At 39.6% G+C, this 63,169-nt stretch overlaps 2 protein-coding genes and 3 pseudogenes across 2 annotated transcripts; all 5 read right to left on the bottom strand.

Moving 5' to 3' along the window:
- Positions 1-285: 285 nt before the first annotated feature.
- On the bottom strand, positions 286-3,117 carry LOC143602405 (uncharacterized; annotated as a pseudogene).
- A 2,757-nt stretch (positions 3,118-5,874) lies between these two features.
- On the bottom strand, positions 5,875-10,745 carry LOC143602404 (two-component response regulator ARR14-like; annotated as a pseudogene).
- A 9,523-nt stretch (positions 10,746-20,268) lies between these two features.
- On the bottom strand, positions 20,269-23,334 carry LOC143602403 (uncharacterized). The gene is made up of 7 exons (XM_077079517.1): positions 22,771-23,334; positions 21,225-21,311; positions 21,090-21,134; positions 20,888-20,983; positions 20,717-20,818; positions 20,478-20,632; positions 20,269-20,379 (listed from the first exon to the last, which is right to left on the bottom strand). The coding sequence occupies exons 1-7, from the start codon at positions 23,332-23,334 to the stop codon at positions 20,298-20,300; spliced, it is 1,131 nt and encodes a 376-aa protein (XP_076935632.1). The 3' UTR covers positions 20,269-20,297.
- A 26,822-nt stretch (positions 23,335-50,156) lies between these two features.
- LOC143602401 (G-type lectin S-receptor-like serine/threonine-protein kinase At1g34300) lies at positions 50,157-52,583 on the bottom strand. Its single transcript, XM_077079516.1, has one exon. It carries the CDS (start codon positions 52,567-52,569, stop codon positions 50,182-50,184), a length of 2,388 nt encoding a protein of 795 aa, XP_076935631.1. The 5' UTR covers positions 52,570-52,583; the 3' UTR covers positions 50,157-50,181.
- A 7,340-nt stretch (positions 52,584-59,923) lies between these two features.
- Positions 59,924-61,274, bottom strand: LOC143602402 (U-box domain-containing protein 21 pseudogene; annotated as a pseudogene).
- Positions 61,275-63,169: the final 1,895 nt, after the last annotated feature.

Below are 63,169 nucleotides of genomic sequence, written 5' to 3'. Positions count from 1 at the left end.
ACAACTCTTTTTCATTCATAAAAGAGTACAATAGCAATCCACCTTTTCATCTTTATATTTCTTGATATTTATGTCTTATTGAGAACATTGTGATAACTATATAACCTAAGACAACCTAATTCACTACAACACAAAGAATGTGTAAATTAAACGTACCTTTGGCCGGGCAAATTTTGATCCATTATCAACATTTCTTGTCTAAAACAAACGTGCTCAAACGTTACTGATGTAATTTAAAATCATAATTCACAAAACCAAAAGGAAAAAAAACAAAAAAAAAGTTATACTTCATTATTCAAAGTCACGAACGCCCAACGATGTGTAACTCGTATCATCCGATCCAATTAACGGGATATATTCAGATCCCCTCACATGAACACCAAAGCAGGCTGCAAAACCAAACATAAGAAATACATGAACCCGATTGTACAATTCATGGAGGGCGTGTGTTGGGAAATAAGTATGGCACACAGAGAGAATAGGGTCACAATTCGATATAGTTTTCTTATTTCTCAACATACACACACAGCTCAATCAACCAACAAACAAGGTTAGTTAACAATACCAAATCTATTTTACAGTTAAGCCGCTAAACTTGTTACAGCCTTCGCTAGCACTTAAAACTTCTTTGGTGATACCATAGCTTTTTCTTTAATATAATTATTTTAATCTCTTATTTTTTTAATGCTTACAAATATTTTATTAATAGCAAACGCCTCGTATACGTGATGCGTGCGTATTGCACATTTTCTTACTCGATATTGTTTTCTTATTTCTCAACTAACATATTCTCCACTAGCATATACAACCAACTAACAAGGTTGGTTGACACTTACAAATCTAGCTTCAAACTATGCCTATTTTACAGTTGAGCCCAAAAACCTTTAACGATTACTAAATCCATAACACCGTGAGTTTTCCCTAACGGTTTTCATGGTTACAAAAAGAATAAAAAAAACATACCGTTTTCTATTTTCATCACGCTTTGAAGCATCACATCCATTTTAGTTTTCATATCCGAACTATCATCCATTTTTGGAGCCACAAGTGTAAGTTCTCGGTAAATTTCCCGCACAAATCTGCATATTTTTTGAGCATACTCAAGTTCACCATCTAATATTCGCCCAATCGCCAACCTCATCAACTCCCAGGTTAAGTCAGCAAGCTAAACCAAAAGCTCAACATATTGCATATATCACTTTACCACTTAAAATCTTGCATGCAAGTATATAACAATGTAACAAAACATACCCCTAATTTATAATCAAGAATATTAATTTGCAAAGGCTCGTTAGAAGGACCGCTCAACGGTAACAACATTTCATTTATCTAATCGAGATTCAACAGGGTGCCAGCAGTGCAGAATTTACATAATGTTGCAGCTTCAACATATTCTTGTATCTGCACAACATATAAAAGAGATGATGTTTAATTTAAACAATGTGATGCTTAAATTTGTGAAATTTAAAGATGGAAAAAAGGTTCAACCCCGGGAGAGTATGCACGTCTTAGCTTCCAGAAATCGGTTCCTTGTAGCTCGTTTACTAGCCGAGCTATATGCTGATCTTTAACATTTGAAAGATCCTTTTCTGCTATTTCCAACACCCCATCTTTATTATTTTTGCTAATTCTGGTACAGAATGGAAGTAAAATAAGATAAATTACACATGTATCAGTAGGGGTGTAAATGAGCCAAGCCGAGCCCATATCAATTAGGCTTGAGCTTGGCTCGCTTTGACTTACGAGAGCTCGAGCTAGACTCCTTTCGAGCTCTGTTTCTAAATCTCAAGTTCGACTTGTTTATTATTGATCAATTAATTTATACAAATTTTCGATTATTTTATATATTTATATTCTGACAAAACCTTAATGAGCCTAAGCACATATTAAGCTCGTACAAAGTACCTTAAACGACCAAAGCTTGGCTCGTTTTGACTTAGAGCTCAAACAAGACTCATTTCGAGCTCTGCTTCCAAAGCTCAAGCTCGACTAGTTTATCATTTATTAATTAAATTACATACATTTTTTCTCTATTTTAATACATTTGAGAAATGAGAAAACCTCAACAAGCCTAAAAGCTCAGATTAAGCTAAGCTCAGCTTGAGCTTGGCCGTGCAGTGTGAAACTAATACATAGAAGTCCAAAAAAGTTGACATCTAGAAAAATACTAGACTCATTAATAGAGATGCACAAACCGGTTTAAAACTCAAAACCGGTTAGGGTTGAAACCGGTTTGGTTTGGTCAACCAAAGTCAAAACCTGTTTATAATCGGTTTTGGTTCGGGTTGAAACTAGTTTCATACAATGTTACAATCGGTTTCGGTTCGGGTTGAAATCAGTTTCTTACAATGTTACGATCGGTTTCGGTTCGGGTTTTGCCTGGTTTTTGCCCGGTTTCGGTTCGGTTAACCGGTTTGCAACTGGTTTTGGTGGAGAAAATTACAAACCGGTTCCGAACCTATGGTTTTAATTGGTTCCAAACCAGTTTCTAAATAATCTGTTTCAAACCAGTTTTGTTTTCAGGTCGGTTTGGTTAACCGGTTTATTTGTCCACCTCTACTCATTGACTCTCAAGAAGCCTAAACGCTCATCCCATACAAGACTCAAGCTTCGGCTCAGTAACTAAACAAGCTTTATTTCAGGCTCGATAAAGCTCAATTCGGGCTCGATAACTAAACAAGCTTTATTTCGGGCTCGACAAAGCTCCGCTCATTCAGAGCTTTTAACCTATCCAATCTCGAGTTTCGGGCACGGCTCGTTTGCACGCCTACTGATATATACAAGAAACACAGAAACTAAGAATGCTGCTTCAAGTAATAAAGATAACAATTTACCTGTGCACCTGAAAGATTACTTTTTTACTGTTTATCGTTACATCACGGCTAGCTTTAACCACTCGTTCCCTCTTATCATTCTGCAATAACCATCAATTAACACGTAACAAGCCCTAATTATCAAATACGTTATAAAAAATTCAAAATTTTGAGTGATAAGAATGGTTACCAATTGATTAAGGTATTCAGCGTATTGGGCGAATGAGTCTTTCATCAATGAAGGTGTTGTAGATGCTGCTTGAGTTGAAATTGACCTGGGTTTTTTATTACTGGTGGCTTGCATTGTTGATTCTGCAACTGTAATCGTAAACGTTAATTTGAGATACGACGAAACGAGAGGTTAAATAAAATAGGGTTTAAGAAGATACGTTTGCGTTGAGATTTGGAAGCCATGAGAGAGAACAAGAAGGTGTTCCTGTGTACGGACGCACGAGTAATCAACATCTGGCAAAACACCACAAACTTTTCATCATCTAGGATGTATTATTCTCTTACTCGAGTTCGGTTGGTATCAATTAGATTCGTAACAAAAACGACATTAAACGTATGAAGAAGTAATTGCTCAGAATAGTAACTCTTTTCAAAAACGTCTGATTGGTTGGTATTTGAGATGGACAAATAAACCGGTTAGTTGAACCGATCTGAAAATCAAACCAAAACCGAACCGATTTGAAACCGATTGAAACAGTTGGTTTGGAACCGGTTTGTAATTTTCTACATCAAAACTCGTTAACCGAACCGAAACTGGGCAAAAACCGGTCAATACCCGAACCGAAAACCGATCATAACTTGGTCAAGACACCGGTTTCAACCCAAGCAGAAACCGATCATAAACTGGTTTGACTTTTGTTGACCAAACCGAACCGGTTTCAACCCAAACCGGTTTTGAGTTTTAAACCTGCTTATGCACCTTTGGTTGGTAACTTGGTATTTAATAACACTCGTATAGTTTATGATTAAAAACACATACGTGTTGACGATAGGTAAACTAGCATGGCGCTGCTTATGAGTCGAAATCGATTCAAAATTTTAATATTATAAATTTAATTTAAGTAACTCATTTACTTTCAAAATTATAATATCATAATCATAACTATGACGATATTGATATCACAAAGGTTTACTCTCATAAAACATAAGGTTTTTACCTGGAAAAGTTAACGATTAGTAATATTTTTTAAAAATTGGGAGGCATGCGCTCTAAAGAAGCTGTCTACCTCTTTAATCTTTTTAGATTTATGCTTTACTTCGCCAAGTATGATTAACTTCTGAATTTGATAAGTTTAGGCATTATTTTTGATTTTTTTTTACAAGAAATAAATCCAATTGATTTCAGACCGAGTTGGAAAATAAAATATTTGTACAAGTTATGTGGATCATTCAAGTCTAAGTTTTTTTTTGTTTTGTTTTGTTTGTTTTTTTATATATAAATAAAGATACAAAAATTACAATACAATATTTTTATGTTTGATCGTCGTTGTTTATTACCGTAACATGTTGCCGGTTCTTCTTTGTAAGTGCTTTTCATCAGTTATATATTGTTCTCATCATCACACCTTTTCCTCATCTCATTTGAGCCTTTGGAACCATCTTAGGTACACTATCATAAAATATTTTAGGATTTTGTTCATATCATCTCATCTTTACGTTTTTCCTCGTATCTTTTGCGTTACGAAACCAACAGTATTATATCCAAAGAGTATAAACATGTGTTGGTTGTCTTTATCGTGTTTTGTCACATTGCATGAAACAACCCTGACCCTCCGTAAATTGTTTAACTTTTTTAACAGATGCTTCGTAGATACTCGTATAGGGATGGCAAAAAAACCCATACTCGATGGGCATACCCGAAACCCGAAGCATCCGGGAGGGTAACGGGCAGGGTAAACGGGCATGGGACCGGGTATGGGATTAATAGGTTGACTCGGGTCTACCTGTTTAGTACACGAAACCTGTGAAAATCATACCTGATACCTATTAAAGTCATATATTCGTATATCGTGTCTAAATTACCGGCTCTATTTATTTTAAGGAATAAAGTCTCCCAATTATTAGCTTTTACCCAAACACACTTAAAACCATGTTGTATGTTGTGTCAACTTATTTAATGTGTGTGTTCTTGGATAAGATTTATGAGTAATAACAACTTCAACAACCAATGAGATAAGATCAATGGAAGCTATTATTTAATTGTTTTTGTTCACGTTCTCTCATTTGTAATTGACAAACTTGCTTGAGTTTAAAGTTGAAACAAAAGCATGACATCAAAAAGAAAAGATAAAAATAAGAGAAAATTCTGAAAATGTCCCTTTTTAGAAGAGAGGTTTCTAAAATACTCCATTTTTTTTCTTAAATTCAAAAGCCCTTTACAAACCCGTCCGCAACAGTTTATAGAATTTACTCTCATCTTCTTGATGAATATATTCTCATACGAAGCCAAACCTTTTCAAATCAAAATACTAATCACAATCTATATTCATCTTATTTATTTACAAGTCATGTTTACTTTGTTACAAACCAAGATAAAATTTAAACTTTTAACGTTATAGTTATTTTTATAAGCGCATTCTAATTGTTGAGATATATTGGATTTGGATCAAATACAAAATTAACATGTTAACTGTGTAAATCAATTAGTGTAATTATGTATACAACATAATGTAATTATAGTATAATATAATTATAGCAGTGTAATTACAATACGATGTATTACATAATTACACCGTTTGTCTACTTGTATATATAATTAGACTACTTGAATTGCACAGTTAACACGCTTTCTTAGTTTGTACGTCAACCTTCCCCAGGATATATTCATATGTTCTTGAAGAAGTTGATGGGTTATTTGGACTACCTTTTAAAACCAAGCTTGCCTCTGTATTAACATTTATGACCACAATGAAATGAAGCCAGAAATATATATTTGGGAAAATATCAACCATAAGAGATTATAATAATAAGTTAATAATAGCCATCACTAAATATTTCTGTTTTAACTACTAATGAATGAGGTAGAAATAGATCTTACTTCAGTGTTGATATAATAATTTATTCAATACTAATCCTACCTAACAACAGATTTCCTTCTTTTCTGCTTCATCTCCAGCATTGAATCAACCTGTTTCAGATAAACAAACACAGTCATTCTTCTTGACTTTTTAAAGTCAAACATGCTGCTTTCAAGATTCAAATTTTATATGGATGCTACAACTTATTGTAAATAAATATTTACCAGCTGATAGTTTTGAAGTACACTTTAAACTATAAGCAATTAAGCATCAATTTTGAAGTCAACAAAAGTCAAAACGTACCTATTCTGAGAAGACGCTCATGAGATCGTTTTGAGACACGCGATGGGGTCCACCTGTTTTAGAATTCTCTAAATATTCAATATTAGGCTCCTGTTTTATTCTTCTCCCATTAATATTGTTATTATTGTCCCCGAGATTGAAGCTGCTGGTCGGTGATTCCACTTCATACACAGCAAACCGCCTTGGGATTTGACTTTTTTGACCAGCAAACCCGAGACTCCTCAACGGTCCTTGATCGAGCAGTCGAGCACGTATGCTGATTCACCGAACGAAATTTGTTTCTCGCCCATTTAACGGTAAGATTAGCAACGGCGCTTTGACCGCTTTGACCACCAATAACAGAACTTCTATTAAAACTAGTTGCCTGATTTACCAAAACACCATTGTTGACCGCTTGAAAATTTGGGGACGACTGAGCCGGAACCACAAGACGAGAAGGCTGAACAGTAATCGATTGTTTCTGACTTTGACTTTGACTTTGTAACATGCCCAATAACATGCTATGACCATTTTGCCCCGCCAGTTGACCGTAACCACCGACCATGTTGTTGGGGTGCCATGATCCTAATCCTGAATGAACATCCTCAGCAACGGGTTGTTGACATTGTTTTGTAATGTTTGACTGGAGAGTTTGACCATAAGGCATTGGCGGTTGATGATCAACTACTGGCAACCCGACATTGGTGGTTGGCTGGCCTAAAAGCTCGGTGTGAAGTGCCGCTAGTGTTTGAGGTGGAAGTTGGCCCGAGGCTGCCAATGCTTGAATTTCAAATCGTCCGTATGAAGCTAGTTTTGGATTCGGATCTAGTGACCCGCAAAATGAATTAGGGCCCACTCCTTGTGCCACACCGCTTAATCTCTTTAAGTATAATCTGAATTTCTGCATAAAGTCAAACATATGTGATATGTTATATTCCAAATTCTAGCTTTTTTGAACAACCCGTTTTGACCCGAATCCATTATCATCAAAACCCGTTCGGACCCAAATTAGAACAGCCATCTTTTAAAACGACCCGTTCCCATTCTGACTCGAACCTAATTTTATCAAAACTCATTCTGTCCCACACCAAAATGACCGTTTTCAATAGACCTGTTAATCTGTTATGGCCTGAACCAAAATGATCATCTTTTGAAATGACCCGTTTGAACCCGAACCCATTTTTTTCAAAAAAAAAAAAAACTCGTTCTGAGTTCTGACCCAAACCACAATGACCATTTTGCAAAAACGACATGTTCTAACCCAAATCAAAATGATCATTTTTTTAAAAGCGACCATTTTGACCCAAACACATTTTTATCAAAATCCGTTCTGGCCCATACCAAAATGACCATTTTTTTAAACGCACAAACCAGACGATCGTTTTTTTTAAAACGACCCGTTTTGACCTGAACCCATCCTGACCTGATCCGACCTGCCTGTTTTGCATTGTATTTTGTATACAAAACGCTTTAAATGTTTTTTCCAATTATTCTTATCAGTTTTGACATCAAACACACCTGCAAATGACTTGCAACATTTTCACGGGTCAACCCAGGAACATTCATCAATTCAAGAATCCTCTTCGGTACCGCCTCTGAAAACACACAACAACGTTAACTTCTTTAACTTACAAGTTAAAACTAAAAAAACGACCGCAATTTGTAAACAAAACACAAAAAAACAAATACATACTATCAATTCCAAGTTGGTTAACAGCACTAACAAACTGCTGATGCAACTCCACCAACCACACGACACGCGCCTTTTTCGATCCACCAGGTTCATCGGTTTCAACTTCACCATCATCTTCATCTTTAACGTTTCTCTTTTTCTTATGAGACGTTACATTCCTTTCACTGCCTTCGTTAACTGGAGAAGCATAATCATTATCATCACCGCCTCGTTTTTGGCGGTCCTTATCGTCCACGCTTCCAGAATGTTCATGTTCTTTACTTTCGTTCCATTTTTTCCTTATAACATGTTGCCATATGTTCTTTAACTGTTCTTCGCGTATCGGCTTGATTAAGTAATCACACGCCCCATGCCGGATTCCTCTCAAAACAAGATTTGTTCTTCCGTCTGCTGACATCACTGCAAATCATAAAATCATGTTTAGTTAACATTTAACAAAACGGCATTTAAATCAACAATTAAAAGGAGTAAATATATACTTATGACGGGAAGATCCATTTCCAAACCAACGAGTTCAAGGAGTCTAAAACCGTCCATATCGGGCATATGCACGTCACTTAATACCACATCATAACCGCATTTTCGCTCCCTTAGTAAGTTCAAAGCCGTGGTTGCTTGAGAGCAAGTCGTAACTGCAAAACTCAAGCAAATTAGAGGTTTAAAGGTTAAGTTATATGAATATGTATATATAACATGTATAAATCTGTATACATGAATGCATGCCTACTATATACGGATGGAGGTTCACAAAGAAATTGAGGTTTGCCTAAGAAGTATAGGAAGCAATGAGAATGCGCCGCGTGTACATTGTTGTCTCTAATGGGCAAGGGGTACTTGCGTCCATTTTGTAACTGTGTTAACATATAACTGTGTTGATTTCACGCGTGTCTTATATATATATATATATATATTTTTTAAATCCATTTTTAACAAAAGTTTATGCGATATTATTCTCAAATTTAAATATTTTTTTAAAAAATAATGAAGTATATAAAAGTTATTTGGAGTTAAAAATTTTGGTGGAGCTAGTATTTAAAGCAAAAAGAAAGTCAACACAAGCATAAATTTCCTATTTTGCCCTTCCATAGCATTAATTATTAATTAATTCAAAACCAATCTTAACTATTAGGCTAAGGGGTGTGGGGGGCTCTAATGGGGGCTCCAGTGGGGGCTCCAGCCAATAATATTATGACATGTGGCAGAGAGAGAAACTGGACAAGGGGTGTGTTGGAGCCCCCGTTGGAGCCCCTGGCCCTAGTGTGGAGGGGCTCCAGCAGGGGCTCCAGCGAATTTTTTTTTTTTTTTTTTTTTATAAATATATTCAAACAACGTACTATTAAAAAAACCTATAAATTATTAAAAAAACACACATTTTTTTTAAAATTCAAATTACAAAAAAAAACATACTAAAGATCGACCACGGTTGCGGTCAAAACTCCCCCTACATGAAGAAGCAAATCATCCTCTTCGGAGGAGTCGGAATCAGACGAGTACGACGACATTATTTTAAAAAAAAAAAGTTGGGAAGATGGGTTGATTTTGGGTTTTATTTTGAAGTTGTGGTGATTGATATGGGTGAAATGGGGTATTTTATAGATGAAATGGGGTATTATTTAGGTAAAAAATATATATATTTTTTAATTTAACCGGGTCCCAACGGCTATTTCTCCATTCCCAGCGTCCATTTTCTCTCTCTTCTCCCGCGACCAGGCTCACGCCTGCCTGGATTTCCGCGCTCGCGCCCCGGCTCGCGCCCCGGTGGTGTGGGGTTAGCGCCCCGAGGCGCGAGCGGAGGGGCTCTAGCGCCCCGGTTAGCGCCCCACACCCCTCAGCCTTACATTAGTTTGATCAAAGACTTTCAATTCTTCTGACAATTTAGGCAAAAGTCATTTTGTATTTCAGCCTCTCTCTATAAATGTGTGTGGCTAAAGCGGCTGGTCTGCCGGTACGAGTCAAAAAAGGTAAATTTTAACACAAGTAGAAACGCATTGTGTTGACACGCAAACACTTTTTTTTCCCCATTTTTATGTATAATTGATACGTTAAAGATGACTACAAAAACTATATTATTACATAACAATCTAGCGCTTTTTATAAATCGGTTCAAGAGGTTGTATGCATTACTAAAATATTTGATTTGACCCATCTGACCTAAAACATAACCTAATCAACACAATTGCAAGTAAATACGTCAATATTGCCACCTAATAATATCTTTTTCGGAAACTCTCATTTTCCTCGCCTAAATATAGCGTTTACCAATCACGCTAATATCCATTGTTCAAAAAATATTGAACGTCACCCCGAACATGAACGAGTTACTTACTTATCAGTATCATAAATAGTATTTTTAAATAAAATAAAGGAATTAGTAACCGAATACAAAATCGGCCTGCTTTAAAGATACTTCCATATATTCATAAAGAAACAAGTCTACCATATATTCATAACTAATCTCCTATAATATATTCATAAACCAAAAATCAACATTCTCCAATTTAAAAATTAATAATTTAAGTTACCAAAAATACTCCTTTCTAACCATAATCAAAAAATGTCATCTTTATAATAATCAGTAATTAAAAATAATTTCTGATAAAAATAAACAGAGATAAATAAAGTACTGTACTACTTACTAACCATGATATGAGCATCTTCTAAGCATCTGCTCCAAAATCTTCAAACAAATAACATCATCATCCACAACAAGAACTCTTAGCCCAACCGGAAACTGATCCGGTACACCCGTTTCACCTTTACAACCCAACGACCCGGACCTGGATCCGAAACTACCCCCTGTAGTCATACTTGAACCCACACGCAACAAAATTCAAAATTGAGCAAGGCCCATTTCATTAAACAGCAATTGGAGTAAAACCCAGAAAGCTTTTAGCAGATCTTGGAGTAATTTGTGGAGTTGAAGATGTAATGATTGGGAAATTGGGGTGTTTATTTGTTATGGGTAAATGGGTGTGATCAATTGGGAGTATTGAATGTGAATAGATACAGTAGGGTGTAGAAGAAAGAAGATTGGTGATGAATTTAAAGTAAAGAAATGAAAGGATAATCATAAAGATTGGTAATATTTTTTGGGGAAAAAATCCATGAAACATTTGTCCTTATTGGCAAATACATATAAAAATGTCATGAAAGTGACTTGAGGAGTCGTACATATAACTTCTTAAAAATCATAATTTTATGTGACATTTTAAACAAAACTTTGTTTTTTTTTTTTGTTTTTTTTTGTCTATGTGGTTTCTTTAGAATTGTGGTTTTATTTTAATAGTTTTAAATCTGTGATTTTTATTTATGTGGTTTCATTTCATTTACAACTTACAATTAAATCCGAACCCACTAACCCCGTTAAGTCTGATCGTTAAACCCATCAGGCTGCCCCTCACATGAGGGGCAATTTTGTCATTTTTCCCCCAAATACATCTTAGCCCCTCAGGCGAAAGAGGCTTGCGAATTAGGGTTGGAGTTTATTTTGGGAGAAAAAGGACAAAACTGCCCTTCACGTGAGGGACACGTTGATGAGTTTAACGACCAGACTTAACGAGGTTAGTGGGGTCAGGTTTAATTACAAGTGAAATGAAATCATAGGGACGAAAATCGCAGATTTAAAACTGTTTGACTAAAACCGCATATTTGGACAAACCACATGAACGAAAACCGCTGTTTTCTATTAATTTTAATATATAGGTGTTTCATAACCCATTTAGGTTGAGAAATGTGAGAATCACATAACGCATTTGTACATGGTGCGGTGGTGAGTTTATTAAAAAGAGAAAGATAGTGGGGTAGATGGTTACATAACCGTCTTATATATTGCATTTAAAACAAAAGATACTAGTATTATGTGGTTCTTGTAATTCTCAACATTGGTTATAAGATGAACGCCATACAAAGTGGGTGGTTTTAAAAACGTAACTAACTCATCCTTGTTTTTATAACGTAATTATCTGTGTATATTACGCTACACATATGTTTACTCCATAACTACTAACCAATTACGATGGTTGTACTAACAACTACACTACTTATAGGTTATAACCAAACATAATTACACTACAATAATGTTAGTTTAGTTACACAGACAGAGACTACATATAATATAGTAATTACCTTTATTAATGATTTTTAATCTAATATTATTATATTTTGTAAATATAATGTTATATTTTGGTGAATATGAATTTTGAATCATTAGAGAGAGGCATGTCAACGTGATAGTAACCTTCAGTGTTTCTTGATAAAAAATATTTTAATTTGGTTGTTTATGTTTGGTTTTTATACCTTCGTCGTATATAAAAGTGTAGCACGTGTGTTGATTTTGGTGTTATATCGTTTAGCTTTTACTTGTTTTCAAATGTCTTGTAACTTTTTATTATGTCATGGGTGGAAGTAAATTTGTTTAGACAATATGACAGCTACGCTTGTTGACTTGACGAATAATGGTTGGATCTTGGATGAGTAACAATATTATTAGGATGAGCTTTATACTTAACCGGTACCAATTTTGAATATTTTAAAACTTGATACCGGTAATTCGGTACATACAGTGGCGAAGCTTGGACAAGTTCGTTAGGGGAGGGGGCCTCAAACTACTTATTAAAATTTTCGGACAAAAACAGGTAAATTTACACAACTACGCAAAAAAAAAATAGGGGGCCCGGGGTGGTTAACTAAACTTCGCCCCTAGGTACCTGGTACTAGAAGTGCACAAACCGGTTCGGTTTGGTCAACAAAAGTCAAAACCGGTTTATGATCGGCTTCGGTTCGAGTTGAGACCGGTGCTACGATCGGTTTCATTTCGGGTTTTGTGTGACATTCGTCAATTTCGGGTCTTGTTTGTATTCGTTTTTGTATTTGTTTATTATGTAAACCGACCCGATTTGTAAACCGAAGCTTATGTTATAATCAAAATGATGGATTTATGTTACAATATTGTTTCACACTTGTTGGGTCTTGAAAACATCCTATTTTTATTTATTTATTTATTTATTATTTATTTATTTGTTGTTTTGTGTTTTTGTCTTGATCCATTTTGCATGAAAACTCTTGTGTCTCACACCCATATTTGACCACCAACATTACCCTATATATACACCACCGTTCCTCTTCATTTTCCCTTGCTACAACTCCAAAAAAAAAAAAAAACTCTCTCAAACATCAAAGATTCAAGGTTATCTTCTTAAGTGTTCTTTAAGGATTTTGGTCTTTCATCTTAATTAGTTTATGTAGCCTTATTAATACTTGTTTATGGTTGTGCAACATATATATAATATACACCCCTTGTTTACCTTTGGTAGTTACTTCTCCGATTCCGGTCGGTGAGGTTTCGGACCCCATAAGGCAAGGCTTCATGGATGACTTCGTGTCCTTGATATATATACATCTATATAACTTGTTCATACATATTAATCTTGCTTATTTTAGTTTGTTGGTCATGTTTACAAGTTCCATGGTTATGGGTTTTTAAAAGTCTATGCTTCGGTTTAACCGTAAATAGCTCTAAACCGTAAACCGAACTTTGTTACTAGTTTTGTTTGTTTAAACATACTTAGTGTTAGATCTAAGTTTCTAAAATCATTTTTACAAATTCTATGGTTATGGGTTTGTAGAATCTTACCTCGGTTTTAACCCGAAACACGATCCGAACCGAAAACCGAACTTTTGTTTAAAGACTTTATTGTTAACTTTTGGTATTTTTTTATTTGTACATTATTATACAAGTTATTTAGTGTTTGGACATGTGGAAACCATCTATGAACTTGTTGTAAGATGGAAACCGAACCAAACCGATTCTTGCTCGCTTAAGACACACAAGTGTGTTTTTTTTAGCCATCAAGACTTGTGTATTTCTTTAAAAATAGTTACAAATTGATTTTTAAATATTTTCTTAAGTACTTGGAAATGTTGGATCCAACTTGATCTCATAACAAAGTTTGGACCGACAAAACCGAACACTCGCTTAACGTGCGTTGTTAGTTCTAAAACAATGGAACTACATACTTGGTTAAGTCTTATTAAATTTTATTGAGTTATCTCATAACATTCAATATTTTGGAAAGTTGACTTTGGGTTTGACCAATTATCAAGACCCGAACAGACAACCCGAACACTCGATAAAAAAAACCCGTTTTAGTATCTTTATTCCAAAGGGATTTGCATTCTTGCATTTTACCCACCTTATTACTTAACATAGGTTGAGTAAATATTAAGGTTAGATACTTTAACCGGTTTCGAGCAAACTTACATTTTTAAAGGGTTATTATTATAAATTCTTAAATAGTCACATTTTAAACCTTGAACTTTAATTATTTACATTTCTCAACACTTATTTTGTTTAAAGACCTTCAAGACAACCTTTCTAAATTCAAGACTTTTTTCTTTTTAGGCATTGTGCGTTAAACTCGTCGTTCCGACAAATCTCCAAATTATCATCTTTCAAGTTTACCACTTGAAGGTGAGTACTTCATACCCCATTTTCCATCTTTTATTTTGGGGATGACATTTCATACTTATTCAACGAAATGCTTTATATTTGAATCTTAAACCACAAACGTAGTTGTATCCTTTACCTAAATAATTGCTCGATTTGGTGTTCTATGCTTATATGCCTATGTGTTTATCGCTTTTGGTTGGTGGAACTATAAAATCCTAGACTATTTGGCATCCCCTTATAGCAAGGTGTCGTTAACGTAATGCAATTAACGATAACTATAAAATCCAAGACTATTTGGCATCCCCTTATAGCTAGGTGTCGCTAATGTGTTTAGCGATATCTATTTATCCAAATTACCACTTTTATTTATCGTTTCGTATGCAAGTTTTGTGGCTATCTTTATTATATACTAATATGATTAAACTTATGAATTGCTCACCGACCTTTGTGTTGACAAACTTTATTTTATGAAATGTTGCAGGTTTGCATCTTGGTTGATTTATGATTGTGAAGAAAACGACATCAAAGACCTTAGAATATTAGTAAAAATGAACAATATCAATTTGCCATATTTTGTGATATCTTGTTTATGGTTATTTTATGGATAATTGTTATGTGACATTTTCGATGTTGTGAAATGAAATGAGTTTATTAAATACTGTCACTTTAATTAGTGTCATGTGCTTATGGACAATCGTTACACCTCGGCATGTTCCGCCGCCTTTGGTCGGGGTGTGACATTTTGATAGATTTTGGTTCGGGGTTTGACCGGTTTTGCACGGTTAACTGGTTTTGGTGGAGAAAATTACAAACGGTTCCGAACCTACGGTTTCAATCGGCTCCAAACTGGTTTCTACATAATTGGTTTAAAAACAGTTTGGTTTCGATTTGATTTTCGGATTGGTTCGATTAACCGGTTTATTTGCTCACTTCTATCCGGTACCATTTACTCATCCATAAATGCTATTAATCTATCAACATTCATATACTCTAGCTAGATTATTTACAAAGTGCATGAATCTTTTTGAATTTTAATCCAACAAAAAATAGGAATTGATTGGCTGAAATTATACATGTCAATTGATTTAGTCATAATTTGATAATTTTAAATTGATTTATGTCCTTAATTTGACATAATTGCATGAAACTGAGTGACGCAAGTTAGATTTGTCAAGTAGATATTCATGGATAACCAAATTACATAGTTTTAAGTAAAATATGAAGCATTCACATTTGAGACTACGGGTTTGCTATATGGTAATGAAACGAATAATGAAATAGAATAGATACGAAAATAAAATGCCTCATTATCATTTCATTGTCTGCATCAAAATAAATAAATCTTACTAAAAAAAGTAACGGATGTGGTGGCGGCGGTGGTGATGGTGATAGTCAAGTGGTGGTGGTGGCAGCAACATCGGTGAAGGTGGTGGTGGTTAGGAAGCGACTACGACGTGGTGTCCAGGTGATGATGGTGTCGAGAAAAAGAGGATGAAAGAAGGGAATTCAATGAGAAAAAAAAGGGCGGGGAAAAAATGGTTTTGACGGATTCAAAGAGAATGATTTGAACACTCTATAATACTGAAATATTTATTAAAAAAAAAAACTAAAATACACCTATATATCTAAAGGCTAATATTCAACCGTTGTATAGGTTTATCAATTGTTATTATCAAGTTTTGAATCAGTTTTCTTGGTTAACAATATATGTTTTGGGCGTTAGCCAACATTTGATGTATTAAAAGTGTATATGTTGTCAATAACACATATTTTCAAACTTTTTCGCAATGATATTCATTTTATTTTGAATATTCACCGATTTATCCATAATTTTTACTTAAAATAATATATGGAACGTCACATAAGACCTTTGAAAGCTTTACAATACATTCATATAATAATCAGTTGGCATTTACTTTATTATTTACAATTCAAAAGCAGGGTACAAATTAGTGACGACAATCTAATAAAAAAACACAGCCTATAAATAATCAATCATAAGGGTGCGTTTGGTTTGTGGACTTTATTGAAATTGGAATTGGTATGGGAAATGGAATTTGAATTGGAATGTATGAATTCCATTACAAATCCATATCTTGTTTGGTTATACTTTTGTTAAAAGGAATTGAAATTGAAAAACACCTAAAAAGACAAAATTACCTTTTCAAATTATCAAATATAACTAACCCTATCTATTTGTAAAATTATCAGACTTCTTCCTTTTTCTTTGAAGCTGCCAGCCACCACCGCCGGTCATAATCGTCACCACCACCACTGCTCCTCTGTTACTCACCACCGTCGGTCGGCACTGTCAACCACCATCTCCGACCACCGCTAGCAATCAAACTGTTGAAAAAAAGGGATGCGTTGATTTAAACATGGCCGGAAATGCGGGTTTAGATCTGACCGGAAAACGCACGTTTATATATGGCCGGAAAACGCACTGATTAACCGTTGTTTCCGGGTCGGAAAAACATGATTCAGATCTCGCCGGAATTTCGTTGGTGTTGGCCGGAAAAAATGGTGGTGCCGGAATAAAATGTTAGTGGCCGGAAAAAATGGTGGTGGTAGTTGGTGACTATGCAGGTGACTTTGGTTATTACTTGCTAGGGTTATTTGAGTAAATTGTGAACATTCCTTTGAAATCCCTTAAAATCCTTTGATATATGGAAGGAATCTAAATTCCATTAAATGATAAATTTGGATGAAAACTAATTTCAATTCCAATTCCAATTCCTTCTCATACCCAACCAAACAATGAAATTCTAATTCCAATTTCCTTGAAATCCTCCAACAAAATAGGCCATAACAATTTAAGACGCCGCAACATCTTATTCAATGTCGTCCAATGCTTATTATTCTTTTTTGCCGTCTTGGTTTAATAAACACTTACACTTGAGTATTCCTACCAAATACATTTGAATATTTCTGATTAATATTCACCTAATTAATTGTGACCTAAGAGCGTTAGGACCTCTACAGACCGTTAGCTTACTATCGTATCAGATTTCAAACATCCTTCAAAAACACTAATTTCTCCACAAATAGTATAAAAATATCAAACCGTACTATATGTATGCCATCTAAGCATTTATTTTTTGGACCTCCTCCATGCAAGAGCGTTGGAGGCAATGTTTTAAAAGCCGGTTTGTATCGGTCGGTTGAACCGGTAATGCTGGATTTCACATATTAGGCTTGTAATTTGAACCCGGTTTTTTTTGGAGGTTTGCTAGAGCATCATACCGCCGTTTTTTTATTTTATTTTAAATACCGGTTTAATCCGGTAAACCGGTTTTACGACTAAAAGATTTTTGATATTTTGCGGTTCATATTTTTTAAAAGTTATTTTTAACTCAGCGATTAACATTGAAACGAATTTACATATCGATTGTTTAATTGAAAATCGAGTGTTTTTTTATTATGGATCAACTTTTGGATTATATTTTATTATGAAATCATATACTTTTGGGTTATTTTTTTTAATTGAATTTGCATTTATATAAAATTACAAGGTAAAATATTTAACAATTGAACTCCTTGTATAACCCGGTTCAACTGGCAATATAATTTTTTTTAGCCCAATCTAATACGAGTTAAAAATCGGTTTTTAAGTTTGTGAGTCCTCACAAATGAAAATCAAATATTTCAAATTCAGCCCCTTCTTACAAGTTACTACTTTTCTAGCATACAATTTGTATAGAACTATGAGTATATTTATCAAACTAAGCATGTAAGCTTTGATTAAACTAAGAATTTAAGCTAATTTAATACTTTTGTTTTATCAACCAAGAATCTTAAATGCTACATGTCTTTACCAAACTATATGACAAAACAGCAAAAGACGTTCTTTATGTTTGGACGTTTTTTCAATAGATGTTCTTTCGCGAAACAAATGGAAGAAAGCATACTGTATGTTTCAAATTCCTTTCACGTTAGGTCATTTAGCCCTAACCCTATTAAATATTTTCGTTAAATCTAGTCATGTATAATGCACATTAGGGTACTTTTGTAACTTTACACATAATTTACTAATTAAAACTAAATAAACATTTAAATTTAAGAAAAATAAAATACCACCTCTCTCTCTCTCTCTCTCTTCTAAAGACCACCACCCCTACCATCACCAACCAAACAAGCACCACCACCCACCATCTGCCACCGCCTCCACCCATAACCGCCACGACCACTAACCGTCGGCCGCCTCCACTGTAACTCCCACTGTAAGAACCCTAAATCCCCAATACTCATCATTTATAAAATAAAAAACTCTAACTTTGGCCCTAATCCATCTCCACCCATCTCTGTCTTGCCGTTAAATATATGGTCGGCCACCATCTAGCCATGACCACCACCACATCGCCGATAACCATTACAACCATCGCCGGTGACCACCACCACATTGGCGACAACCATTACAATTCGCCCATTGATGCTACCACCGGCCTACTCAATCTCAGATCTGTAAACATCCTTCTAATTCAATCCCAGATCTAGAACTAGTAAACATGATAATAATTGTGTGTTTCCGGCGGCCAGCTTCATCAACTTGACCATAGTTATGGAGGTTGCAGAGAAAGTAGAGAGAGAATACAGATGGAGATTGAATGTATCTCTTACCTGGAAGTTTACCCACTTGATTTGGATCTGTAAACCTAAAACCCTAAATTTGTTCTTGAACCAGATCTTTAAACCAAAACTGATGAAGATGGTCGCCGAACGGTGTGGTGGGTGGTGGCCGGACGGTGTGGTGGGTGGTCGCCGAACGGTGAGAGAGAGAGAGAGAGAGAGAGAGAGAGTTAAAGATATATATATATATATATAATATTTATTTTTTAATTATTAAATAAATATGTAAATGTACAAAACTATCCTCATGTGCTTTGCACATGACTGGATTTAACGAGAAAAGTTAACTGGGTTAGGCCAAAAGGACATAAGGTGATGTAGTTTTTAAACAAAAAGAATGCTTTCTGTCATTAAGTTTGCGAAAAGACGACCATTGAAAGAACGTGCAAACATAAAGGACTAGTTTTACTGTTTTGTCTGTATATTATCAGCATTACTAACTAGAACCAAAATGCTATTCAAATTTCAAACCAATAAATGTACCTTAAACTTTGGCACAAAGCCAAACCCATAAAATGGCTAATTGCATTAATGTAACGAACATGAGCAAATTCACCCTCAAAATTAGAGGTGAGCATGGATCGATCTAATTCGGTAAACAACCTATAACCAAACACTTTTGTTATTAGGAAAAAAACCAACTGGTTTTGGTTAATCAATTAGGGCATCCATAGTGGAAGTGAAAAATGTTCCACCACATAGACATGTATGTTTCACTTAAAACTAAAATAAAAAAAAGTAATAAAAAAATTGACTTAGGCGAGGTGGCATGATCTTAGTGGCTCAAATTATCAAACAAATAATCTACAACCCAAACAGTTATCTCAAGCACGCGGCACGCCATCGCCCAAAATTTGCTTAAAACGACTCATATGCAGCGGTGTAGCACAAATTGGAAATCAAATAACCTAATCAACTCTGGAAAGCTATCTTTTTTAAGATTAATGACGCCCAATGCTTTGCCAGTTTATCTAACCAGTTACCACTTCAAGAAAACTAGACATGATCAAGAACTACTCGTTTAACCTATTCAGATAAGTTTTTTAACGGGTTGTAATCAAGCTGTAAACATTAAACGAGTTGGTATCTATCCAAGTCTTGCAACCACTTCATGTCATGCACATCGGTGACATCTATCCGTTCATAAGCTACTACACGAAAACTAATTATCCAAACAAACATTTTACAAGCTTATTTTAAAATCATGATCCTTTTAAACTCGAATCCACAGCATAACTACCACCAAAATCCGTTACCGAGCCAATTTAACCATCAAAAATGCAACAAACTCGATTCCAACACGCATGTTTACATGTAATCAAAACATAGACCATCCATAAACATCCAAACAATGCTGTTGTCTTCAACATCTAGATCCAAAATCGTAACTTACCTGAATATCTTGGTTACAGCAACATCTCTGCAATCTGGACAGCATTAAGCGCAGCCCCCTTGCGTATTTGATCCCCGCAAACAAAGATATCCAATCTGTACCAAAAAAAACACAAAAACAAAATAATAATAAGTCAAACATAAACTAATAAACATTTAAACAAAAACTAAATACTTATTCAAGATTTACAGACCCATGGTTTCCGTCTTGAGACTCGTCTTGACGAATCCGACCAACTGCCACGTCATCCTTGTTAGAAACCTCCAAAGGAGTAGGAAAACGGTTGCTAGCCCGATCATCAATAACCACCACACCCGGAGCTTTCTTCAAAATATCCCTCGCTTCGTTCTACATTATTCAAAAAATCAACCAATATTATTAATTATAATTTATAACCATAAATACAAAATGAACTTATTGACATGAGGGTACCTCATCAAGCGGGCTAGCGAATTGTAGGTTCACGCTCTCGGCATGGGCCCGCATAACTGGAACGCGTATACATGTGGCAGTCACTTTCACGTCCTTGTCATTCTAAGTGCACACGCAGAAATTAAATTAGATCACGTTTATCTTTTTCGGTATATAAATAAACGCACTTACCCATATTTTTCTAGTCTCCTTCACTAATTTCATTTCTTCCTCATTATAGCCATTTGGTAGAACAGGTGCATTGTGTGAGAATAAATTAAAAGCATACTGCATTTAAAAGTACAAAATAAATTCAGTCACCAGTTTGAATCCATTGGCCATTCAAATAATATATGTTAAATAATAATAATAATAATAATAATAATAATCAAACCTGTTGTTTGAAGATATTACAAGTAGGTCTTTTCCCTTCAAGCACCTAAAAGTATATAAAATGAATCTAAAATTATAAACTTCTGGTTATAAACATATATATGTACATTATATTAATTCAAATAATAATCTAAACCTCACGAGTCTGAAGCTCAAGCTCTTCCATCGCTGCAGCACCGGCGCCACTAGCCGCCTGATATGTGCTAACCACCATACGCGATACCTGCAATTAACGAAACCAAAACATCAATTAGATAAAAAAAATTGTCGGTTTAGTTTTATGTTTTTGTATAAACAGAACTGATGGTTCGGTTTGGTGTTGCATTTAATAAAAAAACAAACTGAATCTATAGATTTTTATTTTTATTTATAATTTATAAGAATTTAATAAAAATGTAACTCCAATATTTTAGCCCAAAACGTATAATAATAAATTAGTTATTAATTAACAAAATGATTTAGACCAAAATCCATTATTTTGAGCCAAATTGTTTTTTTCGTCCCAAACTTTTAAAGTCACATGCTAAAACCCAAAAAACCAAAACCGAAACCGAACCCAATCAAAAACACCGACACCTAACAATTTTCGAAAAATCCAAAAGCCAAAATTACGGTTTTAGCCCAAAACCAACCCAAACCAAACCAAGCTAACAGATTTCAAATATTCAAAAGCCAAATTTAGTGTTTTAGCCCAAAACCAGCCCAGACCAAACCGAAACTAACAAATGTCAAAAATTCAAAAGCCAAAGTTTCAGTTTTTGGTTCACTTTTAGCCCCAAAACCGACCCAAACCAAACCAAATCAAGACCTAACAGTTTTTGAAAATTCAAAAGGCCAAAACAGTTTTCAAACATTCAAAAGCCAAAGTTTTGGTTTTTAATTCAGTTTTAGCCCAAAACCGACCCAAAGCAAACCGTACACACCCAAATTCTAACAACTGATGCAACAACAAACAAAACTATTAACTTTAGAATTTTAAGATCAAAATGGTAAAGGCGGACCCAAACCCAAAATTTTAAAGTCAAATCACAAAATCAAAACCTAACCAAAAACCGAAAAAACAAATAAATAAATAAATAAAACTAAACGGTATTCAAAAACTCAAAAACCGAAACTTTGAACTTTTTATTCAGTCTTAGCCCCAAACTGAACCGAACCACAAACACCTTCTAATATTAGCATTTCAATAAACAAAACAATCAACCTTAGCTCGTTTCCAAACTAAACCGAACCGCAAACAACCCAAGACCTAACAATTTTCAACACCCAAAAACCAAAGTTTCGGTTTTTTGGTTTTAACCCAAAACCGACCCAAACCAAACCGTGCATCCCTCTAATTCTTACAAATGATGTAACAACAAACAAAACAATTAACACCAAAAAAACCAAAACCAAACAGTTTTTGAAAAACACAAAATCCAAAGTTTCAGTTTTTTGTTTAACTTCCAACCCAAACCAAACCGAAAAACCAAAACCTAACAATTCTTAAAACTCAAAACCGAAACTTTCAACATTTTATTCAGTTTTATCCCAAAACCGGCCCAAACTGAACCACGCCCACCCATATCATAACAATTAACATGCTAACAAAAGTTCCAATTTTTATTTCGTTTTAGCCCAAAACCGAATCACACCCACCCGTAACTCCAACAATCAATACACCAACAAACAAACTAATCAACCTTAGCCCGGCGATGAAGCGGCGTAGCCGCCATCAAACATATAATCGTCGAACAATTCGGGTTCGCAATCAACGCCCCTTTCCCACTCCCTAATCTAATCCCCTCCATCGCCTCCGGATTAACTTCCGGTATCACCAGCGGCACATTATCCACCATCCTAAAGGCAGAACTATTATCCACCACAACCGTCCCACAGTCCACAGCAATTGGCCCATACTCCTTACTAATTGACCCACCAGCACTGAACAGAGCAATGTCCACACCGTGGAAGCTATCGGCTGTCAATTCTTCCACCACGTACTCGTTGTCTTCGAAGGTGTATTTCTTCCCGGCTGAGCGTTTGCTGGCCAGGAGCTTGATTGACCGGTATGGGAAGTTGCGGTCGGAGAGTACGGACAAGAATTCTTGGCCGACGGCGCCGGTGACGCCCACGACGGCGATGGATGGGGCGTCGGGTTGGAGAGCCATCCGGACGGTGAACGGACGGGTTGAAGAAGAAATGGGTTTGTGGCGGATGGTGGTTCCGGTGAAGAAGTGGCGGTTGGTGATGGCCGGAGATTGCATTTTGATCGGAGAAATGAAATGGGTAACGGAATAGTAATAATAATAAATTAATAATAATGTGATAAAAAGAGGCGGCTTAAAAGGCTGATAGGGTTTAAAAGGCTGCGTACACAACATATGGGAGAATGACACTTTTAGCCCTGACACTGTAACGTATATCATAGCATTCAACTTTACATCACCTTTTTTTTTAAGGCGACTTTGTTGCGTTTTGAAATACCGTACTTTTGAAATTACAGAGTTATATTGTTCCACTATAATTAAAGTATGTTATTTTAACTGGGTTTATATTGTTTTCAGAGTTTGGGTTGGTTGTTTTCCCGAAAATCCAAACCGCCAGCTGTCACTTAACAGTCGTTGTGTCACCATAAGAGCATAATTCTCTGGCAAAACATACTAGGGCTATTCACGAGCCGAACCGAGTGAAGGCTTGCTTGTTGCTTGGCTCGTTCGTTAAACAACTGAAATTCCAAACGAGCCAAAATCAAATTAAGTATTTTTCGATCGAACATCGAGCGATTTTCGAGCTTTATTTTATTTTTTTTCAATTTAAAATCTTCAATAAGAAACAAGTTTGAAAGACGTAAATAATATAAGGGCTAGTTAAAATAATTCATTATCTTAATCTATCAAAAATAAAACAAGTGAGGATTCAACTTAGATCTTCACTAGAGGACCCAAGCCTCGTACGATTTAGTCCTCTATTTTTTGAGTGTACCATAGCATTCACATAGGAACCGTTTAATTTAAGAGAAGTTTTTAAGATCTATAACTTTTTGCTTTTTCTAGAATAATGTATGGAAATAGATATGTTTTTTCTTTTTTTGAACGGTAAATTTCATAAAAAAGACTAGCGAGAGACTAGCAAAAACGCAAGACAAACAACCAACAAAGCCCAAAGATGAAAAAAAAAACGCCAAACACTATTAAAAACCAAAATTTTCACAAGATCAACAATCATCATAGGGCTTTAAACTCTTCTTCTTTTATAGTCTTGCAAACAACCCAAGTCACGAGCCCAATAATGATTCTATATATGAAGATGAATTATGATCCACTTTATATATATATACTAGTTTTAGACCCCGTGTTACACATGAGATAATTCAAATTATAAAATTATAAGTAAAACAAATAATTACATGGCGTATATGAAAAAAAAATGTACTACATCTATGCTTGTATCTATACAATGTGTACATAAATTGATTTTATTTATATCAAAAAATGGTTTTTTTAAATGAACTTAATAAAAAAATGTCCGTGCAAAATCGTACCCGATAATGCTTATTTCTATTGAAAAATTCATTCTCGGTGTCATATATGTATAATTGAAAGAATTTTGGTTATGAACAAATTTCGAAAATAAGACTTCTCATACGATAGTAGTTCTAACCACTCAGCCTAAACACAAAAGAGGCGTTACCTTTATTGATATATTTATCAATTTACCACCCATCAAAAGAAAGTATGATATTAAATTGTAACAATGGATGTTCTTCAAAGAAACTATGCTTTTTTGAGCTACACCATAAAAAATATTTTGATAAGTTTCAAAGGGCTTCTCGACTTTGTCATAATGACAACATAAAAAATAACATGTTAACCCATTCAATTTTGTGAATATTTTGTTTCAATTGAGCATAGTTTTGCATGACATGCTTCCCATATAATGTTCTGATCACCATTGAAGGAAAAAATAATGTTGACATAAATATTTGAAATTTGATAAAAGTTATAAGTATTAATAGGCATGGGGGTGGCATGTTGAAAGTGTTCGCAATCTTTTCTTAAGTTTTAATAGTTGAAGGAAAAATAGTCAATTTGCCAAATCCCGAACCTTTTAATTATTTCAAAAAATGCCCTTAAAAATAAACTTGAAACCCGAATCATGTTTAAAATTCTAACTTTCATACTTTTGACATTTTAAAGTCAACACTTTGAACCCATAACAAATTTGACGATAAATCTATTTTGCATTCTCAAACTTTTAAAAATACTAAAAATTTTCATTTTTGACCCGTAACAAAATTTGACCTAAATGTAGTTAACTTGTATCAAACCATCTATTTACAAACTTTTGACCCATAAAATCAAATTTAGCATCCACAAAAAACTCAAAACAATTTTCATTTAAGAAACATGATTTGTTGTTGATTTTTGGAATTCACTAAGTATTTTGAAATATATAGTAAAATAATATGTTAATATTTATATTTATAAAAATATATAGATATTATATAAATATAGTTTAAAAGAAAAATGAATAATTATTGATTTATTATATATATATTAGGGTATATTAGTTTTGGAGAGAAAAAATTATAAAAATTAATCAAAACTGTCATGTGTCTCTATTTATTTTACTTTATTAGAATATAGGTAGATAGATTTTAGTAAGCGAAAGAAAAATATAATAGAAAAGGATTAAATTAGTATTATTTAGTTGAATATAGATGAATACAAGTAATCGATTGTAAAGGAATATTAAACAATGAGAAAAATTCATGGATAAACATGTTTTGAAGTTAAATCATTATTACATATATTATTTTACAAATTTCTTATAAGACTCATAGTCACTGTTCATTAGATTTGCTGCTTCACTTGATAATACCTTATGCTTCGTTGTTTGTACCATACTAATATTATAATCCCTTTTCATGGCTTCTTTATAATAATATAATGGTGGCAGTGGCAGTGGCACCGCCCCTTCACTTGATGGCCAGCTTCTCTCTCTCTCTCTCTCTCTCTCTCTCTCTCTCTCTCTACCGGTAACACTACCCTGGCTTCTCTCTTCCTTTATACCGCCGGCCACCTCGCCTCACCTCACCTGCGTAGCCTAATCGTCACTGTCTCTTTTGATCCACCGTATGCGGCACCAACCAGATCGTAACAATTGTCTTTAATTGTGGTCATCCGCATGTGGTTGGGGACGTCGGGGTTCGGTGGCTGCATGGTGGTGTAGTCGCATCTTCAATATTTGAAACCCCTTGATCTTTTAATGTTGCAGTGGGTTCGGGGGAGACGGCTGACCTACTGTTGTTGGCTTCCAAAGGAGTTCATTCAACTATTGTTTGAACTAAGAAGCCCTCAATTTGATCATTGACTTTTTGAAAGCATGTTTGTCAGTTTTGAATATCAAGAGGTGCTATGTTTTGGTGTTTCTTAAGTGAACATGTTTGTTATAAATTGATTATGGGTTTGGGGTTTAGGATTTTCCCTTTGTTTTTACTTGTATGAATAAAAAAAAATAAAGATTTCAATACGAAGATGAGTTGGTAATTATTGATACAGTTAACGCATAGTACACATTCCACAAGTTTGAAATTTCTTTGTAAAATTCTGCTAAGAAGCAATTTGAGAGTAGTTAAGTATAATAAAAAGTAAAAGTAGAGTTCTTAGATATTAAAATAAAGCAGAGGAACATCACATTTTCAAGTCAAACAAAAGCAGAGGATTGAATCATTGGGGCGGTCCTTATTTTATTTTCTCAACATAATAAAACAACAAACAATACATAAGGTGTTCTCCCTTGGCTTTTCAATTCGCAAAATGCATAATATAATATAAACTTTTTTCCATCCGTGAAGAGGTAGGTCCCAGCAGAGCCCAGTTGGTCCCGCAAGACTCACCTTGAACAGGGACGTCTGCGCAAAGGCCATCTGCTTCCGCAGGACCCACCATGCTCAGAGAACCTTACGCGCAGTACGCAAGCTGTACACGCAGGGAAAGCCTCCCAATGGTGAAGTACCCCGCCTGTTCCCGCAGTTGCGGATACAAGCCATCAGGGAAGGTTACCCGCAGACAGCAGGGCTACACGCACAAGACAATAGATACTTCAGTAGTCACATGAAGGAATGAGCAAGACGGGAACAATCGCGCCAAAATGAGCCAGTCCGTATGATTCTGAAAGATCTTCTGTACTATACCTACCAAGGTATGGATAGGACAGACAATCTGACCAGAACAGCCCATGAGCCAATCACAGGGTGACAGCTCACCGACAACAGTACGAGGAGGAACACCCTCTAGTACTGTTTGTCACTATTAGCCGCTGCCTACTCACCAACCCTTACTGCAGGGCATGCGCAGCCTACAGTTGGTGAAATAGTGTTACTGTTGGCCGTAACCTATTCACCAACCAGCATGGCCTGCGTATAATCCACAGTAGGTAGGACGTGCATAATCTACAGTTGGAGGAATAGTGCAGCCGACATAGTTACTGTTGGCCGTAACCTATCCACCAACCAGTATGGCCTGTGCATAGTCCACTGTTGGTAGAACAGGAATACTATTCAGCCGGCTATACCTTCTAACCTACCTTCGGCTATAAATACTCCAACATCTTGGAATGGTAAGATCATCTGCTATCCAGTTATCTAGCAATCTCTTAATATACACTTATATTCAGAGCAATCTAGTCTGATTCTCACGCCGGAGGGTGGTCACAAGGAGGAACCCCCCCCTTCTCAGTGACGAGCTTACGGTGTTTGTTTTGCAGGTCTCCTGAAGAACAGCCTTCTCAGTTAGATCTCATCCGTGGGAAACATTACTTAACCCCCAGATTATCTATAATCTGTCCAGATTATCTATAATCTGTCCAGGGTTCACTTAGTGTTTCTTCATTGGCGCCATCCGTGCATAAAAGCTAGAACTATTTTAGTTTTTTCACAATTTCTGAAGAAATGGTTAACGTTACTCCGGTCCAAAGGCCAGTAACCGACCAAGAAACCCCGGTAACAACCCCAGCAACTGGGGGGAACACCGGCGGTTATACAATCCTTACGAACACTACTCCGACTACCAAAGCCGGAGCAAGTGCAGTAAATATTCCACTGGGGTCCACCGACACCCAGTTGGAAAAACGAACAAGGGCCCCTCGCCAAACACTAGATCAAGTGAAGGCATGGGCCGAAGCACGGCAAAGAGAATTCCAAGCCGAATTGGATGAACGCTTGCGTTCAGCTCAACAGGCTGACGAATTCGGCAGTACTCGCCAACACCTCAATATGAGCAGTGACTGCGAGTACTCAGACGAGTTAGAGTCCGATACCGACGCGAACCCTCGCCATAAGGCGAAAGGGAAGCGTAAGGAAACGGACGTCCAACCAAAAATGAATTTTGGGGAAGCTTTTAAACCAATCGCGGAGAGAAACCCGCGTGACTTCTCCAAAACCTTTAGACCAACTGCTACAAATGCAGGAAAGTCTAAATTCGCAAGGGACATTGCGGAAGCAATCGCCCCGAGAAGTGCCAAACAGATGTCCAACATTGGCACTTATGATGGTCTATCCGACCCAGACGACCATTTGAACAGGTTCATTGCGGGGGCTACCGTCAGCAACTGGACGGAACCCACGTGGTGCTACATGTTCCAGATGTCTCTGGTCGGAGAGGCAAGGGCATGGTTCGATCGTTTACCGATCCACCACATATATGACTGGGCGGACTTTCAGAACAAGTTCAGCCAACACTTTAGCCAACAGAGGAAGTACACTGAAGAGCAGTGGACGATCCTCAACTGCGTGAGAGAGGAGGATGAATCTTTACTAGACTTCATCACCCGCTTCAACTCCAAAAAGCTAAGTCTCGGCAACATAAGTGAGGATCTGGTTCGCGCCGCCTTCATCCAAGGCGCCGAATACCCAGAACTTATCCGCACATTGACGGGTAAGGATGGCATGCCATCAACTTGGGATGCCATCATGACGGCGGCAAAGCGCTTTGCCGAGACGGAAAAGCAACTGGGAAGGGATCTTCCCCAGAGTACACACCTCTACACGCAGAGGACAAGGGAGAACAACGTTAGGACCGCCCGGCAGAACAAAAAGAGGCGGCTAGGTATTTGGCAGTCAAGGGTAAACTTTGACACCTCATCCAGCTCTCGCCCTCTTGTTGGCGGAAGGGACAACACACACCCTTCAAACCGAAAAAACCGGTGGACGCCACTCACCAAGAGCGTCACGAAGATATTTGCCACGGAAAAATTGCCATGGCCAAAAGCCCCATTGATCCGGCAGAAACCTAATGCGGATCAAAGCAAGTCCTGTGATTTCCACGGGACAAAGGGTCATGGTACTGAAGAGTGCACATCCTTGAAAGACATTGTTGAAGCATTTGTCAAGGATGGAAGACTTGCACATCTCGTGGCATCAATCAGGAAGGGAGGAAGGAGTGACAACCGGTACAGAGGTAACGGACGAAAGCCCGTCGATATCAGCATCAACATGGTTCATGGCAAGGTCGGAGGAAGAAAAAGACGAATGACAGAACCATGCGCGTGGAAGGAAGCTGAGGTGCGCTTCCCGCGAGTGCCAGGAGGCCCCAGCAAAGAAGGCCCCATCGTCATCAAAAGCCAGATGGGGCATTACATCACTTCCCGCACTCTTGTTGACAACGGCGCTTCGTCGACGGTGATGTACAGACAGTTCTTTGACAAGCTGGATGATGAAGACAAAGAACGCTTGGAAACGGTCTATGCTTCAATGGAAGGGTTTGATGGCAGCACAGAAACCCCCCTGGGTATCCTATCTTTCCCCGTTACTCTTACCGATGGGAATCATTCACGCACAGAGGACGTGGATTTTGTCGTGATGAGAAAGCCACACCACACGTACGACATCCTATTCGGAAGAGACGGGATGGCAAGATTCAACGCCGTGGTATCTTCAGTCCACGGCATGATGGGATGGCCAACAGCTGAGGGTGTAGCGATGATCACCGGCATTCCCCGGGTATGCATCGCATCTGTCTCATCTAAACCCAAACCAAAGATGGCTAAACCAACCATCACCGAACCGGAAAGATGGGCCTTTAACGGCAAATACCCTGACCAGGCCGTTACCATTGGCCCAACAGTTGTTGATCTCACACACACCTTACTCAAACGCTTACTACAGAAAAACGCTGACATCTTCGCGTGGACACCAGCTGACATGACTGGTGTACCCCGAAGCAAGGCAGAGCATAAGCTCAAGTGCGATCCGGCTGTTACGCCAGTCGTACAAAAGCGCAGAGTAATGGGGCCAGAACAAACTAACGCGTGTAGAACCCAAGTCAAGGAACTCCTTGACGCAGGCATCGTACGCGTTAGCAGATATCAAACATGGGTTGCAAATCCCGTAATGGTACCGAAGAATGACAAACAATGGCGCATGTGCATAGATTTCAAAGATTTGAACAAAGCATGCCCCAAAGATTGTTATCCGTTACCAGAAATTGATCTTAAGGTGGATTCGTTGGCACCATTTCGCCTTAAATGCTTCTTGGATGCGTATAAGGGGTACCATCACATCCACATGGCCGTAGATGACCAGGACAAAACCGCGTTTCGGACGCCCGATGGTACATTTTGTTATAAAATGATGCCCTTCGGACTTAAGAATGCAGGGTCCACGTACCAACGCCTGATGGACAAAGAGTTTCATGCCCAAATCGGGAGAAACTTGGAAGTCTATATGGATGATTTGGTCATCAAAAGCCCCGAGCCAGAAGCGATGTTGAAAGACATTGAAAAAACTTTCAACACGCTCAGAAAGATAAACATGAAGCTCAACCCGAGCAAGTGTTCATTTGGGATGGAAGAAGGGAAGTTCTTGGGAGTCATTGTTACTAAAGATGGCTTCAGAGCGAACCCTGAAAAGGTCGAAGCCATTGTTAAAATGGAATCACCTACCACCATCAAACAGGCTCAGACACTGAACGGACGACTAGTCGCACTTAATCGTTTTTTGGCAAACCATGCAGATAAGTCGTTTCCTTTCGTGTCAACATTAAGAAACTGCTTAAAGAAAACGCATTTCCGCTGGACACCAGAAGCGGAAGCAGCTTTTCAGGAGATTCGGTCACGCCTGATCGAACTCCCAACACTTACAGCACCACAAGCGGGAGAGGAGTTAATCCTATACCTTTCCGCAACAGATAGAGCAACCGGGGCAGTACTGCTAACAGAACGAAAAGGCATCCAGATGCCAATCTATTATGTTAGCCGTGTACTAACAGACGTAGAAACCTGGTACTCTACCCTCGAAAAATTAGTCTTAGCACTTATACACGCTTCACGCAGGTTAAGACGATATTTCCAGGGCCACCCAATCACCATTCTCACCAACTTCAAACTCTCAAACGTTCTAGGCAAACCCGAATTATCGGGACGTCTAGCCAAATGGGCAATTGAATTGGGAGAATATGCAATTAAGTACAAGCCAAGACCAGCCATAAAAGGCCAGGTCCTGGCCGATTTTATTGCAGAAGTCCCCGCTACGCGGGAGAAAGAGTGCCAGGAGGAGGCTCAACCCTCCCCAGCACAGGACATCAACGATATCTGGCGACTCTATACTGATGGAGCAGCCAACAACGAGGGTTCAGGCGCAGGGTTAAAATTAACCAACCCAGCGGGCCAAGAATATACTTACGCTATTCGGTTGGATTTCCCAAGTACGAATAACGAAGCCGAATACGAAGCATTCTTGGCCGGATTGAGAATTGCGCGTAAAATGGGAGTGAAAAACTTAGAAGCCCACGTGGATTCCATGCTGGTGGCCAACCAAATAAATGGGACGTACACGGCTGTGAACGACACAATGGCCCTGTACCTCGCCCAGGCAAAAACCCTTATGCGTGATTTTAATGATTGTAAAGTCATACACGTTAAGCGCAGCGAAAACAAATATGCGGATGCGTTAAGCAAGCTTGCATCACTAGCCTTCACCCACTTGGGAAAGGACATCCGCATTGAACTCCTCGAAGCACCATCAGTCCCGCACAAGGAAATTTGTGTCATCCAAACCGGTACAGAAACGTGGATGACACCAATAATAAATTACCTTGCAGCAGGAACACTACCAGAATCAAAAACACAGGCAAGAAAACTACGCTGTAAAGCACTAAATTATCAACTCATCAATGACAACCTTTACAGACGTAACTTTCTTGGCCCACTTTTAAGATGCGTGGACAACCAAGATGCTGACTACCTCTTAAGGGAAGTACACGAGGGCATCTGTGGAGTTCACGCAGGTCCCCGCGCTGTTGTGGCAAAGCTGAACAATGCGGGATACTTTTGGCCGGGGATGCATATGGATGCACTGGCATACACTAGAAAATGCAGGTCTTGCCAGCTTTACGCACCCAACAGGCATCGCCCGAAGAACGAACTTGTTCCAGTCACTTCTTCGTGGCCATTTCAGAAGTGGGCCATCGATGTGACAGGCCCATTTCTCACAGCAGCAGGAAATGTTCAGTTCCTAGTGGTAGCCATCGATTACTTCACCAAGTGGATAGAAGCAAAACCTTTAGCCCAAACAACCGCAAAACATATCAAAAAATTTATTTGGGAATTTATTATTTGTCGTTTTGGACTTCCACAGAATCTGGTGAGCGATAACGGCACCAACTTTGCTGACAAGAAGCTACAGCAGTGGCTGAAAGAACTTCAAATCACCCACACCTTTACCTCAGTGGCACACCCGCAAGGTAATGGTGAGGTGGAAAGAGCAAACAAGAGCATCGTCGATGGCATAAAGAAAAGACTCTTGAAACACAGATCCGGCTGGGTGGACGAGCTCCCGCACGTCCTTTGGGCAAACAGAACGCTGAAAAAGGCCAGTACGGGGGAAACCCCGTTCAGTCTCACTTATGGCACTGAAGCCATGGTCCCAATCGAAATTGGTTTACCCTCACCAAGGGTCTTGATCCAGCCAGAAGACAATGATGCGGAAAGACGGTTAGACCTTATGCTAACCGAGGAACGCAGAGACTTAGCCGCAGTGCATGAAGAAAATTACAAACGACAAATGCAAAAGTACTACAACACGCGGGTAAAACTCTGCAATTTCAATGAAGGAGACAACATACTGCGTAACAACGAGGCTTCAAACCAAGAGCGCCCAGGAAAGCTGGCCCCGGTCTGGGAGGGGCCATACATTATCAAAGAAGTCCTGGTAAAAGGCGCATACCGGCTTGAAAGGCTCGATGGCACTCCTATCCCAAGAACATGGAATGGAGCTCAATTACGCAAATGTTATATGTAGATCAATTCCAAACTTGTAAAGAAAAGGCCTAGAGCCACTTCTAATGGAAATGATTCTCCTTACACAATGTGTTGATAGCCTTACCTTTAACTTATGAACTTCCCATGTGCCGGTATTCACCGCACCAATGCGTGAAGAAGTAAGTAGTTGCGTGTGGAAGGCGGCAAAACCCGTATAAACACAACGCTAAAAATGTAAAAAAGTTCTAAGGAAAACCTACACGCAGGTCAGTGGTAAGTAAAGTTTAGCCATCCTTGTAAGTGCAAGTGACGGTCTTACCCGCACAATCACAAGCAAGGAAGCAAAACTTCAACCTATCATCTACCACGTTCAAAGGTTAACTTATTCTGAACACTTAGAAAATTTCAAGGAAAAGATGAGGAAAACTTCCACGCAGGATAAATGTAAGTTTAGCCATCCTACTAAGTGCAAGTGACGGTCCTACCCGCACAATCATGAAAGAGGAAGCAAAAATAAACTTATAATTTACCACGTCAAAAAGTTAACTTATCTAAGTACTAAAGAAATTGCTAAGTGTAAACATGCGTAAAATAACCAAAGGACAAACACATTCTTTATTTCATCAACTTGAATATTACAAACATTGCTGGGTATATACCCGCATACAAAAGAAGTACAAGAGCAAATATCTACGCTAGTGGTGGAAAGGGATCTTTTGGATCATGCTTCAGGACCACTCCCACTTGGACCCGCACCATCGGCAGAGTGTGACGGTTCAAGGAAAGCTCTAAGGACAGCAAGCCCATCATCAGCAGCAGCAATTTCATTCACCTTCTCCACCACCGGATGCGGGAAGGCAGCATACTGGTTCACTGCTTGGTCATAAATAGTTTCGGTATCCGCATTATACAAAGGGAAGTTGGAAGGCGGGACGCCTTTCTCAGCAAACCCTAGACCAAGCAGGAAGCCGGTCCGTTCCCCATCCTCATGAGAAGCGTTGAGGGCTGCGCTCATAGCATCGTCGTAAGATGTCTCTGAAAAGACCCGATGCACAACCTACAAAAAATGTACAAGTATAAGAACTTCTATCCTACAAAGGAAAGCGTGACGACATAAAGCTAAAATACCTGAGGCAACGCTTCTCGAAGAAGCCATTCCTTGACAACCAGAGCTTGGGTGCAGGCGCGTTCAGCTTCGTTCTTATTAAGATTGGCGAGAAGCACATCCTTTGCAGCGGCCTCTTCAACGCCCTTAAGCTTCCGCTCGGTGTGCGCAAGCACACCCCTCTGGTCCAGGATCTCTTGAAGCTTCTTCGCATCCTCCGTAGCCAGGGCATCATGAGCCTGTTGAAGAGCCTCTAACTTAGCTTTAAGTTCTTCATTCTCCAGGCGGAGAGGCTCAGCAACAGCTTCAGCCTTGGTGGCCCTCTCGGTCGCGTTCCTCGCAGTCTCCTTAGCTAGCCGAAGCTGTTCGTTAACAGCTTGGGCAGCCTTGGAGCGGTCCTCGAGTCGCGCTTGAACCTCAACCTCGAGGGCCTTGAAGGCCTTCTCCTTCTCCGCAGATGCTGCGGTTAGTTTTTGGTTCTCCTCCCGGAGAGCACGCGCCTGAGATACTTCTTTAACGCGAGCTGCTTTCAACTTGTCGTTTTCACGACAAAGCAGCTCGACGCGTGGCTGCATCCGGGCCAGGAGAACCCGAAGCTCGTTGGTTAGCCTACCCTCCTGGTAGCTAACCATGGCTTCCCCCAACGCACCATGGGGAGCAGCGTGGCGAGCCCAGTCCACGCACTCCACAGGTGTGCGAAGGGTTGTTCCTCGGCGAATGTTCCATCTTGGAACATACACTTCATTGGAATCCGACACTGCAAAAGAAACAAAGCAGTTAGGAAAAGATGATAAAAATTGCATAAAGGACAAAAGAACCCTACGCACCTGTAGGGTCGATCACAGGCCGATAGCCACCGAACCCATCACCTGAACCTAAGGGAAATCCATCCAAAAGGTTAGGCAGATGGGAAGGTAACAAAGATCGGCGAGAAGCCCCGCGCGTACCTGAAGGTCCAGCCGTCGAGGCCGATGGCGGAGGCGGCATGGTTTCCGCCGCAGTCGATGGCGGAGGCATGGTGTCCGCCGCGGACGCCGCCGAGGAATCAGCAGCAACAGTAACCGCCGGCTCGGTGAACGATGCTGTAAAAATTGCACTCACCGCCGGCGGTGACGTCATCTCGGCTGGAACAGTTGGCTCAAAGGATTGAGCAACTGGACCAGCGGAAGCAGGCGAAGGTGCCTGGGTCGACGCCTTAGGTAGGCTGACCGAGCCTACCGTCATTGGCGGAGAGGTACTCCCCTGCGCTCCACCCTGGAATGCGTCAACATCCACGCCTGCAGAAAGAAGACAAGTGTTAATAAATTTATGAAGTATGATAAATCTACAAAAAGAAGAATGTTTATACTTACGGGTTTTCTTGAGCCTGAACGTACGGACGGGCGGGGATGAACCCGATGGAGCCGGTCTCTTGATGCCGGTCACCGTCGTCGTCGGTTCTCCGGAGGTAACAGTCGTAGCCTCCGGAGCAGTGGTCTTCTCACCACCGGGGTTCCCCGCCACCTCTTCATTATCTGACTCGGTGTCAGATAGAAGCACCGGATCAGCTGTGGAGGCTACCTTCTCCTTCCCTTTCCCGCCGGCAGCCTTCTTCTTCCGCACTAGCGGAGGACCATCTGCGGATTCCTCAGAAGAAGACAGGATGTAAGGAATTCCAGCAGCGGGTACAGCATTGAGGGGTTGAGGATAGAATATCGCCTTACCTGGCCGCCGGTGGCTCAGGATCTCTTGGCCCGGCGGATAGACCTCCACAAACCGATCCGCCATTTGTTCCAGGATGGGCAACTCGTTCTCGTCTAGAGCACGAGTACCCATCCGCGCGGGACCGTCAGCTTCCCGCGGGTACAGGAGCGACTCCAAGTTGTTCCCCTCTGAAAGAAAATAAACAGTTAGAAGATAAACTCGTATAAGCAAAGAGAAACGGAGCATACCGTAAGGGATAGAGTTCGAACCGTATTCGAGGACGATTGGAACCTTTTGCACGTCAGCCTCTTTCCACACTCGGCTCATCCCCAACATCACCATCCCGGACTCCGGAAACCGGAAAACCGGAGATTGGACCCGGGATATCTTTGCAAACCATTCCGCCTCCTGGTAGTTTGTGGCGTGGTGGCTCGGAATGGCTTGGCCATTTTTAAACTTCATGGCAATGGGGACGGCGCGAGCAGAAATGTAGAAGAACTCCCGCTTCCACGATCGGAGACTACGCTCTGTCGCGCAAATCTTCAAACCCTTGATTCGGGTTGTCAGGGTGTACCACCCCTGGATGCACCTCCAAGTATAGAAGGTCATCAGGCGGTCCACGTAGGGCTCAACACCCAATATCCGGCACACCCACTCGAAGTGGCGAATCTTCGCGATCGCCATTGGGTGCAGCTCGGTCAGATGAACACCGTGCCTTTCGAGGACACGGTAAACAAACTTTGTCAATGGGAACCTAAGGTTCCCATAAACAAAGAATGCAACATATACCCCGATCTTGCCACTGGGGGCATCGTACACGGTCTGATGGGGTTCAGGAAACTCAGGCTCGAGAGGATCGAGCATGAACTTCCTAACAACATACCGGTACTGATCGCCGGGCAGAGCACACTGGCACTCACCAGCTGTACTCTTTGTGACATCTGCCCCGATCCGACCCGACCCAGGTACCCGTCTCTCTGATCCGATCTCTTTCTTTTATGATTTAATATTTATTTATACTTATACTTTATTTTTAATAATAATAATATATTTTCCTTCCCGCCTCTCTCTCTCTTTCTTTCCGCCGTCCCGTCCCTCTTCCTTCTCTCTTTCCGCCTTCTTTTCCCTCTTGTCGCCGTCCCGCCCTTACGCCTTGTTTCCCTCTTTTTTTTCTAACTCTTTGCTTGTCCTTTGTTCCTTCCCGCCTAAGGTTGTCTGCGCAGCTCCACGCGCCAGACTCCTTTCAAGGAAGCCTGCGTGAAGACCATCTGTTCCAGCGATACGCGAGACGAACTCTTCTCGCAGCGCGCTAAGAATTGTAATTCTTCTCGCAGCGCGCGAAGAACGGTAGTTCTTCCCGCGACGCGCTAAGGATTTGTAGTTCTTCTCGCAGCGCGCTAAGAATCGTAGTTCATCCCTCGACGCGCGAAGAATTATAGTTCCTCCCGCGGCGCGCTAAGAAATGTGATTCTTCCCGCGGCGCGCCTTAGCCTTCTCGCGCTAAACCCTTTGAGTTTTCTTCTGTTGAATCTAGCCGTTTGCTTTTGTGTTGTCTTATCTTTTGTGCTGTTGACCTGACCTATCTTATGTCTGAAAAGCCACTTTTGGCGCAGCATGCGCACCAACCCCGTTGGTTGGCAGAAAAGGTGACTGACATTATCTTTTGAGATCTGCTTTTCCATGCTTGACCAGTACCTTTATCTGAACTGCCCATGCCTTTTTTACTGTTCCCTGTCAGCCTTTTTCACTTTTTCCCTGCTGCCATATCTTTTGATATCTTTTGCTTTTGGAATCTTTTGCTTTTTGAGATCTTTTCCCCTTTCTCTAGGGATTGTGTTCCCTAGGGTTTCTCTATAAATAATAGTATTATTTTTCCTAACACTACACACACAAAACACTTAATCTCTCTTATTCTCTCTTGCTCCTTGCTCTCTCTGCCGTCCTCCTCTCTGCCTCCGTCTTCCTCTCCGTTCTGCCCTGCTTTTTCGGTAATATATATATATAATAATTTACTTATTAATTATGCTAACTTATAATCAAGACTTAAAACAAATCATTAAAACAATAATCTTTAATTATAGGTTAACTTGTGCTTGTTTGAAGTTGGTTCTTGCTTTATCTTTCACCGCATTGTTTATCAAGTGAGTAATCTCGTACCTAATCCCTTTTTATTTTTAATGTTTTGGGATGTTCATGTGTTCATACAAACTTAGAGTCTTAAACTTGTTTATGAACTTTAGTCGCGCAGTATCCCATGTGTTGAGGACGTTTACTTGGCTGTTTATTTGTATGTGTGTATCATTAACCGATTTGTTCGGCCTATTCCGAAGTTTTCATGGATCCATTAGATGAACACGGGAGACCTATCGTTTACGGTTTTCTTTGTTTACACTTGCACAGATGTTTTCTCGTTTTTGTGCTCAATTGGGAGCACGGATTGAACTATGAACTATGAGCTATGATCTATCTAGGCTTGATCACAATCTGGTTGCACCCTTGTTAAACACCAGACATACACGTGTTGCGCGCAGATTTATTGTTATATATGTATTGTATTAAACTTGATTTCTCACCAACACGCAAGTGTTTGACGTTTATTTTAACACATGTTCAGGTTTGCAGTAGCTGTTTTGGAGCTTGTGGACACATAGGACGTTTTTACTTTTGGACCTAGATTAAAATGTATCAAGACAAGTTATTGCTGTTCGAATATTTTGATTTATAATATATTGATTTATGTTGGTTTATTTATATCTTATGTATACGTTGCGCTTGCGTGAATGAATATATTTATTAAATATTGACACCCAATAGTGTCACGAGTAATGAAACAATATGTGGCGCCCCGATGTATAATCCGCCTTTGGTCGGGGTGTTACAGATTGGTATCAGAGCCCGTTGACTTTAGGATAGGTGGTTAGACGTAACGGCCTAGAATACCTAAGAGTCCCTTCTCGCGCATGAGAGAAATCTCATGTTTGCGCGCTTATTGTTAATTACTCGTTGTTTATAAAAATGCTCGCGCTTGCGCAGTATATGATTTTATGTTTTATTCCGCGATATTTCGATTTTTGTTGAATTTCGATTTTTATTGATTTTACTTACATATTCGTTTGTTGGATTTGAAAATTCGAAAAGTCATGGTGATACATGAATAGTTGATTTTCAATTTCCATTTACGATTATGTTCTGAGGTTGGAGACTTGAAAAGTCATGGTGATACATGAATTGTCAACCTCCAATACTCATTTTCTTGTGTATTTTATATTGAAGATTGAAAAGTCATGGTGATACATGAATCGTCAATCTCCAATACTCGTTTGCTCGTATATTTTAAATTGGGAATTCGGAAAGTCATGGTGATACATGAATTGTCGATTCTTGATTCGAGTTTGTTACCTTTATTAAGTCTGCATTTAGGGTCATTTATTTTACTTTAACTTTTAACAGTAACTGACTCCGCGAAACCAAGCTTTTCGAGGTTATACTTTGTACTAAAACCAAGATATTAACTAAAATTAAAACTTTTATAGAATGCCTCCGCTATCTCGCCGATTTCAGAGAAGAGAAGCCTCGCGCATGCGTAGACAGCAACGTTCCCAGGAAATGGCCGCCGCAATAGCCCAAGCTTTGAGCCAAAACAATACCAACACCTCTGGTTACAACATTAAGTCCTTTAACGCGGGTAACCCTCCAAAGTTCACAGGTCTTGAAGGAGCCACCGTGATGCTCCAGTGGCTTGAGAAGATAGAAAACACTTTCCTCCCACCCAATGCCCCTCAGACAGACGAACCCTGTATGCTTCCAATGTCCTGGAATCTAGAGCGCTTACATGGTGGAATGGAGTAGCTCATGCGCGTGGCGCAGAGGCTGCTTCTAGCATGACATGGGGAGAATTCAAGGAAATTCTTACGCGAGAATTCTGCCCTCCCAACGAAGTTAAGCGCCTGGAGGAGGAATTTTGGAATCTTAAGCAGTACAGTGGTGAAGCGCGCGAGTACGCGACGCGCTTCCACGAGCTAAGCTTACTGGTCCCTCACCTTGTTACCCCTTCCCGCCGAGCCATAGAGAAATTCCTTGGGGGTCTCCCCATGGAAATTCAAGATTCTGTATGGGCTAGAAACCCGGTTACCCTCTCTGACGCCATCGAGTTGGCCGCTGTGCTCAGCGACAACCATGTCAGAGCAGGAACCCTGTTCCTGCGGGGATCTGAGAAGACCAAACCCACCAAAACTGTCTCTGAACCCGCAGAAACCAAACCAGAACCCTCAAACCATAACCAGAAACGTAGGCGCAGACAAGCCTATGCGCTTACCAACCCGCCCATTGTCCAGCAACCCATTTATCAACCTCCAGTTTACGCGCCTAACCCTCTGTCAGCCTACCCAACACCTCCTGTAGTCCACAACTATGCCTTAACCAATCCCGCACTCCCTGCCCCGCCACCTAAGAAACCTTACACAGGAAATCAACCCTTTTGCCCAACCTGTAGACTTCACCACCCAACCCAAACCCCGTGTCGACAATGTAACCGATGTGGCCGCGTTGGTCACTCTGCTGAATACTGTAGAGTCCCTCCCGCCAACCCAATTGCGCCAACACCACCAGTCTACCCGCAGAACCCACAACCAACCTACCAAAACCCACGACCCAGGTCGTGCTATAACTGCGGTGATCCCAGTCATTTCCGGAACGCGTGCCCGAGACTACAAGTGCAAATCACACAAGCGAATCCGGTGAACCAGATTTCGAACCAAGTGACACGCGGACGAGCTTTTAACATAACCGCGCACCAAGCGCAAGCGAATAATGACGTAGTTAATGGTACATTTTTGCTTAACGGATTTTATGCTTCTATACTTTTTGATACTGGCGCCGATCGAAGTTTTATTTCTCGCGCCCTCGAGCAGAAGCTTGCGCGACCGCGCGATAACTTAAAAGAAGATTTTTCAGTTGAATTGGCTAACGGTGAAACTGTTTTAATTAACTCGGTGATTAAAGATTGCACGCTTAACCTTAACGAAAACGATTTTCTGATCGACCTCATCCCCATGCCTCTTGGGAGCTTTGATGTTATTATTGGTATGGACTGGCTCTCGAATAATCGCGCCGAAGTTATTTGCGCCAAGAAGTTGATTCGCATACCTCGAGAAAATGGTGATCTTCATATCTACGGCGAAAAACCCTCCCGCGGTCTTAAACTTATGTCTTGCGCCGAAGCCCAAAGACTCATGCGGAAGAAGTGTATTGCATTCTTAGCCCATGTGGTTAAACCTGCTGAAGAAAAGAAGCTTCGCGATATCCCTGTTGTGTGTGATTTCCCTGAAGTTTTTCCTGATGATCTTCCTGGTATCCCTCCCGCTCGTGAAGTCGAGTTCCGTATTGATCTTGTCCCTGGTGCTTCCCCCGTAGCTAAATCTCCTTACCGTCTTGCGCCCGCTGAGATGCAAGAATTGGCAAGCCAACTTCAAGAGTTGACTGCTAAAGGATTCATTCGCCCTAGCTCTTCGCCCTGGGGTGCTCCGGTGTTGTTCGTTAAAAAGAAAGATGGATCGTTTCGCATGTGTATTGATTACCGCGAGTTGAACAAACTCACCATTAAAAACCGGTATCCCTTACCGCGTATTGACGACCTCTTTGATCAACTCCAAGGTGCCTCTTGTTTCTCGAAGATCGATCTCCGCTCTGGCTATCACCAGTTGCGCATCCGCAATGAAGATGTTCCGAAGACTGCTTTTCGAACTCGTTATGGCCACTTTGAATTCTTGGTCATGTCCTTCGGTTTAACCAACGCACCCGCCGTTTTCATGGATCTAATGAATCGGGTGTGTAGGCCTTTCTTGGATAAATTCGTGATTGTGTTTATCGATGATGTTCTGGTGTATTCTAAGACCAAGGCCGAGCACGAGCAACATCTTCGGTTGGTGTTGCAAAAGCTTAGAGCTGAGCAACTCTATGCTAAGCTTTCCAAGTGTGAATTCTGGTCTGATGAAGTACAGTTTCTTGGCCATGTTGTGAACAAGATGGGTATTCATGTCGACCCATCCAAAATTGAAGCAATCAAGAACTGGATTACGCCATCCTCTCCTTCTGAGATCCGCTCCTTTCTGGGCTTAGCTGGTTACTACCGGCGATTTATTTCGAACTTCTCAAAGATCGCTTTGCTTTTAACAGCTCTAACGCACAAAGGTAAACCGTATATTTGGGGCTCGAAGCAAGAAGAAGCCTTTCTAACGCTCAAGCGTTTGTTGTGTGAAGCTCCTGTTCTTGCGCTACCTGAGGGTAATGAAGATTTTGTCGTGTATTGCGATGCATCCAACCAAGGTCTCGGTTGTGTTCTTATGCAACGAGGCAAGGTTATCGCTTACGCATCAAGGCAACTCAAGGTTCATGAAAAGAATTATACAACTCACGATCTCGAACTTGGTGCAGTTGTTTTTGCCTTGAAGATCTGGAGACACTACCTTTATGGCACTAAGTGTATCCTTTACACTGACCATAAAAGCCTTCAGCATATCTTTGATCAAAAGGAACTTAACATGAGACAACGCCGATGGAACGAACTCATCAGCGATTACGATTGTGAGATCCGGTATCATCCTGGTAAGGCTAATGTGGTAGCCGATGCGCTCAGCCGAAAACCCTGCCAGCTTAACTGTATTTTGCCGCGCACGCATCTTCACTTTGCGCCGATTCAAAGCAACCTTGAATCGCGTATTCGTGACGCGCAGCGCGCATCCATCAGTAATGGTAACCTTCGCGCCGAGTTAGCGTGTGGCGCGGAAGCGCACTTTGTCCCTAATCTGAGTGGAATTCTCTGCTATCTTAATCGCATCTGGATTCCCTTTGATGAGAATCTTCGCGCCGATATCCTGAGTGAAGCGCACAAATCTCGGTATTCTATTCATCCTGGCGCTGATAAGATGTACAAGGATTTGCGCATTACTTATTGGTGGCCCGGTATGAAAAAGGATATTGCTGTGTTCGTAGCTAAATGCCTGACTTGTTCTAAAGTAAAAGCTGAACACCAACGCCCATCTGGTTTGCTCGAACAACCTGAAATTCCTACGTGGAAATGAGAATGTGTAGCGATGGACTTTATTACCAAGTTACCTTTGACAGCAAGCAAACATGATAGCATTTGGGTAATAGTGGATCGATTGACTAAGTCTGCTCACTTTCTGCCCATTCGTGAAAACTACCGTGTTGAGCAACTCGCGCAGCTTTATGTCAAGGAAATTGTCTGCCGCCATGGTACTCCTTTGAGCATCATATCCGATCGCGATGGCCGTTTTATATCTCGCTTTTGGAAATCTCTCCAATCTGCGCTAGGAACTCGCTTGGACATGAGTACGGCATATCATCCTCAGACTGACGGTCAGTCTGAGCGAACTATTCAAACTCTTGAGGATATGCTCCGATCTTGTGTTCTTGATTTTGGAGGTAATTGGGATTCGCACCTGCCTCTGATCGAGTTCTCTTATAATAACAGCTATCATTCCAGTATTGGTATGGCCCCATTTGAAGCACTTTACGGTCGTAAGTGCCGCTCCCCGATTTGTTGGAGCGAAGTGGGAGAAGCTCAAATCACAGGACCCGAACTTGTTCAAGAGACAACCGATAAGATCGCCAAGATCCGTGATCATCTGCTGACTGCCAGAAGCCGACAGAAGAGTTACGCAGATCGTAGGCGGAAGCCTCTCGAATTTCAAGTTGGTGATCTTGTTCTCCTCAAAGTATCGCCCTGGAAGGGTGTTGTCCGCTTTGGGAAGAAAGGTAAGCTTGCTCCTCGATATGTTGGACCATTTAAGATTCTCGCGCGTGTAGGAAAAGTTGCCTACAGACTAGACCTGCCGCCCGCGCTCAGTAATGTGCATCCAACGTTCCATGTATCCAATCTCAAGAAGTGTTTAGCCGACGAGAACCTTCACATTCCACTTGATGAAGTTCAAGTTGATGAAACTATGCATTTCGTTGAGAAGCCTGTTGAGATTATGGATCGCGAGGTAAAGCAAACCAAGCGCACTCGTATCCCTATCGTGAAAGTTCGCTGGGAGTCCAAGCGCGGAGCCGAGTTTACATGGGAAAGGGAAGATCAAATGAAGATCAAGTACCCGCACATGTTCTCTGCGCAACCTACTTCGAGATAAATTTCGGGACGAAATTTCTTAAAGTAGGGGAGACTGTGACATCTGCCCCGATCCGACCCGACCCAGGTACCCGTCTCTCTGATCCGATCTCTTTCTTTTATGATTTAATATTTATTTATACTTATACTTTATTTTTAATAATAATAATATATTTTCCTTCCCGCCTCTCTCTCTCTTTCTTTCCGCCGTCCCGTCCCTCTTCCTTCTCTCTTTCCGCCTTCTTTTCCCTCTTGTCGCCGTCCCGCCCTTACGCCTTGTTTCCCTCTTTTTCTTCTAACTCTTTGCTTGTCCTTTGTTCCTTCCCGCCTAAGGTTGTCTGCGCAGCTCCACGCGCCAGACTCCTTTCAAGGAAGCCTGCGTGAAGACCATCTGTTCCAGCGATACGCGAGACGAACTCTTCTCACAGCGCGCTAAGAATTGTAATTCTTCTCGCAGCGCGCGAAGAACGGTAGTTCTTCCCGCGACGCGCTAAGGATTTGTAGTTCTTCTCGCAGCGCGCTAAGAATCGTAGTTCATCCCTCGACGCGCGAAGAATTATAGTTCCTCCCGCGGCGCGCTAAGAAATGTGATTCTTCCCGCGGCGCGCCTTAGCCTTCTCGCGCTAAACCCTTTGAGTTTTCTTCTGTTGAATCTAGCCGTTTACTTTTGTGTTGTCTTATCTTTTGTGCTGTTGACCTGACCTATCTTATGTCTGAAAAGCCACTTTTGGCGCAGCATGCGCACCAACCCCATTGGTTGGCAGAAAAGGTGACTGACATTATCTTTTGAGATCTGCTTTTCCATGCTTGACCAGTACCTTTATCTGAACTGCCCATGCCTTTTTTACTGTTCCCTGTCAGCCTTTTTCTCTTTTTCCCTGCTGCCATATCTTTTGATATCTTTTGATTTTGGAATCTTTTGCTTTTTGAGATCTTTTCCCCTTTCTCTAGGGATTGTGTTCCCTAGGGTTTCTCTATAAATAATAGTATTATTTTTCCTAACACTACACACACAAAACACTTAATCTCTCTTATTCTCTCTTGCTCCTTGCTCTCTCTGCCGTCCTCCTCTCTGCCTCCGTCTTCCTCTCCGTTCTGCCCTGCTTTTTCGGTAATATATATATATAATAATTTACTTATTAATTATGCTAACTTATATTCAAGACTTAAAACAAATCATTAAAACAATAATCTTTAATTATAGGTTAACTTGTGCTTGTTTAAAGTTGGTTCTTGCTTTATCTTTCACCGCATCGTTTATCAAGTGAGTAATCTCGTACCTAATCCCTTTTTATTTTTAATGTTTTGGGATGTTCATGTGTTCATACAAACTTAGAGTCTTAAACTTGTTTATGAACTTTAGTCGCGCAGTATCCCATGTGTTGAGGACGTTTACTTGGCTGTTTATTTGTATGTGTGTATCATTAACCGCTTTGTTCGGCCTATTCCGAAGTTTTCATGGATCCATTAGATGAACACGGGAGACCTATCGTTTACGGTTTTCTTTGTTTACACTTGCACAGATGTTTTCTCGTTTTTGTGCTCAATTGGGAGCACGGATTGAACTATGAACTATGAGCTATGATCTATCTAGGCTTGATCACAATCTGATTGCACCCTTGTTAAACACCAGACATACACGTGTTGCGCGCAGATTTATTGTTATATATGTATTGTATTAAACTTGATTTCTCACCAACACGCAAGTGTTTGACGTTTATTTTAACACATGTTCAGGTTTGCAGTAGCTGTTTTGGAGCTTGTGGACACATAGGACGTTTTTACTTTTGGACCTAGATTAAAATGTATCAAGACAAGTTATTGCTGTTCGAATATTTTGATTTATAATATATTGATTTATGTTGGTTTATTTATATCTTATGTATACGTTGCGCTTGCGTGAATGAATATATTTATTAAATATTGACACCCAATAGTGTCACGAGTAATGAAACAATATGTGGCGCCCCGATGTATAATCCGCCTTTGGTCGGGGTGTTACACTCTTGTCATCGGCCGAAGACTCAAGATCACGAGAAGACATTGTGCAGAAAAAAGAAAGCGATTTCGGGAAAATGCTAGCCTGAAAAGGGGAGTATTTGCCGGAAATCGCAAAAGAAGAAGAAGAGAAGGGTGAAAGTGTGGATTGCAAACAGCCCTCTCCCCCTTTATATACTAATCGCAATTAATGCGATGAATTTAATGCGGAGGAGAGAGAAATCGAAGGTGCAATGAAACTATGACACGTGGCATAAAGCAGGCTGGCAACAGCTGTTGACAGGACGTGTGCCAGCAATTTCGCGGCCACGCGCCCGAAAAATCGCGCCCACGCGCCTGAAAAAGAGACTGGAATGACCATATAATGTCACGTCACCATAACTTCCTGCACGTCCTGACACAGTCAGAAGAAACCGTCGCACGACGTTTCAGACGTTTGGACTGTTCCTATCTTTCTACCAACTCTTCGAATTTTGAAATTCAAAATTCAAAAAAAGATTCAAAAGTAAGCGGGAAAACACCCCTTACCTTGGCAAACAAGTAACCATAAGCCGGATGCGGGTACAGTGTTAAGGCAAAACCCTTCACATACCTAGCACCCGCAGGGAATTGAAGCCAAGAATACCTTGGCAACCAAGTAACTATAAGTCAGGTGCGGGTACAGTGTTAAGGCAAAACCCTTCACATACCTAGCACCCGCAGGGAATTGAAGCCAAGAATACCTTGGCAACCAAGTAACTAGAAGACAGGTGCGGGTACAGTGTTAAGGCAAAACCCTTCACATACCTAGCACCCGCAGAGAATTGAAACCAAGAAGGATCTTCTAGGCAATGCTTGCGGAAAGAGGAATAACATCCCCGCATAACGGGAACGTCGAGAATTATATTGTTTGAAACTCCGTAATGGAATTGGTGGTCTTAGCATAATTGATCACTATGTTGAAAACCACCAGAACCTCATGGAGACTATATACAAGTGAGACTCAACGCTCCTGCCTTGCGAGAAGGTTACATACCTACCCGCATCATACCCAAAGATCAAGCAAAAAAATCGGGAATTTTTGCAAGTGACACTAGGAAACCCGCGGGAAGAATCCCCACGGAGAACCTTAAAACTAAAAAGCCTTTTCAAAACCCCTTGCTCAAAGTCCAAAAGTTCACCTCACTTTATTAAACATTCATGAGAAGAACATTGGACTGGGGGGACTTGAAGAGGTAGGTCCCAGCAGAGCCCAGTTGGTCCCGCAAGACTCACCTTGAACAGGGACGTCTGCGCAAAGGCCATCTGCTTCCGCAGGACCCACCATGCTCAAAGAACCTTACGCGCAGTACGCAAGCTGTACACGCAGGGAAAGCCTCCCAATGGTGAAGTACCCCGCCTGTTCCCGCAGTTGCGGATACAAGCCATCAGGGAAGGCTACCCGCAGACAGCAGGGCTACACGCACAAGACAATAGATACTTCAGTAGTCACATGAAGGAATGAGCAAGACAGGAACAATCGCGCCAAAATGAGCCAGTCCGTATGATTCTGAAAGATCTTCTGTACTATACCTACCAAGGTATGGATAGGACAGACAATCTGACCAGAACAGCCCATGAGCCAATCACAGGGTGACAGCTCACCGACAACAGTACGAGGAGGAACACCCTCTAGTACTGTTTGTCACTATTAGCCGCTGCCTACTCACCAACCCTTACTGCAGGGCATGCGCAGCCTACAGTTGGTGAAATAGTGTTACTGTTGGCCGTAACCTATTCACCAACCAGCATGGCCTGCGTATAATCCACAGTAGGTAGGACGTGCATAATCTACAGTTGGAGGAATAGTGCAGCCGACATAGTTACTGTTGGCCGTAACCTATCCACCAACCAGTATGGCCTGTGCATAGTCCACTGTTGGTAGAACAGGAATACTATTCAGCCGGCTATACCTTCTAACCTACCTTCGGCTATAAATACTCCAACATCTTGGAATGGTAAGATCATCTGCTATCCAGTTATCTAGCAATCTCTTAATATACACTTATATTCAGAGCAATCTAGTCTGATTCTCACGCCGGAGGGTGGTCACAAGGAGGAACCCCCTCCCCTTCTCAGTGACGAGCTTACGGTGTTTGTTTTGCAGGTCTCCTGAAGAACAGCCTTCTCAGTTAGATCTCATCCGTGGGAAACATTACTTAACCCCCAGATTATCTATAATCTGTCCAGATTATCTATAATCTGTCCAGGGTTCACTTAGTGTTTCTTCAATCCGGCATGTTGCATCAGGACAGATTGCTAAAACCCAGGTGGTAGTAAAATTCAAGCGTTGTTGGTCCTGGGTACTGAGACTGAAAGTCGATGTGAATTCGGTTTTTTCGGTTACGAGTGTTATGGTATCGGGACTAAAACAAAAAATAAAACAAAAAAATAATATATAAAAACTGAGGTGGACCAATGGGGTGGGCGTCGGTCGATAAATCTCAGGCGTTGGTAAAACATGAGCGTTGTCGATTTCGGGCATTGAAGCGGTTAGTCTAGGCAAATTCGGTCGGTCTCCGTTACGTTTGTTACGGTACCAGAACTAAATTAAAGAAAAACAAAAGCAAAAAACAAAGTTGTCATTCGGTCGGTTTTCGTTGCATTCATTACGTTAAATGAGGTGAGTCTACAAGAATTCGGTCGGTTTCTTTCACGTTTGTTACAGTACCGGAACTAAAATAAAAACACAAAAAATAGCATTTTGTCGGTTTATGTTTTGTTCGTAACGGTAAAGAAAAAAAAGTCTTCAACTGCTTAGTGCCGTCAAGTGACCCAACGTAGAGTTCTAATTTGTATATATTAGTAATTAATCATGTGGAGTTGAACTTAAAATAATAGTTAATAGTTAAAGATACCAATAAACTAAAAAAGCTATATAGTTTGATCGGGTTTTTCAACCTATCTTCGAGTATTCAAGTATAAATCGTAAATCAAACCATTCCAAAATCGACTAGCCGAAAACGTTTTTTAAACCAAGTGCGAAACAAAGCAGTTATCGATTTAATTTTTCATGGCTTCAATCCAAATACATGATCACCCCTAACCAGAAAAGCAGTTGGATCATATATGAAGCTAAAAACAATCAAACGAATAATATAGACATCTGAAACTAAAACCATGAATCTAAACCTATAACGAAAAAACCGCCTCTCTACAAATCGGACAAAAACTCCCATGTCGCACCCATTTATCGATACAATCTTTATGATACCAATGCCCACATTGAAGCGCATGGCACGTCTCACCCGCTTCAAACTCCATCTGACAAATCACACAAATCTCTTCTTCTTCTTCTTCCACTTCCTCTTTGTCGTTTACATGAATCTCAACCGCATGATCCAGAACATTCTTTTCACCCGAGAACCCATCTGTACAACCCGATTCATACATCATTACATACCCCGCGGTCATCATAGCTACTTCAGAGCCCAACTCGTCACCAAACACTCGAGACCCATCCAAGAGTCTAGCCTTGGCTACTGACCCCTGATCCGTGATAAGTTCCATATGTATAGTTTCGTAAGCATGCCACTCATCGAGCAACATCAAGTGGATGCTTTCTTCGTATTCTTGGACCTTTACGTGTGGCTCAGTTGTCGAGGGGGTGATAACCAATACTTTATCGACATAATCATTGGATTGCGGGTTGACGATGAATAACAGCTGGGAATGTGGGACTATAACACCGTATGAAGTTGCATATGCGAGCATAGTTTTTTGATGTTGAATCGAAAGTATGATATGTGTTTGTATTTATACTTGTTTCGGTTACTTCAATGGCAAGCAATAAATCTTTAAATTTGGTAAATTTGAATATTTTGTTTCCTTAAATAACATGAACGAAATTACATGATTTATTTTCATACACCAAAATTAAAATATAAACTCTAGCTTCCATATTTAAATTCTCACAATCTTTTAATCATCACCCAAGAAAAATATTGTTGGTTTTTTGGGTTCTATGATTTCGACCGTTCCTTCGAGCATCTTCGCGACCTTCCCCATCGACGGTCTCATCTCGGGTCGATCTTGGAGACACCATATCGCGGTCTTCACCATCCGTGTGATCATGTCCTCATGGAGTCGACTATCGTACGATCTCTTTATCTGATTGTCCAAAATATCCTCAATATTCATTTCCTTGTACACCTTATCGAACGCCCATCGAGGGAAGTACCACTCTTCACTATCCATTTTCGAGCCCTGAATGTCAAAATTACGGACTCCTGTCACAATCTCTAACAACACCATCCCAAAACTGTAAACATCTGCTTTTGGTGTAATTTGATCACTTTTTACCCATTCGGGTGCCATGTACCCACGGGTCCCACGCATCCTCGAGTAGCTAACCATGTCCTCTTTCTTTCTTAGTTTTGATAACCCGAAGTCTGATATCTTCGGGCAAAAATCCGCCCCCAAAAGTATGTTCTCGGGCTTGATGTCACAATGAAGCACCCATTCTAAACACTCCTCATGCAAATACGCAACGGCTCGTGCTACTCCTAAAGCTATACGGTACCTAATACCCCACTCGAGAACGGGCTTTCGTTCCAACAACTTGCTACCTTCAACGTCTTCGTCTTCGGCTTCATTCGCGTAGTTGAATTTACCCGAATGGAACAAGAACTTATCTAACGACCCGTTTGGCACGTACTCATAAACGAGTATCCTCTGACCTTTCTCGGCACAAAATCCCCATAAACGCACTAAATTGAGATGATGCATTCGAGCAATAATAGTAACCTCGGCCCAAAACTCGTTATCACCACCCGTGACGTTTTTCAAGCACTTAACCGCCACAATCCGATGATCAGTCAACACCCCTTTATAAACATCACCAAACCCGCCCTTCCCAACAACATTCGCGGTTGAGAAATCATTCGTAGCCGTTTTAAGCTCCGCATAACTAAACCGCTTCGGCCCACCAGCCGGCAAAAACTCGAGCCCAAACGTTCGGGCCATGTCCCGATACTTCACATACTTCTTAAGAAAAACCCAAAAGAACGCGACCCCACTAATCAACTCGGCCGCAAACAAAGTCGATATAATCGCAATGTTCCTAGTCGTCGAGTTTGACTCGTCAGGCGGCAACGGAAGACTAACTTGCACCGGACACGTCGTCTCAAGCACACTCGTCAACCCCGTAAAATTCGTCTTATCACTTTCCGACTTATCAACCCGAAGGAAAAACGTCCCTTCCGTCGATGGCGACCAAAACCCGTAAAACAACCGTCTCACAAGCACGCAATACCGTTGACCGTCATACTTATACCCAAACCCGAGACACTCCAGGTCATTCAAACACCCGGCTTCACATGCGGTAAAGTTCAACACCTCGATCGCCCGTTGACTACCCGAATCCGACCCGCCACTATAATTCACATAATCCAACTGCAAAAACTTACTCTCTTTACCAATCTCAACTTTCCTCCGGCAATCATCACCGGAGACTCGCCGGAAACCCGGAGGACAATCGCAAGCCGTGGTGTCATAACTCTCACCATACATACATATCAAATTAGGCCCACAAGTACCCTTAATCCTACACAACTCCGGCATGGCCTGCCACACAACCTCCCATTGACCGGAGCTTTGATCAAAGCTGTAAATCCGGAGATTACCACTTTCGTCAAGCTTTAATCTTCTCAACTTCCGGTCACCGTAATCGGACGTAATAAACGATTGCCCGTTTTCCAATTGGACCATACCCACATCGTTTATACTTAAAAACGCGTTACCGATATAATAATAAGACGTTTCCGTATCGTAGCTTCCAATGAATATTAAGTCTTTTCCGGTGAACCGGAAAGTTTTGTTTTTCACGGCGAGTGTTGTTCCGATGATGTTTTGGTTCGGGACGATTGTGTCTGTTGGGTGATTGAAGCTGCTCCAGTTTCCATACGTCAGGCTTCCGTCATCGGATAGTTTGAGGGTTCGGGTTTGGTTACCGGGTGTTGCCGGAGACCCGGGAAGTGGGATTCCGGCGAGTTGGAGTTCGCCGGAGTTTGTGATTGTAAGGGAGGATGATGCGTTGACTGGTGAGTCAGCGTTGACTGACCAGATTGATATTATTGTGGTTGTGGGTTTGGTGAGGTTGAAGTAGTAGACGGAGAAGATGAAGTGGCTGCCGGAGTTTGGTGACGGTAAGAAGCCGGCGGCGAAGATGGAGTTGTTGGATAACAGTATTCGGTTATCTGACGGACGCCATGGGAAGTTGGAAGTGGTTTGGTTTTGGGTTTGGGCGTTTAAGGTTTGGGAAGTTAAGGATAGGATGAGTACGAGGATGATGGGATTAAGGATGGACATGTCGTCGTCGTCGGCGGCGGTGGTTTGGTTTTGTGATGGTTTGGTGGATGGTGTATTAAAGGACGGTGTGTGTTAAACGGAGAGTTGACGGAAGACCGTTGACTTGGCGGGTAAATAGTCAACACGTAAACAGTGGATTAGACTATGAGAGTATGAGACCCTCCAAAGCAGCCAGAGATATTTAGTTATTATGGGTTACCCCTCGAGGTTTGTGATAGTTTGCAGTTACTGCCCAAGCATAATATCATCGGTAGGTTAACTAAGAAATCCTGTTTAGGCCTATAAACGAATCGAATGTTGGTGAACTGTTTGTGAAATTATTCGACGGAAAGTTCGTTTATGTTCGTTTATTTAACTAACAGAACAACGAATATGAACACATGTTTTGTTCGTTCATTTATGCTTGTCAATGTTCGTTTATTTATGTTAATTTATGTCTGTTTACATATTAATAGAAAATGATAAAATATTATCTGAATGAATCGTGTACTTAATGGTTTTATATTTGTTAGTTTGTGTTTATTTAAGTGTGTTTATTTATGTTTGTCCGTGTTCATTTACGTTTGTTCATACATGTTCGTTTATCTTTGTTTATTTATGCGTATTTATGTTCGTGAACTGCTCCTTTTTATTTGAAACAAACGAACATGTTTAGTTTTTAAACGAACAAACATGAACATATATATTTGTTTGATTAAGTGTCTGTGTTCGCTCATTTTGTTTGTAGGCCATTCTTGTCTATGAAAGTTAATCAAGTATTTATACTCGCGCGTTGCGGCAAGGCATGTTAAATGCATTACGTGTTGGAAAGCAATTGCACGTTGCGGCAAGTACGCGACCTGAAGTTGGTCGTTATCGATGAAATTTGTTACGATAAAAGTTTTGTGATAGATATTTCATTACCAAAGTTAATGGGCTAAATAATATATATATGTAATACCGAAAAGTCTAATAAACTTAACTTTTGAAGGTGTTTATCAAATATATATATGTAATTTAAAAAGGTTCAAACAGAATAAACAGAAGGAATGAACATTAGTTTAAATTGTTTATTAACAATGATTAGAGTCAGCCTAGTAACTAGATGATCCCTTGTTAACTAATAAAATGAGAGAATACAAACAAATTATAGATGATTAATACGTGTGTCATGCCGACAATCATGTCCAAATGTGGTCTCTGATTGAATCCAAACAATGTTACGACGACAAGAACAAATTGTTACAGCGGTCGTAAGCGAATAGTATGAATAAGTTGTGCCAGATAATAGGGTTGTTTGGTAGCCTTTTAATGATCATTAAGAAGCTACATCTTAATAGTCTATAGCCTCTAACCTCTTAATGGTTAAGAGGTTATGAACCATTAAAAGATGGTCTTCTACTAAGTATTAAGAGGTTACCAAACAGCCCTTACAATAATCGAGGTGAAAACGAGTCAGCATGTTGGGTCGCATAGCAGCACTTTAAGAAAATCTCATACTATTCCATTCATATTATTCACATTAAGAAAATGCAACAGAAATAATCATCACAATAATATATTAGTTGGCTTATATATTATATAATATAGTTATATAAAAACAAACTAGGTTCAATAATTAGTATTGGTATTAATAATCTTATCTTATCTTATAATACTAATAAAAGAAAATGTTGAATCTTAGGTGTCAAGCCTACATTCTTCTAATTTCTAATCTCTCGTCTCATCTCATTCATTCTAGCTATCTATTGGTTATGGGTTAAAATCATTTTGTTAATTGGGTTATAACATAATATAGATTTATTCATTATTGAGTTAATTCTATTTTAATATATGAAGTTTGAACAACTAAGCAATTTTAATACATTTTTTAAATTTCTTATAAATCAATACCTAACGTGTCCAAAATCATGCTATTTTATTACAAAAGTGGTTCAGTATAAACGGACCGAACTAATTTGTAATAAAAAGTAGTTCAGTTCGTTTATTTTTGCTAAAACAAAGTAGTTCGGTTCTTTTATTTTCGTTAAAAAAATGGTTCGGTTTGTTTGTTTTTTTTAAAGTAGTTTGGTTCATTTACGTTTGTTAAAAAAATGTTGTTAGGTTCGATTATTTTTGTTAAAAAGTATTTCGGTTCGTTTATTTTTTATTAAACGAATGGTTGGTTCGCTTATTTTTTGCTACAAAAAGTGGCGACTCATTTATTTTTGTTAAAAAAAAGTGGTTCGGTTTATTTGTTTTGTAAAGCAGTACGATTCGTTTTTTTTTGTTAAAAAAATGTGGCCCAGTTCATTTATTTTTGTTAAAAAAGTAGTTTGGTTTGTGTATTTTTGTTAAAGCACTAGTTTAGGTCGTTTACTTTTGTTAAACAAAAGTAGTTCGGTTTATTTATATTTGTTAAAAAATGGTTAGATTCGTTTATTTTTTGCTAAAAAAAGTGGCCCGACTCATTTATTTTTGTTAAAAAAAAGTGGTTCGGTTTATTTGTTTTTTTAAAGCAGTACGATTCGTTTATTTTTGTTAAAAAAAATGTGGCCCGGTTCGTTTATTTTTGTTAAAAAAGTAGTTTGGTTTGTGTATTATTGTTAAAACACTGGTTTAGGTCGTTTACTTTTGTTAAAAAAAAAAAATAGTTCGGTTTATTTATATTTGTTAAAAAAGTAATTCGGTTCGTTTAGTTTTCTTAATAAAAAGTGGTTCGGCTCATTTATTTTTGACTACATGGTTAAGTAAATGAGAAATAAAAATATTACTCTTTGATACTTAACTTAATGGAAAAAATAACGGGGTTAACGACAAGTACTAAAATAGCATGATTTTAGAAACATGGGCGTTGATTTACAAGAAATTTAAAAAAGATATTAAAGTTGCGTGGTTGGTCAAACCTTAAGTATGAAAATGACACTTAACTCTTCATTACTTAAAGGTGTGTAAATGTCAAATTTATAATCACCTTTTCAAAAAAAGTTGATGCTAAATAGATTCAACTATTAGGTTGGTAGTTTTTATTTAGCATTATAGAAAATATATATTTGGTTCTGCATTTATATTTTTTAATGACTTTGTGCTCTAGATTATTGTCTATATATACACATTAATCATCATCTTTTAAATATTGTTATACGAGAAATTACATTAAGTTCATATTTTTCATCATGTGTAATACATGGGGTAAAACATGAAAAATATACATTTTATAAGTTGTGAACTAAAAAAATATATATAATTCATAAGTTTTACTTTGTACATTAAATCAATTCATAAGTATTTTGGGAATCACAATTGAAATAACGAATCTTATTTATTTTAATCATTTGATAAATCTCGTGTAATACATGGGTTTAAAAGCTAGTTAGTAATATACATAATTAATAAGTGTGGTGCCGCAAGGACCCTATTGGGCCACTTGACGGCTCCGTATTGATGGAAGGTATTTTTTTTATTATTTTGGTTTTGTTTTTGTTCTCTTTTAGTTTCGTATCATAACAAATGTGACGGAAATCAATTGAATTCGTGTAGGCTCACTGTGTTTTGTTTTGTTTCAATACCGTAACGAAAACCTACCAAATGTTGATTTTTTTTAAAAGAACGTGACGGAAATCGACTAAGTTTGCATAAAATGGCCACCTGCACGCCCGCGATCGACAATCGTTAATTTACCAATGCTCAAGTTTTACTGAGATGCTAACCCATTGGCCCATCTCAATTTTTATATAAATTTTTTTATTTTGGTTTTTGTTCCACCGAATTCGCGTAGACTCACCGTGTTTTGTTTTAGTTCCGGTATTGTATCGAACGTAACAAACCAACTGAATGATGATATTGTTTTTTTAGTTCCAGTATCGTAAAGAACATGAATGAAACCAACCGAATTTGCATAGACTAGCCACCTCAACGCCCGGGATTGACAACGGTGGGGTTTACTAGCACTCGAATTTTTCCAAAAACCGACCGAATTTGCGTAGACGGACCACCTCAATGCACGGGATGGATAAAGGTCTGGCTTTAGTAACGCTAGAGTTTCACCGAAAATTACCGAACCGACCGAATTTGCGTAGACGGACCACCTCAACGTCTGGGATTGACAACGATCGGATTTTATTAACGCTCGAATTTTACCGAAACCGACCGAATTCGTTTCGGCTTACCACCTCAATTCTCGGGATCAATGATGGTCGGGTTTTATCAACGCTTGAGTTTTACCAAAAATAGCTGAATTCGTTTCGACTTACCGCCTCAATACTTAAGTTGTACAACCACATGTGCTTTACCAACCTACCTGGCGCAACGCACTGGTAAAACACTAGCTGGGAACATTCATTAAAACGATTTAACAGTTAAAACCCGTCTCTCATTAAGTAATAAGAATAAAAGATGATTTATTTGAATAGCATATCTAAAAAGATGACGTATTACAATATGAATTTATAATTCTCCGATGTCTAAAGTGCAGTTGACTAGTGTATTCAATTGTGTAAAAACATTCACGGTTTCATTGAACAAGAATATTAAATCGAACCACTAACAGTTTTAGAGAAACAATAAACCAAATTGGTCGTGTAGACCAGGTCGACTAGGCTAGTAAAAATGATCTGATTTTATGTATTTAACGTTTCGAACAAGTTATTTATATTGTTGTTTTCATCTTGTAACACAATTTGAATAAAGACCAGAAACTCGAAAATAATTGTTATTTTCCAATTCTTAAGTTCCACAAATACGTGATAAAGTGAAACGACTTTATCAATGTACTCAGAACAAAATGACACGCCATATTATTTTTTAATATATATATTTTAAAAACTTTTGTCTCGGTATCTTCTTGTGAGCACGATAGATGTATGATAATATAACATCAGTCTTATATTATGAACATACTTAATATAAACTTATACAAAAATATATTAGTGGTAAGGGTTACATTTCAAATTAGGTTTTAACAATCAAAGTTTTATAGTAATCAAGTTGGCCGGTTCTTGCATTAGCGGGAGACGACTGAAAGCTTGAACTAAATAAAGCTATTAGCATGCGTATACCAAAAGACTGTTGTACAATGACCTAATGCATATTAGTAGCAACATCAATCGATAAAATGGCATGGTTTACTTATAACATATGAAACATGACAGGTGAAAAAGGTGTTATGTATTGCAAAGCCCCCACAATTTGTTGGTATTTGATGAAACCAGATAATAAGATATCATTCTCACGCCGGAGTTGCACCGCAGAGGATATATTGGGAGAGGCAATCGGCTTAGCACCAATTGAGTCTACTTGGAGCACAATGCCAAGAATGTATTGTTGATCATTCTTTTGTGAGATTAACACGAAGAACTCGAGTTATAACTTACATCCACCTTAGAATTTAGTATTTTGTGTATGAAATTTCATAAATGTTGTTGTGCCTAAAGTGTTAACGTCTTATAAAGAATCACATTGTCAGCCCCTCAAGGGCTAGTTAGTTAAATTCTTCACCTTCACCGATACCATAAAGGTTTCATATATGTAGTTTTGATATTCATACGTTTGATTGTTTGTTGTCCAATGCGGTCTAACCGGTAGCTGACAGGTTCAAGACATGTTATGTGTCCGGTTCCTGCTCCTACTGACATTGGATATGAATAGAATCCTCGCTTATTAATGACCTTTTACTTGAGCATTTTTACTCCTTAATTATAATGCTTACATAAATTTCGATAAAACATATTTTCCTTCAATAAAAATTTATCGACTAGAAAATGAAATAACTTTTTTCTTACGGTCCTATCGAAATGATTCTCGCCAAGCACCGGTCAAGCCGTATTGACGAATAATGTGACGTTGAAACTACGTACTCTTGTTTCACAATCCAGTCAGTGAATTTAGAAGAATTAATAATGTGAATATTGGACAAAAGGTAAGTGCACATGATTGAATGTGAACATGACAATTTGCGTGAATGCGTGTTATATTCTCTCAGTTTTAAAAATTTAATTTAATATTCTGAGGGGAAAAAATTTGATAGTTGAAGTTTGCACTAAACAAATAAATAAATAATTTTATCCTAGGAAGTTGGTCTAGTGATAACCGGTAGGAGGCATGATATTTTTTTAGTGAAGATGCAAGTTCGATTTCTACTTGGGTTAATCCAAATGATCGCGAACATCTGGGTGAAGGGACGAATCCGGGCTTTAATCCGTTCGAATCCGACTGGGTGGCGAGGGGTCATGGCCTGTGCATCAATTATATGGTATAGCTGGTTTTCATCAATTTTTTTCACCTTGAGTTTCAAAAATAGTTTTAAGTGCATGTCGCTATTAATCTAACAATCCGAGGATCAACTTGCTTACATGCTTTACGTAGATGATATTGTGTTTACCGTTTTCCGCTCCGATTTCCTCGGACATATTATTCACATGATATACTTCAGCATGCCCTTGCAACACACCGATCGACACAAACTCCAAAGTTAGTACGACTGACGGAGAACTTTTATTTGGCGGCACATTATACAGAATTCTTGTCGGGGCCCTCGAGTATCTCACGTTTACTCGACTGAACATCTCATATGCACTACAACAAATTTGTTTATTCATGCATGCTCCATGTGAATCCCACTTTGCTTTAGTGAAACGAGCGTTGTGTTACATCCATGGTACCATCGACCTTGGTCTCTGGATTTTGGCTTCAGATGCTCGGTCCCTCGTAACCTACTCTGATGCCGATGGTGGCTGCCCCAACACTCGCTTGTGCACCTCATGGTATTGCATTTTTCTTGCGGATAATTTGATCTCCTAGTTGTCAAAACGACAACCTACAATTTCACGATTTAGCACAAAAGCACTTGCTGATGCGACACTTTCTAGGATAAAATTTGTCTATGTGATGTTGAAATCTCGGGTAGCAACACCTTGATTTGAACGGGCTTTGATCAAACTCGTGGTCATCAAACAAATAATAGACTTTATGAAGTGTTTCTAAAGATAAAAAAAACATCGATAAGTTCAACAATGAAACATTAGTTTTTTATTCAGAACGACAACTCAAACACTCTCTAAGTTTACTTTCAAATTACACACTTCCTTTAGACAACCACATGACTTGAACCTGAAAAATCCATGTAACCGCAATTAGTACATTGATCTTAGCAACGTTAACGCCTCTTGCTAGTTGGTTTTATTATCATAAAGTTGCTTCAAAACTGACTTGGTTTCACGATATAGAATCTATAAAAGATCATCATTTAGCGGGGCTATCAGGCTCTTGAACGGGACATCAAGTACATGTTATCTTTATCTAAATCAATTTCTAATGTATGTATGGAAAAGAACTATTAATTCCCTAAGTATATATTCTAAACTTACAAATAAATATTGTTCCTAAAACTGTAATAATTTTGTTCAAAAAGATCTTTTTAGGTTCTTGAAATCCATAGATTCAATACACTCATCTCTCCCTCTAAGCAAATTCCACCCCTTCAACAATTCACCAGCCTTGTCTTTAGTTTTCAAAGAAGCACCAACTTGCAAGAGCAACACAAGCTTTTGAAAAGCTCCTGCTTGAAGTGCTTCCATTGCTACAACTTCCTCATCTCCGATACTCTTCTCATATTTACTCAGTTTCCACAGAATCAAAACCGAAAACTCAGTCGTGGTATCCGAAACACGCAGCAGTTTCTTCACAAGCACCGGGATAGTTAACGCGTTCGCATAAGCTTTCTCAAGCCCTTCATCGATGCTACAAAGACCGTCGAGTACACCTAACGACCTTTCACATACGCCTCTTGTGCAATCGGCTAGCATTTCTATTAACTTTTCGGTTAAACCCATTGCAAGGAATCTTGATATTAGGGTTTCCTTTTGGTTGAAAGAAGTTGATGGAGAGACAAAATGATAAATGGCTAACAATGAAGCATTAGTTGTAGTAGAGTCAATTGGCTCATTGATAAGCTTTGCTAATGCTTCTATACTTCCTTCAACCATCGTGAATTCTTGTAGCTTCGTTTGATCGGATGAGAGGAGTTCTTTAAGTACCAAGACCGCATTTCTTCGGCCAGTTAAAGTTCCCACCTTTAAAATCTTTACTATGGTACGTAAAGATTGGTTTGACCCGAGACCAAACTTGGTCTCCTGGTCAAACGGAAGAATCAGGGCTAACCCTGAGAGAATCTCTTCCAAAACTGAGGTGTTTTCTTGCTTCTCGTTACAAGAAAACACCTCAAACGTCTCGGACAGCACCCGAGCTGTCCCATTCGACACAATGTACTTCTTGTCCCTCTCACTTTCTTTAACCAAATCTTTAATCTTTCCCACCAACTCCATAACACCTTCCGCATTTCCCTTACCCCTCCTCCACGTGATCCTCGATAAAATCTCGGACACTTGAGCCGAGCTAGTGGGGACTCGAGGCGTTGGAATGCGGTTGAACCCATACGACTTGTTCTCAACGCACCAATCTTGAATCATCCTTCTTATCGTGTGGTTCGGCACCGGGTCAAGGCTGGTCAACGCCAAACCCGTCACAGGACACGTGTGCTTCCCGTCTTCAAATATCCATTTCTCCACACTCTCCCTATCGTAGGTCACTCCGGTCGATAATATCACCGGATCCTTCATTAATTCAAGTGATATCGGACACCGAAAATGCTCGGGTATAATCACCTGATCAACCTCCACATGTTCCATAACTTTCTTGATCTTTTTAGCATTAGTTCTTGCTGCTCTTCGGTTTCTATACGCCGAAAGCATTGTAACGTGTTATTAATAATATCTATAACTTGTTTCTAGCTCTTGAGAATGTTTTTGTGAATATGTTGAATAATATGATCGACATGTTAGTTTGGTGGTTATTTATACAAGCAGACATGCAACCGCGTGTTTCAAGGTTTGAAAAGTTGGTTTTTCAATCATAGAATTTGGTTTCAAAGTATAATAATAATAATATAAAAATATATATTATTAAAATAATGTTGAAGAGAGATTTGGGAAAGCGGAAAATTGAATGTTGACCATTTGGAATGCTTCAAATTATACGTTTGAAGTTTGAACTGGTAAAGTTAGAAATAATAGGGGTCAGTCAATAGAGAAGTGGCCGGTACGTGTGACATTACACGTTATATTTTTCTTTCATGTAATTCATTTACATTGTCTAGAAAGGTTGATTAGTTTAGAAGGAAAGTTACTTGAAATTAGTTTGTTTGTAAATAAGTTAAGCTTCAGTAAAGATAATCTTACTCGTTGGATCGTTTTAATTAAATCTAATTCCTAATGTTTAGAAATAATAACCTAAACAGCAATCGACAAAGTTTATGTCAGTCTAAGCTTGTTGGGTCGTAGTGATTGTTTATAAATTTTGCACTTAATTATGTGAAATTGGTAATGAAGGAGACGATTGTAAGGTAAGAAAGAAGACGACTAGAGTGATAACTTTGGTGATAAGGTGTAAGTTTGGTGTTTTGGTTGTTTGGTGTTTTGGGTGTCTTCTGGCTGTGGTGGCACATGAAGGACAAGGAGATGGAAAATGTGCCGCGTTGTTGCGGTGGAGGTTTATCACATTCAGGTGTGAAGTAAGTAGCCCTATTTGTAAAGTAGCTGAAGAAACACTAAGTGACCCCGGGCAGATTACGGATAATCTGGGGGTTAAATAGATGTTTCCCACGAGGGGTTAGGTCCGGCAAAGATGGTTGTTCTTCAGGTGACCTGCAAAACAGACACCGTAAGCTCGTCACTGAGAATGGGGGGTTTCTCCTTGTGACCACCCTCCGGCGTGAGAATCAGACTAGATTGCTCTGAATATAAGTGTATATTAAGAGATTGCTAGAGAAGATAAGATAATGAGATATCAGATGATGTCCTTACCATTCCAAGGTGTTGGAGTATTTATAGCCGAAGGTAGGTTTCCAAGAAGGTACAACCGGCTGAATAGTATTCCTGTTCTACCAACAGTGGGCTACGCACAAGCCATGCTGGTTGGTGGATAGGCTGCGGCCGATAGTGACAAGGCCGGCTGTATACTGTTCCTTTACTGCCGGCTATGCACTGTTCCACCAACTGTAGGCTACGCACGTCCCATAGTAAGGGTTGGTGAGTAGGCAGCGGCTAATAGTGACAAACAGTACTAGAGGGTGCTCCTCCTCGTACTGTTGTCGGTGAGCTGTCACCCTGTGATTGGTTCATGGGCTGTTTTGGTCAGATCGTCTGTTTTGCCCATACCTTGGCAGGTATAGTACAAAAGATCTTCCAGAAGCATATGGACTGGCTCATTTGGGCGGGAGTATTCCCGCCTTGCTCATTCCTTCAGGTGACATTACTGAAGTATCAAGAGTTAGTGCCTTGTGCGTGTAGCCTTGCTATCAGTGCGGGTAGCCTTCCCTGATGGCTTGTATCCGCAACTGCGGGAACAAGCGGGGTACTTTACCATTGGGAGGCTTTCCCTGCGGGAACAGCTGGCGTACTGCGCGTAAGGTCTTCATCTCTGAGCATGGTGGGTCCTGCGGAAGCAGTTGGTCGTTGCGCAGACGTCCCTCTTCAAGGTGAGTCTTGCGGGTCCAACTGGGCTCTGCTGGGACCTACCTCTTCAAGTCCCCCCAGTCCAATGTTCTTCTCATGAATTATTAATAAGTGAGGTGAACTTTTGGACTTTA

The sequence above is a fragment of the Bidens hawaiensis genome, unplaced genomic scaffold, assembly GCF_021521415.1.
Source record: "Bidens hawaiensis isolate Kalapana, Puna unplaced genomic scaffold, B.hawaiensis_p1.1 tig00058885_1, whole genome shotgun sequence".
In the NCBI taxonomy this organism is placed as follows: domain Eukaryota; kingdom Viridiplantae; phylum Streptophyta; class Magnoliopsida; order Asterales; family Asteraceae; genus Bidens; species Bidens hawaiensis.
The sequence above is the reverse complement of the archived record's forward strand: the minus strand, read 5'-3'. Positions and strand labels throughout refer to the sequence as shown.

Coding starts and splice junctions, on each gene's coding strand:
- LOC143602401 (XM_077079516.1), bottom strand. CDS start 52,569: ATGTCCATCCTTAATCCCATCATCCTCGTACTCATCCTATCCTTAACT.
- LOC143602403 (XM_077079517.1), bottom strand. CDS start 23,334: ATGCAATCTCCGGCCATCACCAACCGCCACTTCTTCACCGGAACCACC. Junction 20,984..21,089: donor GTAATATCTTCAAACAACAG/GTTTGATTATTA, acceptor TTTTAAATGCAG/TATGCTTTTAATTTATTCTC. Junction 20,633..20,716: donor TCGCTAGCCCGCTTGATGAG/GTACCCTCATGT, acceptor TGAATAATGTAG/AACGAAGCGAGGGATATTTT.